At 40.1% G+C, this 72,089-nt stretch overlaps 1 protein-coding gene across 1 annotated transcript; it reads left to right on the forward strand.

Annotated features, from left to right (window-relative positions):
- Positions 1 to 7,710: 7,710 nt before the first annotated feature.
- XIRP2 (xin actin binding repeat containing 2) lies at positions 7,711 to 59,462 on the forward strand. Its single transcript, XM_082261104.1, has 7 exons — positions 7,711 to 7,832; positions 37,920 to 38,012; positions 38,212 to 38,284; positions 41,192 to 41,310; positions 41,975 to 51,500; positions 54,956 to 55,089; positions 59,334 to 59,462. The coding sequence occupies exons 1-6, from the start codon at positions 7,749 to 7,751 to the stop codon at positions 55,048 to 55,050; spliced, it is 9,990 nt and encodes a 3,329-aa protein (XP_082117230.1). The 5' UTR covers positions 7,711 to 7,748; the 3' UTR covers positions 55,051 to 55,089; positions 59,334 to 59,462.
- The last annotated feature ends 12,627 nt before the right edge of the window (positions 59,463 to 72,089 follow it).

Here is a 72,089-nt window from a genome sequence, read left to right on the forward strand (position 1 = left end):
CCTACAGATAAAGACTAGGCTGCAATTTAAGATTTTTCCCCTAAACGGGTGTTTTTTGAATAGCAGAATAGAACAACAGTATGTAAAGGGTGTATCTCACAATGACAGATGCAGCAAAGGCTGCAATATTAAGTATTTTGCCCAAAAAGGGTGTTTATTAAAAGACAGAAAATTATAGCTGTATTTTGCCCAAAAAGGGTGTTTTTTTACTAACACAATATGACAGCAGTATATAACGCTTGCATTTGACATGTACAGATGCAGCAAGGGCTATAAAATTGTGGATTTTTGCCCAAAAAGGGTGTTTTTAAAAACTCAGAAAATTATAGCTATATCTATAGCTTAAAATGCACACTTACTAATGTGGCAGAGGCCCCAGATGAAGGGTATTGCCAAAAATGAGTGTTTTTTCAAAGCCTTAAAGTTATTGATGTATTTCAAGCTTTTTTTTTGTCACAGATGCAGCAAGGGCTATAAAATTGTGGATTTTAGCCCAAAAAGAGTGTTTTTAAAAACCCAGAAAATTATAGCTATATTTATAGCTTAAAATGCACACTGACTAATGCGGCAGAGGCCCCAGATGAAGGGTATTGCCAAAAAAGGGTGTCTTTTTAAAACCAGATTATTATTTCAGTATTTCAAGCTTGGATTTGAATGTCACAAAAGCACATATGCAGTGCTGGTGCACTGAGCTTGCATAAAATGACCGCCGCCGCCCACCTAACTAATAGACAGATAAAAGTTATTTTTCTCTGTCACTGGGCTCAGGGCAGGGTAAAAAGATTGTGCACTGCACCCACACAACAAAATTTATGTAGATCGCTGAGTTCTGATTAAAGATTCTTTCCTACTCCTATTCTCTCCCTCAAAGCAGCAGCCAGAGCCTTTCCCTACACTAGTTAAAGGAGAGTGACGTGCGGCGCTACGTGACTCCAGCTTATATAGAGGCTCGGTCACATGCTGCACTGGCCAATCACAGCCATGCCATTAGTAGGCATGGCTGTGATGGCTTCTAAGGGCACACGAGGTAAACGCTTGTTGATTGGCTGCCCTGCAGCTTTTTAGAATGCGCCATTAAATTGACGAACCCCGAACTCGATTCCAAACATACAGTAAAATGTTCGGGTTCCGCTCCGGGTACCAAAAACCCTAAAGTCCGGCACAAACCCGAACTTTACAGTTCAGTTTCGCTCAACCGAGTTCAAACAGAAACTATGTGCAAGCGTACCTAGAAGAAATTATGCTGTTTTGAAGGCAAATATTAATTTAATGTGGATTTCTGTTCTGTTCATTTACTTTACATTTTGTTATAAAACAAAAAAAATTATAAGAAACTATTAACACTATTATTTACAAAAGAATTCTTGATTTTTTAGAATTTTTTCACACCTGCCTAAAACATATATTACCCTATTCCTTATATTACTTAACTACTATTTACAGCTTGAGCTGCTTCTTGGCTCTTTGCTATATCACTGCCATTCATCACATACAATATCATTTTCTTTCTTTTTCTGTTTGCCACCTCAGTCTCTTTGGAAAACAATAGCCTGGTTGTTCAGGAAGGAGACATTCCGTAGCCACCCGTCAATCTATTTTGCTGTGTGGAAAAATTGTAAGGCTGTTGGCTTTTTATTCATTACCTCCCACTCTGTTTTTATGAACACTCTCCTTTCTCTGGGAGGCAAACCAAATTGGATCAAAACATAATGAAAAAAATGTAGATGGCTTGTCAGCATGGCATGGTAATAGGTGATGCATAGGAGCTGTCACACAAAATGTGTTAAGCTGCCACTACCACCACTGACTTCCTTCTTTTTTTTCGACAGGTTGTCTTTTCTATAGTCACATGGTCATACCATTAGGTTGGATAAAAATAAGGTTCCGCTATGTTGATTAGTAGATGCAGCCTTCAGATTTTACATTTTTATCAATGCTTAAAAAAATGTTTTAATTAAAAGCTTTGGCAACTGCAGACTAACTTTTAGGCTTTTTAAATATAGCTATAATTTATTTCACAATATAATGTATTAAACAAAATGCAGCTTAAATTTTAGATTGTTCAGATCTTATAGTCTTTTTTCTTTTAACATTCTAGTAAACTACTAAATGCTACTATGTACTGAATTGTTGCAGCATTAGTAACCATTAGGGCCCTTTCACACTGAGGAGTTTTTTAAGCGCTTTTGTGTTAAAAAAATAGCGCCTGAAAAGCTCAAGAAAAATGCTTCCCTTTAAAATCAATGAATGTTTTCTCACTGGGGTGATTCGCTTTCATTGTGGTGAAAGAAATTCTGCTTGCAGCATCTTTGGAGCATGTTATGGAAGCCTAAAATACTGCACCAAAAAAATGCTCTTCTCCATTGAAATGAAGCATCAAAATGCCTCAAAAATGCCTTACAATCGCCCCCAATAAACATTTTTGGTGCGGTTTTACCAGCAGTTTTGAAGCAAACCAGTGTGAAAGTGCCCTTAGGACAGGAACATATATGTTAAGCTTAAATCTAGTTAAGTCTAGTTTAACCTCTTGCCGACCGCCCACTGTAGCATTACTGCGGCAGGGCAGCTCTGCTGCGCAAAATCACGTAGTACTATGTGATTTTGTGCACGAGGTCTTGGCGTAGCACATGCAACCGAGCCTGCGCTCCCACTGTGTCTAGACACAGCGGGAGGCGGGCCGCGGGAGGCGGGCCGCGGGAGGCGGGCTGCGGGAGGAGCGGCGGCGATTGCTGCTGACCTCCTGCAATCGTCAGATAAACTGACAGAAGATGTGCCTGCTTATGTAAACAAAGCAGGCGAGTCTTCTGTCAGACAGGCGAGGAGATATCAGAAGTTTCAAGCTAAGCTGCAATACTGATCTCTCTGTGCCTGTCACAGAACCATTCTCCCCACAGTCAGTAAGCATATTTAGGCACACATTAACCCCTTTGATCACCCCAAGTGTTAACCCCTTCCCTGCCAGTGTCATTTATACAGTAACAGTGCATAATATTTAGCACTGATTACTGTATTAATGTCACTGGTCCCCAAACAGCGCCGCAATGTCCCATATGTCCCGCTAAAAAACACTGATCGCTGCTATTACTAATAAAACAAAAAAAATAAATAACAATTCCAAAAATCTATCCCATAGTTTGTAAACGCTATAACTTTTGCGCAAACCAATTAAAATACACTTTTTGGGGGGTTTTTTTACCAAATATATGTAGCAGAATACAAATTGGCATAAACTGATACAACAAAAATTCGATTTTTAATTTTTTTTTATTGGGAATGTTTTATAGCAGAAAGTAAAAAATATGGTGTTTTTTTTTTTTTTTTCAAAATTGTCACTCTTTTTTTGTTTGTAGTGCAAAAAATCTAAAAACCGCAGAGGTGATTATATACCACCAAAAGAAACCTCTATTTGTGGGCAAAAAAGGACATCAATTGTATTTGGGTACAGCGTCGCACGACCGCGCAAATTTTCTTTAAAGCAATGCAGTGCCGAATCACAAAAAATTACCTGGTCATTAAGGGGGTAAAACCTTCCAGGGCTGAAGTGGTTAAGAAGTGAAAACTTTTTTACTGCAATACTTACATTCGATCCACATCCATCCTCTGTGGTAATACCTTTCCAGCACAAAATGTTACCATTCTTCTGGATTGAAACTCACTTCCTGTCACTCCTGTGTGTCGCTCACATATTAGGTAAACAGTGTTCTATGCTGCAGTAAGTATTAGCCACAGTCGCCACTAGAAGGACCAATGACGTCAGTGGACTGGCTTGAACACCCTTTGCAAGAGGAGGCCCCAGAGCCAGGGGAGAGAGGGGTTATGGGGAAATAGGAATTTCTTAAACTGAAGTTCTGCTTCTACATGAAAGAATGAAAATACAGTATTTTCAAAGACTTTATAGAAATACTTGTAAAGGAAATCAGCTTAATGTAACTAATCGTATCATTACGTAGGTTTTTTTTTTTTTTTTTGGCTATACATGATTTTTAACTTTGGGCAGTTAATATCATATTATTTCTCAGGTTCAATGGCTGTGCTTTACTGCTCCTTCTCACAAAGCCAACCTATTGGTCAGCTAACTCATTGTAGTTGAACTCTTTATTCAGCACCATACAAAAAATATTAAAAAACTGGGGTGCCTACCTCTCCTTCACACTCTTACCCATCATCTCCCTACTCGCCTAGACTTTGGTTTCACCTTTTGGTTCCCTACCGATTTTCCCTGTCCTGCACCCAGACCTTTTTGTAGCCCCTACTCTCTATATTTCTAACTAACCTATGTCTTTCCCTCTAAAAACCTAATTTGATAAAAAAAAAATGAAAATAGGCTAGGTATGTATTCAGATGACCCCAATTTGTCATTAGACTCGCTATAATAACTTTATAGGCGAGCAACTTTTTAAGGATCTATATAAAAATTTAACCAGCTTCAGAAAACAACAAGATTTGGTTGCCCTGTATCAATTATACAGTCAATGATTATCGTGTAACCAGTGAATGTGCCTTGTTTATAAATTAACAACTGATTTAAAATACTGGGGTGCTGGTGACACCAAAACTCACCCCTGCCAGAAGGCCGCACCTCTTTTTCTGAGCTGTGTCACAACTTCTCCAGAAAGCCATCCTACCAATTAAAAAAGTGGAGAAAAAATGAAAAATGGTTCCTAGGCTTAGAAGGTAAGAACACATAGGTGTGTGCAGCCTATTGCATTAGGGTGTGCACTCCAAAACCGCAGTAAATGGTGGGTTTGGCCAAATTGTGTGTTGTGGAAGCGGTTTAAAGGGCATGGTTAAATCAAACAAAAGCCTTCCTGTACCTATAAAATATGCTTTATGTCTTCCCTCCCTCCAGTAGGGTGAAGTCCGTGCATGTCGCGCCGAGGTCGAGGTGCACGCTGTGCACCGCGACTTCACAGGTCGCCCCAGCAAGTCGGGTCGCCCCTGTGTGAACGGGGTCTAAATGAAAAACTGAAAAATATTTTTTTTCCCCTTAAATTGGTTATTTTTGAATAGCAGATTAGAACAGCAGTGTCTGAACACTGTATGTCACAGTAAAATATGATGGAAAAAAGTTTTTTTTTTTTAAATCCAGATTACGCAGACACATATGCACTGAGCTTGCATTACATGGCTGCTACACGCCACATGCCTTACAGGTTGGATACTGTTGTTGTTCTATTCCGCTATTGAATAAAAAAAAATCATTTGAATGAAAAACTTGAAAATGTTTTTTTTCCCCCTTAAATTGGTGATTTTAGAATAGCAGATTAGAACAGCAGTGTCAAAACACTGTATGTCACAGTAAAATCTAAAAGAAAAGTTTTTTTTTTTTTTAAATCCAGATTAAGCAGACACATATGCACTGAGCTTGCATTACATGGCTGCTACACGCCGCACACCGCCCACCTAACAGACTGATAAAAGTTTGTTTTTTTCTCCTCACTGGGCTCAGGTCAGGGCAAAAAGATTGTGCACTGTACCCCCACACAATAAAATCGATGTAGATCACTGTCTGATTAAAGAAGATTCTCCTATTCTTTCCCTGAAAGCAATCTCCAGCCTGCCCCTGCAATAATCTCCTATCTCTCCCTCATATCAGCAGCAGCAGGAACCTGACCCTACAGTAGTTAGAGCAGAGTGACGTGCGGCGCTACGTGACTCCAGCTTATATAGAGGCTGGGTCACATGCTGAACTGGCCAATCACGGCCACGACATTAGTAGGGATGGCTGTGATGGCTTCTAAGGGCACACTAGTTAAACGCTTGATGATTGGCTGCCCTGCAGCTGTTAAAACCACACCATTAAAACCGCGCCAAAACATTAAAACTGCACCAAAGCATGAAATAACAGAGCAATGGACTGTATCCCGTATATACAGTAAAATGTTCGGGTCCGGGTACCGAACACCCAAAAGTCTGGTACGATCCCGAACAATACAGTCCGTGTTCGCTCAACCCTACTTATGGTATCTCGGTGTACAGTCATTTATTTTCACATGTGCATTCTATGGCAGGTGAGCCGAGGCTTGCACCCGTGAGAGGAGTCCCAACCATTCAATCTACTCAATCGATTCACTCACCTTGAGCGGTGTATTTCTTGCTTCTATTGTCACTTACTACTGACATCTGAATTCCACCTCACTTACTACTGACCTCTGAATTCTGCCTCACTTACTACTGACCTCTGATTTCCACCTCACTTACTACTGTTCTCTGAACTCCGCCTCACTTACTACTGACCTCTGAACTCTGCCTCACTTACTACTGACCTTTGAACTCTGCCTCACTTACTACTGTTCTCTGAACTCTTCCTCACTTACTACTGACCTCTGAATTCCACCTCACTTACTACTGACCTCTGAACTCTGCCTCACTTATTACTGACCTCTGAACTCTGCCTCACTTACTACTGACCTCTGAATTCCACCTCCCTTACTACTGACCTCTGAATTCCACCTCACTTACTACTGACCTCTGAATTCCACCTCACTTACTACTGACCTCTGAATTCCGCCTTACTTACTACTGTTCTCTGAACTCCGCCTCACTTACTACTGACCTCTTAACTCTGCCTCACTTACTACTGACCTCTGAATTCCACCTCACTTACTACTGACCTCTGAATTCCGCCTCACTTACCACTGACCTCTGAATTCCGCCTCACTTACTTCTATTCTCTGAACTCTGCCTCACTTACTACTGACCTCTGAACTCTGCCTCACTTAGTACTGACCTCTGAACTCTGCCTCACTTACTACTGACCTCTGAACTCTGCTTCACTTACTACTGACCTCTGAATTCCACATCACTTACTATTGACCTCTGAACTATGCTTCACTTACTACCGACCCTTGAGTCACTTCTGAGCTCTGCGTCACTAACTACAGATTTCAGAGTTCAGTAGTAAGTGACTCCCTCTCTCTCCCCTCTGCACTGCTTACCTGTGTTCTCCTTCTTCCTGAGCTTTTCATATTACTCAGGATCCTGCATCTCCAGCTCCCCCCCACCTTTTCCAATTCACTGGTCCTGTAGGTGGAGCTAAATTGCAGCTACGAATTGCCCTGCCTTATAGACCTGGGTATAGGGGAAGGGAAGTGGGGGTTAGAGCTAGGGTTGCAGTATTTCTTTGTCTCCCCTACAGCTGCGCTTGTCACAGGCAGCTACGGGAGAAACGCAGTTTGTTTATGTCCGTGAGGGGGCGGGCACTAAAGGACAGAACGAAGAATAGGGGGCGGTGCTATGATTGACTGTGATTGGCTTATAGACCCGTCCCCACCAGCTCGTCGGCCAGAACATGTTCCACCTTTGGGACCTGGCAGTTGGGAGTTGTGCACCTGGGTTAATTAGGGTGTGCTCGGTCACACCCAGCACACCCCGTGTGCACTCCTATGGAATAACAACATGTACCAGGATCACAAAATATTTATTTAGCAAGCTCAGAAGACTGCTTGTAAGTGAGAAGGTCTTGCAATTGAGGGCACAAAACAGTGAATGCAAAGTTAATCTAAAGTGGATCCATCTGCCTCTTATTCAGCCAATGCTATAGTTACAAATTGACAATCAACTATTAGGAACAAATGTGTATCCTTTAGCACAGGCATTGCTGAAGCTACCAATATAAAATAAATTCCACGTACATATTACTTGGTGATTTGTAAGTTTCCTGACATCTTCTTACTTTGCGATTTCTCCTTTATCTTCAGGTGCTGGAGGAGGCGGAAGCTTGCGTGGTACCTGGTGGCCTGGCAACCATGAAGAAACACTTTGAAACATCAGACAGTGCATCTTCTCACAGCGCCGTCTCTCAGTATCAGTATCAGCATAGATCTGTAAAGGTAAGGAAATAGCGAAAGCCTTCCAGCCTGTAGAAAATTCCAAGAATAGACAATTGTGTCTTTTATTCTCTTGGACCAAAGATCATTTTAAATTTCCTTAAATTATCATTATAGCTCATCTCCAGGGACACTCTCACTATCCCACACACTACCCCACCTACATCTAATGAATTGCTACAGGGCAGAAAAAAAAACAGGAATCCTAAAATAATAACCCTCATTTGTTTGTGAAAGGGTCTTTTTTTATGGTGTCTATGTCACCGCTTGAGTGATCTAAACACTTTCTTTTGGGTATCCAGCAGTAGGGTCCTCCAAGGTTCCGAACCTGCAGAGAAGTAATGACACTGGAACAAAATCTGTCATGGAAAAAAAGATAATTAACATACTTTCCTCTGCTATTTTGCATTCCCAGGATCTCATCAAAATCTGGGGGAAATGTATGTATATTAATTAACTTTTTTACTCCCATGGGTTTATTTATTTTGTTTATTGCAGTGTTTTAGCAAAGGGGAAGACTCTTACTAAATAGGGATATCTTGCTTGGTCCACATTAGGCCTCTTTCACACTTTTGCAATCAATTTTTTTGCCACGATTTTGCCGCAATTTTGACTGGGCTTGAATCAATGCCTATGTCTATGGACCTTAAAACGCATTAAAATCGGCCCAAAGTAGTGCAGGGACTACTTTGAAATTGTTGCGACTTGAAGTTATATAGATATGAAGGGTACTCATTGGAAATCATGGAGTATAACTTATCATGTGACTTTGCAGTCCCAAGTCGGAGGGCAAGTCGCACAAGTGTGAAATTGGCCTTAATCAGATAGTAGAAAATGAGCATATTTTGACAAACATGAGTCCCAGTTGGCTCCAGTTTGGTTTCCAAATTGCTGTCTTCAGAGGGTTCAAAGGTAAATGTGTACAATCGTATTTGAACTAAGATTCACTTTATAAGCAACAAAGCATAATTAACCTGTGTTTGACTTTGAATACATTTTTTTTTTGATAACCAGAATCTTTAATCATTGTGACAGACTTCCACAAGCACTTTATGCTGCATCCTTTCAAAAGTTCCAGAATTATCATAAATGCATCTCTTTACCACACAATTAGCATTTTTCATTATGTGCTGTATATAGGTACTCTGATGAGCTTTATTACAAGACTGTTCACATATTCTAGAATCATTCTCTCTCTCTCTCTCCTTCTCTCTCCCCCTACTATTTAGAAAGATGCATGATAATGAAGCATTAAGCTAAAAAAAAAAAAAAAAAAAAGAACAGTAAGCGCAACAACATTTATTTGCTGCATAATATATCTCTATGTAGCATCTATACATTTTAATGAATGGAAGGATTCTTATAAAAGACAATCCTTTAGAATAGAGTACCGCTCTTCATATTGTCTGTGGGGCTCTTTTTCGGGTTTGTCTGTTACAGATTCATAGCTGCGAATGGTTAGAAAAAGGTTGAGTTAATTTTAAAAAGTCATTGCTACATCAAACAAGACAGAAACAAGCCCCCAGATTCCCACAGATTGATTATTCAGATTTATATTGTGCATGTATTTGAAGTGACCATATAGTGAATTCAACAGTATAACCAGTGTGTTCACATACACTATATTACCAAAATTATTGGGATGCCTGCCTTTGCATGCGCATGAACTTTAATGGCATCCCAGTCTTAGTCTGTAGGGTTCATTTCTGAGTTGGCAATAACAGCTTCAAATTTTCTGGAAAGGCTGTCCACAGGTTTAGGAGTGTGTCTATGGGAGTGTTTGACCATTCTTCCAGAAGTACATTTGTGGGGTCAGGGACTGATTTGGAGGAGTAGGCCTGACACAGCCTCCGCTCTAATTCTTCCCAAATGTGTTCTGTCGGGTTGAGGTCAGCACTCTATGCAGGCCAGTCAAGTTCCTCCCCCCCAAACTCTCTCATCCATGTCTTTATGGACCTTGCTTTGTGCATTGGTGTGCAGTCATGTTGGAAAAGGAAGGGGCCATCCCCAAACTGTTTCCACAAATTTGGGAGCTTTAAATTGTCCAAAATTTCTTGGTATGCTGACGCCTTAAAAGTTCCCTTCACTGGAACTAAGCGGCCAAGCCCAACCTCTGAAAAACAACTCCACACCATAATCCCCCCTCCACCAAATGATTTGGACCAGTGCACAAAGCAAGGTCCATAAAGACATGGATAAGCGAGTTTGAGGTGGAGGAACTTGACTGGCCTGCACAGAGTCCTAAACCCAACCCGATAGAACACTAGATGACACTGACATCACCAGTGACACTAACACAGTAATCAATGCTAATAATGTACACTGCCAACGTACTAATGAAACTGGCAGGGAAGGAGTTAGCATTTAGGGGCAATAAAGAGGTTACCTGTGTACCTAACACTGTTAAGTGTCTGTACTGTGTGCTGTTTTACTAAGCAACGTGCGGGTTTTACTCCCTGCTTTGCAGGGAGAAAAAAACGCACATTGCTGCTGTCTCTAGAGAGTCCTGTTTTTTTTACCAACACCGGGCACTCTTCTGTCATTCGCTCAGCCGATCAGCAGGTGCCAGCCATAAATCGTTGGCCGGGACTCACTGATCAGCTTGTGCTGTAGCGACTGATGTATAGTTATGCGATTCTGCACAGCCAAGTCACCCTATAGCAGTAGACCTACAGAAGGCAGTCGGCAAGTCGTTAAAAATGTTTATATATCCAAAATTGATTAAGATTATAATTCCATAATGTCCCTACTTGATTCTCCTTTGTTCAAAAAAAGTATAAAAGAGTTTAGTACAATTCAGGTTTGCATTTGTATGCCTCTTGACTCCATTAATACAGTTCTTTTGCATGTGACAAAGGTCTGGTATGGTAAAGGAAAAATCGCGACAGATCCGTTTTTCTGGTGGATGTGAGAGATGTCACATTGGCAGTCTGGCCTTTATCTGTCTCCTTAATAGATTCTTCTGTAGCACCCTACAAATAGGTGCTAGGTAAAACTATAGTGGGCCTTGTCTGCCTAACAGCAGGGCTGTGATTTATCTAGTCAGGGTGTCATGGCTTCCAGATGTGCCTGCTGAGGGGAGAAGTATCCCCACTGGCTCCTGTTAGAGGCTTCTCATAGGGCAGCGTCTGAAGCCCAATCAGGGGGCACATACCAGCTTGTAACTACCCCAGAAGGCAGATTATGCTGCAAGGGATTCTGGGAGTGGGTATAAATTTGGGGGGAAGTGCGTGGCAAGGTGTCTTTGGTGGGAGCAGAGTCCCAGGAAGGAGAGTGCGGCTGTCTCTCCTCCTGTCTGAGGAAGGGGGATGTCTCAGGGTGTCGCCTGAGAATCCAGAGAGTGCTGAGTTGAGCTGAGGGGGATCCGGTGTGCCGAGAGCCTGCAGAGAGAGAGAGGGGTCCAGTCCCAGGAAAGCCTACACAGGTCGTGAGTACTGCGGATTGCCCCTGGGGGTCTGCCTAGAGTCAGAGGGGACCACTCCGGAAGAGGTTCGGGGATCCAAGGTCAGCTAGCAGGAAAGGGGGTACCTAGGTTGAGGACCCTGAAGTATAAAGGGGGTACATAGTCAGTGGACCCTGAAGATTTCAAGGAGCAAAGGAGGCACTTGCAGTCTGGACCCTAAATTGCATTGCGTGTGCCAGTTACAGTGTTAGCTATTTGGAGTTCTACAAAATACTACCTCAAGCTGTGCCAGGCGGGGGAAAGTATTCAAAGACTTACACAGTGAAGCAGTGTCAGGAGTTCTACAGTTCTCAGTCTTGGATCTACTGGACTATAGATCGGGGATTCAACACTTCCTCTGTTTTACAGAGTGTTCTCAGAGTCAGAGTGTTGGCTGGTGCTGGCTAGCGTCAAGGAAGCGCCAATGGGCATTTTTCCAGGATCAAAGTCCCAATTGTAATTAGTTCAAGCCTAAAGAAGTATCCCACTCATTCCCTTCTCCCATCCCCTTAATTCATAATAAAGAAGCAAAGGAGATTGGCCCGCGGGACTTTAGATGAGGTAATAGGGACTCAAAAGAGTACCGAATACTCTGTGTGGTAGCGGTGAACCGCATCTGACCCAGGAGCTGAAGGGTCCCGGTAGGATGCAAACCAGAGAGGGGGGTCCATGGTAGGTGGGTGGTGAGTATGGAGTAGAGAAATGCACCTTCTAAACCTGTCATATATATGAGTAAAGTAGTAAGAGCGTAGCATAATGCTACAAATTGTAGTGGAAATAACCAAGTAGGTATTAGGTAGGAAGGGCTGGTGTTATGTGGTGAAGGTAGAAGGGATCACAATTGAGTGAAGGAAGGAGTAAACTGAAAAGGAAAACAGAGTACATAAAACACCAAGTGGATATGTGATGGGAACGAAATAGTAGGTAGCAGTGTACCATGGCCAGAAACCAAAAATATGAGAAGTGACAAAAGGTGAGATCGTGAGTAGATAGGTGCTGGCCCGGGGAAAAGTGGGTACAAGGTGGGGGGTGTAGCCGTGAAGAGGGAAGCGGGGAAAATATCCCAGTGACCAACCTACCATGTTAATCCGAAGCTAGCAGCAAGCCTGGGACCCTAACGTCATGTAGCGGGTAATACACGGATCAGACAGAGCAAAGGCGTCTGTGATCTTGTGGAGGAGAGGAACGCTGGAGGCGGATCTCCCCGCCAAGCAGATGTAGGAGCACGTAGCAGCTCGGCGACGTCAGTGGTAACACTGGCGCACAGCGCTGGAGGTTCGGCATGACAAATTCATAATAAAAACCACAAACAAAGATGCCGGAGTTGTCACTGTTTCAGTTATCACACCTGGGGACTCAGTTCACATGGGCTGGAGAGGATTCCAGTAATAATGGCAGACCCACATCAGGCCACAGGCCTGGAAACCTTGCTACGCTTCAGAAAAGCATTAGACTAGCACAAGACAAAAATGTCATGGGGCCCCCCAAATTTTATTCCAGACCCTTCTGGTCTGGTAGAGATTTTAAGGGGGAACCCCGTGCAAAAATCACTTAACAAGTGTTGGAGTCCCCCCAAAAATCCATACCAGACCTATAGTCTGGCAGCCTGGCCCCCTTTCTTGAACCATACTGAGCCATATGTCCTCAACATGGGGAGTATGCCTTGCCAGGGGGAGTCCCTGCAAAACACCTTGTCCCGATGTTGATTAGGAAAAGGGAATCTTCCCCATGACCCTGACCTAGTGATTGTGAGGGTCTGTGGGCAGGGGGCTTACCTGAATTTGGAAGCTTTCTTTAACAATGAGGGAGCATCCAGATACTTCCTCCTCCCATGTTAACCCTACTTATTCACAAAAAAGAAAAAAAAAGAAAAATAAATAAAAAAACACACACACACACAGTGATGCATTTCCTCATCAACCACAATGCCCTACGCATGCTGGTACGCAGAAAGAAAAAGAACAACTGACATAATCTTCTCCTGACAACTGCTAACTTGCAAAAGACAACTCATTTTTGTGAATGATTAGGGGTACCACTGTATGTACCTCTGACTTATTCACATATGTATTTGGGTTCCCCTTACTGTTAAAGGGGACTTCCATATTCCAACCCCCACAACCATGAGGCCAGGGTTGTGTGGAAGAGATCCTTGTCCTCATCAACATGGGGACAAGGTGCTTTGCCAGGGCAGTTTCACCTTGGTATTGTTCAGAGGGGAAAGTACTCAGTCGTACCCTCCCCTTACTGGGCCTTTCAGGTTGCATGCTTGGAAAAGGGGCTGGTGTGGATTTTTGAGGGGGAACGTACGCTGTTTTTCCTTGATTTTTGTGTGCAGTTCAAACAAAATCTGTACCAGGCCTAAAGAGCTAATAATAAATTTGAAGGGGCCTCGTACAATTTTTTGTTTTTTTGCGAGGGGTCCTCCTTAAAATAAATACCAAATTTAAAGGTCCTGGTAAAAAATAATGAATGAAACCTCACATCATTTTTTTAAACTATTCCTTGGTGCTTTGTTTACATGGCCGGGGATTCCTAGCCAGCAAATGAATGGGGTCAAGTGACATCAATAGTTAATAAGGATGCGGCACCCACTGTTTCCTTATTCTTCCTTAACAACCATTGATAGTAGAGGAAAGAAGCTGTCATGTATAGCAGCAGTAGAAAAACAGTCTACTACATATACTATACTATATAAAGTCTGGTGTTTTCCATAGTACCTACCCCTTTCCTCATAGCCTATCAGAAACCATATATATATATAATGTATATATATATAGTTAGAACGTAAATTTATTCACTGTAGGGGTTGAAAGGAAAGAATATTTTTTTTTGGCACAAAGCAAGTAAGTCCTAAAAATGGATGCCCTAAACCAGAGCCCTAACTTTATAGAAAATGTCATAGCTCACATACTCAAATGTATTGATGAATAAGAAATTTCAAAAGAGATATTTGGCCTACTCATTCCGATGAAGTGTTTAACACTACTTCCGAACACCAGTCGGTGTCCAGCTTTCACATAAAATGACCCTTTCTTATTGAAGTTCTAAATTGACAGTGTATGGATTATAACTAGAGAGGAGGTTCAAGTTCAGGGAGATCTAGGCTATGCCACAAAAGTTAGATACTCATGCTGTATGGGCAAACTTAATGGCCTGTTCACCCACCCACCACAGTGAACCCGTGCATGAATATTTTTACTGATACCAATCAATGATAGCTTCTCGCTCAGGGCTGGGGCTGCTAGGACACTAGCTTGTTTTGGTTTTCAAGAAACCAATGACACATCCGAAGCTGCATTCAGCTGAATGTATACATTGGGGTCTGAGATGCTGGCTGATTATATTGACTAAATATGGCCATGTGGTTATATATGCCCGATGATGGCAACAAACATCCCCAGTCCCTTTTTGTACATTCAGCTGCCATCTGGGGAATCCCTCATCAGGAAATGAATGGGGCTGGGGATGAGTCACTGGTTGATAGGATGCAAGTGGCTGCCACTATTGTGGAACAATATTTTTTAGACATTTAGGGAGAAATTATTATTTTAATAATTTTAATCGTTGTGTATTGTGTGTGTTTGATTTACTATCTTACTTTTCTTGTGAATGAGTAACAAGGGGCTCATTCATGTAGGGAGAGGCTGGATATATGTGGACTTTACCCTCACACAAATCTCAATATCCACCGAGCCAGGGACGTGGGTCTGGCAAGGCACCCTCCCTATATTGAGTTGGTTCGGGGGGGCGGGGGCTGCACCTCCCCCTTTTTCAGATTGTACACTCAGGTAAGATCTGGTATTGATTTTGGTGGAGACCCCATGCTGTTTTTTTTTTGTGTGGGAGTTACAATCTATAATTCACCCTTATCCTGGATAAGGATTCTGTTTACAAATAGAATAAAGCAACAAGGAAATGTCATTTAACTGCAATTTGACCACTTAATGCGCGGTTTCTGTATCATGTGATTGTGATTGGCTCTCACAGTAGTCACATGATTGAGAGTCTGTGCTGCTGGTGCCTGATCAGAAGCAATGGCCGAGAGCTGTCAGTGACAACTATGTCAGTTTGCTGGGAGCACGCCCTCTGCATACAACATCAGGCCACTCTGGACATACAGTAAATGTGCAGCAACTGGAAGGTGAAGCCCACTTGCTGCATATATGTGGTCACCAAGGGGTCAAATTGCATTTGTTTTTGTGCAGGTTTACAGGCAATTCTAGGGCATTCCCCAAATATTTTTGCATTGGTTGTTTGACATTGTCTGTCCACATCCCCAATACTTGGACCAAGTATTTCTGTCTTAGGTCTCCAGAATCTCCCGTGATGCAGTGACCTGGCTCCTCAATTCCCCCCAAACATCAGCCTAAGCTTGATGAAAGGTAAAACAAAAGACACTTTATTCACAAACTCACTTCCAATATATACAGTCTCATGCGTTTGATTTCATTATCATATGCAAATGTAATTTTATACAGAACATAGTTAACATACCTTGGCCTTCTGGAAAGAGACAATAGATGAATGAGACTGCAACATTATCATAATTAATTCAACAAACAACAAGCCCAAAACATAGCCGAATACACATTTCTAGAAGTGTGAACACACTCCACCTCTAAACGGATGAAAGCAGAAGACATAGGCTATCAGACTGCCCGTCTCCATTTTCAACACACATTTTTATAACTTAAGTGTCAATTCACATCCCCCCAGTATACCAAAGCTGAGTCTTATGTCATTAGCATCTGTTTAGTCTCTCAATGTGTGGAGAAGTCCTCTGTTGCAACAGGCAGCTTTAGGCCTGTAACATTGATCCCAGTCTGAGTCTGTATCTTGGGGTGACATGGATTTGAGTCCAAAGCAACACTACTCCCATGGCCCTGCAGCATATACCCCCACACAGTGGTGCACTCCCCTACAAGCCAGGGCCCGTAGTTCATGGGCAGGAGGCTGGCCTCCACACTCCTCCAGTAGCCCGTAGCGAAAGTCCCAGCAAATGGGCATTCATCGCATATCTCCCCCCTCCTGGGGAGACTAACCAGACCCCAGACCTCCAACTGGTTTGGGTCTGTGTTAGTCTGGTGTCTTTTCCCAGACTGTGCCATGCTCCAGAGGGCCTCCTGCCCTACGTCCCAGTTGAAATATCCGGGGTCTTCCTGGGCAGGGCACAAGCTATAATCCACTCCAGAGGAATTCCATTGTTGCTGGAGGGGCAAAATCAGGGTGGCATGGGCCCCCATACTAGGGGGTTGGTGATCTTGGCCGATTGCCCAGCATCTCTGTAATCCAGGGGTGGAGGCAATGGCCCCATCCACCCCTTCCATGCCAAAAGCTGCATGGACTGGTGGGCAGATACCAGTGGGGTTCTGCCCGGTTGCCATCTCGTCCGCTGGGTAGGCACTCTGCTGCGGCAAGGGACTTACAATCGTCTCACCCGCTAATGCTGGCTGGTCCTGGGTAGTGGGCATGACCATCTCCACCCCCAGTGCTGTTGGCTGTTGCTGAGACGAGGGACCTACAATCGCCTCTTCCGCTAATGCTGGCTGGTCCTGGGTAGTGGGCACGACCATCTCCACCCCCGGTGCTGTTGGCTGCTGCTGGGACGAGAGACCTACAATCGCCTCTCCCAGTATCGCTGGCTGGTCATGGGTAGTGGGCACGACCATCTCCACCCCCAGTACTGTTGGCTGCTGGTGGGACGAGGGACCTACAATCGCCTCTCCGGCTAATGCTGGCTGGTCCTGGGTAGTGGGCACGACCATCTCCACCCCCAGTGCTGTCAAATGCTGCTGGGACGAGGGACCTACAATAGCCTCTCCCGGTACCGCTGGCTGGTCCTGGGTAGTGGGCACGACCATCTCCACCCCCAGTGCTATGGGCTGCTGCTGGACCAAGTCTAGGAGGTGTTAGTAGTCCTGTTCCAACCCAGACTTGATGATAACCAGGTAGATGAGGTCTAGTCTCAGTTCCAACAACAACTGGACTGGTAGCATCCTTCTCAAAATCATCATCCTCCTTCCACAGCAGGCCTGGGCCATCATAGCCCCCCCCCCCCCTCTGGTTGAATGCCTTCTACCAACCAAGGGTCTTGTTGGACTGCATACTACCATAGTGCCCGGTACGAGTCCTCCAGCATAATTTCTCTCTGGACCAGGCACTCAAGGTGCCTTTCCCACTGCGTCAAGGGTTGTTCTCCCAGGATAAACATCTGTTGGCTCACTTGTTCCTGCCAGCGTTGCACTGTGCTACCTCCATGGACTCCTGCCAGAGAGTTTTCTCCAGTTCCCCTTGTCCTTGCCTGACATATGGCCCTGTTCCTTCACCAGTATGTCTTGTAGTCTCCGCTGGAACTCCACCTCATATGGGGACACTGCCCGGGGATAGCTAGCTCCATCTCCTGAGTTCCTCCTTAGACCGAGATGCTGCTAGGCTCCTCACTGCATTCCTGGTTTGGGATCTATTCAGAGAAGAATCCCACCGCTTGCCACCGGTGTAACAAATCCCCAATACTTGGACCAAGTATTTCTGTCTTAGGTCTCCAGAATCTCCCGTGATGCAGTGACCTGGCCCCTCAATTCCACCCCAAACATCAGCCTAATCTTGATGAAGGGTAAAACAAAAGACACTACCAACTCACTTCCAATATATACAGTCTCGTGCGTTTGATTTCATTATCATATGCAAATGTAATTGTATACAGAACATAGTTAACATACCTTGGCCTTCTGGAAAGAGACAATAGGTGAATGAGACTGCAACATTATCATAATTAATTCAACAAACAACAAGCCCAAAACATAGCCGAATACACATTCCTAGAAGTATGAACACATTCCACCTCTAAATGGATGGAAGCAGAAGACATAGGCTATCAGACTGCCCGTCTCCATTTTCAACACACCTTATTATAACTTAAGTGTCAATTCACATCCCCCCAGTATACCAAAGCTGAGTCTTATGTCATTAGCATCTGTTTAGTCTCTCAATGTGTGGAGAAGTCCTCTGCTGCAACAGGCAGCTTTAGGCCTGTAACATTGATCCCAGTCTGAGTCTGTATCTTGGGGTGACATGGATTTGAGTCCAAATCAACACTTCTCCCATGGTCCTCCAGCATATACCCCCACACAGAGGTGCACTCCCCTACAAGCCATGGCCCGTAGTCCGTGGGCAGGAGCCTGGCCTCCACACTCCTCCAGTAGTCTATGTCGAACATCCCAGCAAATGGGCATTCGTCACACCCCAAATATTTTTGCATTGGTTGTTTGACATTGTCTGTCCTATTACTGTAGACTTAAAATGACTAATTTTCAGGATTCATCTCCCCTTAGATTTCAATGGGGTTTGAGGAAGATTCCCTGTTTCCAAACTTTATTTTATTGAACTCTGGCACATTTGGCTTATCACTATGAGGGATGAGCGTTCATGTGTTCGCTGAACACATGAACAAATGGGGTGCTTGGCGGGAAGTTCGCATGCCAATGAGTGCCCGATAATGCACTGCGCTGGTGTAGTGAATAAATTACTGATTGTCTGATGATTGGCCAAAGCATGCACATGACCTGTATTTTTTGGCCAATCACAGCACAATGTCTGTGATTGGCCAAAGGCACGGTGCCTTTAGCCAATCATAGGTTCAGGGGCTAAGTCCACACCCCACACTATATAAAGCTGCTGCTTATATGGCAGCCGTGTATAGTGTGTTAGGCGAGATAGGAGTGAGATTACTGTAGGCAGGTAGTTAGTGGATTGTGCCCCCCCTCCTGAACCATACCAGGCCACTTGCCCTCAACATGGTGGGTGGGGTGCTTTGTGGTGCCCCCCATAGCACCTTGTCCCCATGTTGAGAGGGACAAGGTCCTCTTCCTGGACAACCCTGGGCTGTGGTTGTCGGGGTCTGTGGGTGGGGGGGCTTATCAAAATCTGGAAGCCCCCTTTAACAAGGGGGCCCCCAAATCCCGCCCCCCCCATGTGAATGGATATCTGGTACCTACCCATTCAACAAAAAAGTGTACAAAAAAATAAAGACAAAAGCCAGTTTTTGACAAGTCCTTTATTAAGAAAATAAAAAAATAGTGTCCCCAATGTAAATCCATCATCAATCACGTCCCCCGCCGCACCCGGAAAATAGAAAAAAAAAATGCTCCCGTCTCTTCAGACGCCTACGGCATAATGAGCTGCTGGAGCTGTGACAGCTCTTTTATAGTAAAGGGGGGAGACACCAACGGGTGGCACCGCCCCTTCTGACGTGACGTCAGTAATTTTTTCACTGCACTTGAGCAGTGCATTATGGGGTGCTCGTGACATCAGATTCCTATAAAAGAGCTGTCAAACTCAAACAGCTCATTACGTGGGAGGCTTCTAAAGGGCTATGTGAGATGAATACAGCCACACACACCTACACAGGTTGAACTGGATGGACTATTGTCTTTATTCAACCTCACCTACTATGTAACTATGTAAAGAGGCAGGAGCTTCTTTTTTTTTTTCTGTTTTTCGGGTGCGGCAGCGGGCGACATGATTGATGATGGATTTACATCAGGGGACACTATTTTTTTATTTTTGTTTTTTAATAAAGGACTTGTCAAAAACTGGCTTTTGCTGATTGTTTTGTACACTTTTTTGGTGAATGGGTAGGGGTATGATGTACCAGATATCCATTCACATGGGGGGGGCCAGGATCTGGGGGTCCCCTTGTTAAAGGGGGCCTCTTAGACTCCGATAAGTCCCCCCACCCGCAGACCTGACAACCACAGCCCAGGGTTGTCCAGGAAGAGGCCCTTGTCCCCATTAACATGGCACCCCAAAGCACCCTCCCCATGTTGAGGGCAAGTGGCCTGGTATGGTTCAGGAGGGGGGGGGGGCGCTCGTTCGGATTTTGGAGGGGACCTCACGCAATTTTTTTTTAATTTTGGCGGTTTTTTTTTTTTCATGTCTTTTTATCTGTATTGCCGGGAGCCAACAATACATTACAGCCGTGAGCAAGTTTAAATTACATTTTTTCCTTTAGAGATGTCAGTATTGCTGCAGCAGGCTACATACATCGTACAAATGTGCCACTTTACAGGCACATTAAGGGGACCTCCCAGGCACAATATTTAAAGGAATTTTTCATTTTTATTGTTTCACTTTAAGCATCATTAAAACCACTGCTCCTGTAAAAACGATTGTTTTGAAAAAGAATTTTGCATTGGTACATGTCCCCCAGGGCAGTACTCAGACCCCTATACACTTTTTTTGGGCAATACCTTGCATTTAAGCCGTTAAAATGAGGACTTGTGATTTTTCATGTTCGAGTCCCATAAACTTCAATGGAGTTCGCATGTTCTAACAAACTTTTACCCTGTTCGAGGTGTTCTGGTGCGAACCGAGCCGGGGGGTGTTTGGCTCATCACTAATCACCATTTATAACTCTTTACAGAAGGTATACTAAGCAAAAATCTATAACTTTCAGTTTCTACAAACGTCTGACCTTGCTCCACTTTCCTTTCCCCTAATAGAACCGCACTTGAGACTGAAGCAGTAGCTCATTAAGTCTACTGCTGAGAACATCCCAAAGCACAAAGATTTATGGACAGTGTGGGTACATCTAAGCAATGAGAATTTCATAGAACAAAAAGTATCTCTTTGGTCAGTAAACCTTACTATAGAATAGAAGTTGTTCTATCTTCTGCTTAAAGGTCTCTAGTGCAAAAGAATTAGGAATGAGATACTTGAATTGAGCCAGACTTCGTAGGATCCATGAGGATGTAGACTTCGTACTTTTAAATATTATTAATGACAGCCTTTTATGAATTCCCCCATATATAACTATATGTAGAGGGGATACAACACCAGCTCCATTCATACAGCACATAGGATTTTATACAAGTGAATGCGTGAGTGTATTCATTGTACCTATTTTCTTCATATTTCCAATTTTGACTGTAGAAAATCTCTCCCAATCCAAGTGGTTTATTTTAGGTTTCTGTTCATAGAAACTCTGTTTGTCTGGGTGGTCACAGTGTTATTATCACATACCTGATAGGAGACTAAGATGACAAGGGCATCCCCTGTAGTATCTCCTGCCCAAGCACCCCCTGAAGGTGAAACAGAGGGTGCAAAGGTACAGGAGGAATACAAATGCCTAAGGATGTAGTTTGCCAAACTCTTAACTGGAGATGCCAACCAGGAAGATCCAGCGGAACATGCAAGCAGGAGTGCACACGAGAAGTCAGTAGAAGGATCACCAGAAGTAAAGGGGAACTCTGACTTGGTTAAAAGTTGAGGATGGCAGAGCTCATAAAAAATGTTAGCAGGACTATGCATAGAAGAAGGCATTTACAGTACAGTATGTAAGGCAAGTAAGCACTCAACAATGGCATTGAGCAGAATTGGAGATACAGATCAAGCCGAGGTCAGGATTGAGGAGGCAATTAAGTATCAAATCAGGACCTGGATCAAGGTCAGAAACGGGCAGAGCTGAAGTACAGAGCAAAATCCAAATCAGGTCAGGAGAAAGCCAGGAATTACATGCAGAATACAAGTTAAGGGGCGTGGAACACATTAAAGACCAGTCAGATAAAGTTAAAGCATCCCTTAAATAAGCAGTCTGACCCAAATGCTGCCTCTGGACATGCAGGCAGGCACGTCCGGGCACATGCCATGCTACACGTACATAACTGCACACATTCTTGTGCATGCACACCTAGCTAATGTTCATGCAGAAGTATGAGCATATACATTTCCCCAAGCCAGCTGGCCAGCCAATTCCTTGATGGCTATAGTGTTATAGTGTTTTTTATATACCAAAATCCTAAAACTAACTGAATTGCAATGGGTTTCTAGTTTTAGAAAGATTAAAACTTTAAAATGAAGCATTGCTTTCCAATAGGTCTTCCTATGATACTACAGAGCTATTGACTAGAAGAGCTAAATTGTAAACATCCATTTTCCGCTGCTCTTCCTTGCTACCTAGGTGTACCTGCTTATTTATTAACAGTAAAAAGAGCCATCTATTACATTAACTAATATCATGCAATCATGAGTCAGACTACAGCTATATAGAGTGGACAAACAAATTAAATGTATTTCTGCATGCTGTGAAACACTGCAAACCACTGTTTTTTAAATTGTTTAAACTTGTAGATCATTAAATATACCTTTAAATTATTATTTTTGCTTACTTTGGGTTGACTGGCTTAATATTAAACCCAAATAAAATTTAAAATGCAATATATTTTTAAAAAAATAAATATTCAAAATAAAATTTATAGTAGGATCTATTATTTTGCGTGGTATTTTTTCCTGTTTCTCGCAAGAATAATTGTGTTTTTTTTCCTGTCACAAATGTCACAAATTTTGTGTGGCCTTTCCCTGTGACAGATAGTGCTTTGTATGGCCTTTTACTTCCAAATAGTACATTCAGACATACTGCATTTGGCTGATAGAAAGCATTTTGTGTGGCTTTTTATTGTAACAGACTGTAAATTTGGTGACATTTCCCATTGACAGTTGCATCTTGTGTGGCATTTCCTTGTGATAGACAGTGTTTTATGTGGTCATTACCTGTGATAGACTGCCTTTAGTGGACATTTTCACCATCAGTTATTCCACTGAAGCCCTCTTTTTGGGGCTTATGAGAAATGGCCCTTCCCAAACAGGATATTGTACTAAACCTGTAGGTAAATAAGAGAACCAAAACTTTCAGAAGAACGGGTTTAATAATAAAGTTGGCAGTACCTCTACTCAGGACAGGGTCTGTGTGATCAGAGGGGATTTCCATCCTGGGAAATTAACCAGTAATCTAATCAAAATAAATAGGAGAAGCAAAACTACTGCAGCCAGCACATCACATTAACCATAAGTATAGATACACTTCAGTATACAGTAGGAATAAAATTATCTTTAAATAATAAAAAATTAAAAATAATATGTACATCCAACATACAAATAGGTAATATCAACAAAGGGCTGGAGGGAAGTCCTAGTGGAATTGTACATAAACATTGATCAGCCATAACATTATGGGGTTGATTTATTAAAGGGAAAAAGACTGTGCACTTTGTAAAGTGCAGTTGCACTCTGCAAGTGCAGTTGCTCCAGAGCTTAGTAATTGAGCAGAAACTCTGCTGACTTCCATCATTCAATCATGTGCAAGCAAAAATGTTTTTTTTTGTTTGTTTGTTTTTATTCTCCTAGCACATGATTGGGTACTTTTTTGTAAAGTGAAGCCTTACCTCATTTACTAAGCTCTGGAGCAACTGAACTTGCCCGGGACAACTGGACTTTGCAAAGTGCACAGTCTATTTGCTTTTATTAAATAAACCCAAAATGACCACTGACAGGTAAAGTGAATAACATTGATTATCTTGTTAAAATGGCATCAAAAAGTGGAAGGGATATTTTAGAAAGTAAGTGAACATGTTGTCCCTGAGTTGATGTTTTGAAAGTAGAAAAAATGGACAAGTGTAAGATTTTGTGTAACTTATAAGAGCCAAGTTGTAATGATTAGAAGACTGGGTCAGAGAAACTTCAAATCGGCAGCTCTTGTTGGATGTTTCCAGTATGCAGTTGTCAGAACCTACCAAAAGTGGTCTAAGAGAAACAGCGACAGGCTCATGGGTGGCCAAGGCTCCTTGATGCACGTGAGTAGCAAAGGCTGACCCATGAAGTCCTATTCCATAGAAAAGCTATAGCTCAAATTGCTGAATAAGTGAATGCTGGTTCCAATAGAAAGGTGTTAGAACACAAATTATATCGTCATTTATTTGCATATGGGGCTGTGTAGCCGCAGACTGGTCATTGTGTCTATTCTAACCACAACCAAAAGTGCCTACAATAGACAAATGAGCATCACAACTAGACCACAGAGCCATGGAAGAAGGTGACCTGTTCTAATGAATCCAAGAATGGTTTGAGGTGTTGACATGTCCTTCATATTCTCCAGATCTCAATTCAATCAAGTATACAGTATGGGGGATGTGCTGGAAAAACAAGTCTAATCCATGGAGGCCCCACCTTGCAATTTACAGAACTTAAAGGATGTGCTACTGACAGCTTGGTGCCAGATACTGCATCATGCCTTCAGAGGTCATATTATTATGGTGAGTGGTCACAATGTTATGGCTGATCGGTGTATACCTGGGTATACATAGTTATTAAAGTGGTTCTAAAGTCTAAACTTTTTTTTACCTTAATGCATTCCTTGCATTAAGGTAAAACATGTTTAGGCATCAATATTGGCCCTTCACCTCCCCTTGTACTTACACAAGCCCGCATTCGATCCAGTGCTGTTCAAATCTGCAGCTCTTCTCTCCCCTCTCTTCCATGTCTTACTAGCTTTGCTGGGGCACTGGAAGCCATTGGCTCCTGCTGCTGTCAATCAAAGCCAGTGATGAGGGAGCAGAGGGTGGGGCTGAGTCCCGCTGTCTGTGTAATTGGATGCAGCAGTGAGGCTTGGGAGTGAGCAAGCATGTTTGTCCCAATGGGAAGCGGCTTCCCTTGAGGGCACTGGACAGAGAGGAGGGGCCAGGAGGGCCAGCAGGGGACCCGAAAAGCGGAGGTTTGGGACAGCTCTGTGCAATTCCTTTGCACAGACCAGGTAAATATAGAGATGTTTGTTACTTTAAAAAAAAAAAAAAATTCTTCACAATCCCTTTAAAAAAGATACTTCCAAATGAATGTTGCATCAAAGTATAGTTTCAGGGGCCCATGTGGAAGATCACAATATGGAGTTTTGGTGTGGAAGACCTGAAGGCACAGACAGTAATGACTGGGAGATCCTCCAACTATCGTTCAACCAGCCTGGAATGCAGCTTCTCACTAGCAGAAGCCATAGTGTGAAACAGGAACTCAGAGCCAACCTATCTACTCTGCATCTTAGTCCCTAGGAACTTTCCTATGCACCCAGACTTCTAACTACTTAATGGACCATCGGATGCCTAATCTGGTTCTAGCCTAGGCTGGTTATTGAGTCCTGAGCTAAAACTAGCTACAGAATCCTAAATATGGGTACACTAAAATAACAGGAGCCGCATATGAACTTGCCAGTTCCTATACATATATATATATATATATATATATATATATATATATATATATATATATATATACAGTATATATACTCGCGCACACACATTTACACCCAGAAGCTATGGGCAACAATAGACAATAGTAGACTATTAAACATAGGAGCACTTGCCTAATAATCTCTGCCTCTGGTCTGGAATCAGCAGCAGCTTTTCCAAAGTGGGACATCCCAGCTTCCCTTTTACTGTGTCCCAGCTCCCATTTTACTTCTTTCTTCTGGGGTTTCCCACCCAGTCACATAGAGAGAGGAAGTGATGTACATAAATAACTCTGTGACATTAGGAAGGCACTTACAAATACAGACAGTAGAGGGCAGCGGATCTCATCACCCTTTATTTTTTGGAAGGGGAATGGATCACTGTTGCATCATACTTAATCTCACATTGGCTAGTTGTATTTATAACACCATCATATGTAATCTGCCATGGGACATTATTCTGTGTCTTCTACAGCCCCGGAGTGATTTGGAGAATTATATATCCAAACACTTCATTCTGACACAGAAATCAGACAAACTGCACTTGGTTTGACATTTTCCATTTGACATGAAGCATTCTGTGTGGGCCAGCCCACCAAATGGAATCCAGAAAAATATTTTACTGAAGTTCCATATAAGTATAATGTTTTCCGAGGGTACTGGGACCCTCTTTATCCTAGTGACTAGCACCTTGGAATCCTGCTAGCCCTGGAATAGAGTTAAAATGCTCGCTCACTGTACTGCACCTATAGAGAAGCAGTGTTGTCACCTTATAGCAGCAAGTATATTAAGATTACAAAACACCTACCCATCTCCTCTTCTGCATAACATAGGGTGAGGTATTCGGTAATTCCCATTGGTAAATTAGGCAGGGCTCATAATATTTTTTTGGGATTTCAGTGCAGCAGAGATAAAATGCACAGAAACATATGAGCTCATTGAATTTTTGACAGGATCAAAATGTTTTTGTTTGTTTTTTGTACTTTCAGCATTTAAAGGGGGGCAAAACATGGTGAAATGTGCATTTTATATTGCTCAGATGCGCACTTTTACTCTCTACTATAAAATTAAATAATAGTTTTGCATTCAGTCCTTTTAATTGACATACACTAAATTATTATTAGCAGAAATTGTATTGGTTGTCGTGGGTCACTGCACACTATTGCTCTTGCACTACATTATAAAGTCATTATTAAATATAGGTCTGCACGTGTGTCTAGATTGGATGTTACATAGATAGTATAGCTCATGGGTGATCGAATCAAAATGTGATTGCAGTTGTCATTCATTAACTGCCTTATGAATACAAGAGTGTCAACTAGCAGTAGATAATGGAGATCATATTTTATTATGAATAGTCTTTTGTGTCATTTTTAATGGGCTGACTGAGAAGCAAGGGCTTGATATGCAGTTATAAAACAATTATGTGAGAGAGCCATGTCGATTGCAGTCATATAAAACATGTCATATAAGGAAAAAGCCAATTCGCTTATTTCGTTATTGATTCCTCAAAATGGCTGCTGACTGTAAATCTGGAAGCCTGTTCACCCAAGAACATTGGCTGCATCAAGCTGATAAGGCAGATTGGCAGTGGACAATTTCTATTTTACGTAAAGCAGATAATTTTTTTGTATATTTATGGCTTCATGGACTGTAAAGTATTTATTGATTATCATAGTAAAGAGAGAAGTGATACATAACTCCCCTTAGAGAGTGAAACCAAGCAATGAGTGACATCAATCAAAAAGTTCTAACATCAGCCAGGAAACATTGCAGCTGTCACAAATCTACATTTAGTTCATCGTTATCTTAACAGACAATTCCAGCTATTTTTTAACCACTTGACTTCCGGAAGATTTTCCCCCCTTCCTGACCAGGCCATTTTATGTGGTATGGCACTGTATTATTTTAACTGACAATTGCATGGTCGTACGACCCTGTACCCATATAACATGTATGCTTTTGTTCCCCACAAATAGAGATTTCTTTTGGTGATATTTGATTGCCTCTGTGTTTTCTATTTTTTGCACTGTAAACAAAAAAATTTACATCTCTGAAGAAGAAAAAAAAAAAAACATATTTTTCACTTTCTGCTATAAAATATATCCAAAAAAAAAAAAAAAAAAAAACCTAATATCTTCATCAATTTAGGCCAATATTTATACTGCTACATATTTTTGGTAAAAAAAAATCCCAATAAGCATATGGGATATATACGACCCAATTCCTAAAAATGGTGGGACAGTGTACAAATTGTGAGTAAAACAGGAATGGACTAATTTACAGATCTCATAAACTTATATTTTATTCACAATATAATATAGATAACATATCAAATGTTGAAAGTGAGACATTTTGAAATGTCATGCCAAATATTGGCTCATTCATACACATTCCAAAAATGTTGGGACAGGATAAGATAAGAAGCTGGAAAAGGTAAATAACTTAATAATAAGGAACAGCTGGAGGACCAATTTGCAATTTATTAGGTCAATTGGCAACATGATTGGGTATATAAAGAGCCTCTCAGAGTGGCAGTATCTATCAGAAGTCAAGGTAGGCAGAGGATCACCAATTCCCCCAATGCTGCGGCGAAAAATAGTGGAGCAATATCAGAAAGGAGTTTCTCAGAGAAAAATTGCAAAGAGTTTGAAGTTATCATCATCTACAGTGCATAACATCATCCAAAGATTCAGAGAATCTGGAACAATCTCTGTGCGTAAGGGTCAAGGCCGGAAAACCATACTGGAAGCCCTTTGCATCACATACAGGAATGCTACTGTAATGGAAATCACAACATGGGCTCAGGAAAAAGAAGCCATATCTAAACTTGATCCAGAAGCGCAGGCGTTTTCTCTGGGCCAAGGCTCATTTAAAATGGACTGTGGCAAAGTGGAAAACTGTTCTGTGGTCAGACGAATCAAAATTTGAAGTTCTTTTTGGAAAACTGGGACACCATGTCATCTATTGTAAAGAGAAAAAGGACAACCCAAGTTGTTTTCAGCGCTCAGTTCAGAAGCCTGCATCTCTGATAGTATGGGGTTGCATGAGTGCGTGTGGCATGGGCAGCTTACACATCTGGAAAGGCACCATCAATGCTGAAAGGTATATCCAAGTTCTAGAACAACATATGCTCCCATCCAGACATTGTCTCTTTCAGGGAAGACCTTGCATTTTCCAACATGACAATGCCAGACCAAATACTGCATCAATTACAACATCATGGCTGTGTAGAAGAATCATCCGGGTACTGAAATGGCCAGCCTGCAGTCCAGATCTTTCACCCATAGAAAACATTTGGTGCATCATTAAGAGGAAGATGCGACAAACAAGACCTAAGACAGTTGAGCAACTAAAAGCCTGTATTAGACAAGAATGGGACAACATTCCTATTCCTAAACTTGAGCAACTTGTCTCCTCAGTCCCCAGACGTTTGCAGACTGTTATAAAAAGAAGAAGGGATGCCACACAGTGGTAAACATGGCCTTGTCCCAACCTTTTTGAGATGTGTTGATGCCATGAAATTTAAAATCAACGTATTTTTCCCTTAAAATTATACATTTTCGCAGTTTAAACATTTGATATGGCATCTATGTTGTATTCTGAATAAAATATTGAAATTCCACATCATTGCATTCTGTTTTTATTCACAATTTGTACAGTGTCCCAACTTTTTTGGAATCGGGCTTGTGTTTATATTTTATATGGGATAATTTAATTTATTTTTATTTTAATTTTTTAACTAGTAATGGCGGTGATCAGAGACTTATAGCGGGACTGCAGTATTGCAGTGGACAATTTGGACACTAACTGACGTTTTGACACTTTTTGGGGACCAAAAACAGTGATCAGTGCTAAAAAAATATGCTGTACTGTACTAATAACACTGGCAGGGAAGGGGTTAACATCAGGGGCAATCAAGGGATTAACTGTGTGCCTAGCTAGTGGTTTTGTGTACTATGGGAGGCACTTTTACTAAGGGAAGGCATGGATCCCCTGCTGACGAAGTCGTAGTGTTGACATAACACGTGCGGGGGAGGAGCCTGTATACACGCCATTATCATTACAAATCCCCGTTTGTATGCCTACACTGGCCGAGTGCCGGTACATGTTAGTGTTCTACTTTTATGTTTTGGATCATAATAAATATTGCTAAACAGAGAGCACTAGATCCTTGTGTTTGTTCCTATATATATGATCACCCTGCCGGGAGTAAGGAGAGAGAAGAGAGAGGAGTTGATGCCCTGAGTATTCTATCACTGTGTTAGTATACACAGTAGGTCTGGCTGCTACCCTATCTGATCCATCCAGCAGTTCCCTTACCATGGGAATGGAAAGAAGGAGGTGAAGAGCCGATTATCTACCAGCACCTGAGTGCACTAAGTGTGTTTGGCTCATTATAATTTGTGAGCCAGACTAGAAGGTGAGCGGCTAGCATTTTATTATTATCAACACCCAGATTCACCTCGATTGGGATTGAAGCACCAGCACCTTATTGTCTTGTTTGCACAGCACAGAAAATTTTTATATATTATGGACTTGGCACAATAAATATGTTTTATCACTTGGACATTTTATGATTGTCACTATATTGTTAGCACGTGCACTTTGCTCACTGTGACACTTTCTATAGTATTTATTTAATACCCAGTCATATTATCCATCTAGTAGTGGTAGCACTTGCATGTTAGATTGGCACTTTTTTGTATGATATAGCACTGATATCATTATCAGTTACCCCTCTGGAGCCGCTTTTATTCTTAGCCATTGATCCATGTCCCTGCTTTGCAGGAACACAGGATCCATGCCTTCACTACTGACAGAACGGCGATCTGCCTTGTTTACTCAGGCAGATCGCCATTCTGCCTCTGTACTGAACAATCGGCAGGTGCCGGTGGACATCCAGTCTGCGATACCCACCGCTGGGCTCCATCTATGTGTGATCACAGTGGGAGCAAGCTGGCGGCAGACACGTGCACGCCCTACCCGGCAGGGCCGGATGATGTATGTGATTCGGCACACAGGTGCCCCCTGTAACAATAAAACTGCTATGGGGTGGGCCTGAAGAGGTTAACCATGAAGGTATAAATAACAATAAACAAGACGCAGCTCTTGCTGCTTAACTCATGTAGGGTACCCCCACAAGAGCTGCTGATTAGTATGGGTCCTCTGTTCTTTGTCTCAACCTTTTCCAAAAACCTTAGCCCCTCTAACACACCAGGTTGAGTGTACAAACATACAATATCATGGGAAATCACTGAAAGTAATAATTAGTACCCAGTAGTAGCACTATATCAAAGAAATAGGTACCAAATCAGGTAGTAAAGGCAAATTTAATATATTGTCACCCAATATGGTTGTTAACTAGGCAGGCATAAAATGGATTAACCATGGCAATAACACAATTTAGCAAACAAAATGATTAACAGTAAGGATTAGGCATAAGATGACATCTGGCATATAGATCAGCATAAATAGTAGTAAGGCCACCTGAAGTGCGGCAGTGGGCAGTAGTAAAGTTCGATCTACCAAGTGCTGGAACTATACTGCCAAAGCGCATTTATGGCAGCGATGCTAGTCCTAGACCAACTGAGTATACAATGTCCAAAAAAAAAGGAAGATGGTAGAGGAGGCAGGGAAGCAGAGGAACAAAGGGGACTTGCAGAATAATTATTAAGGGAGGGGGTTGTCCTTTGAGATGTACTTTTACCAGCTAATGTTGGGGTCCTTTTAGCATGTTGGCGCACTTAACAAAAGTCCCATTTAACACGCTTGCAGGATAGGTACAGTATAGGTATGGTATAGTCTCAACATAGGTGCAAAGTATTTAAAATGGGTTGCTCAGGAAACATTATGCATAAAACAGGTACCCACTTCCCATAATTCATAGTGGAGTGTGTTTGGAGAATTGGGGCAAAGGGATTTTATCGGTACCGTCCTCAGACATTACACAACTCATATAAAATCAATCAAATTTTTTCCACATATACAAAAACAAAAGCAAGACATTTACAATATATAAAGAAGTCCCTCCTTACAGTCCCTTACACCTTTCCAGGAGGACGCTTAACAAAGACTGCTCCCGAAAGGGATGTAGGTATGGACGTTTAAACTCTCAATATGTTTCGTGGTTGCCCGCTTCTTCAGGAGAGAAGACAGCAAAAGAGAGGGACCAAACACTATAAAAGATAATAGAAGACATAAGGTGCAAAGTAGATGTGGTTCAGATGCGGTAAAGGACGGTTGCCATCTCAAAATACAACTCGCAGGATTCTCAGTGCACTGCATAGACGCCTAATAGGTTGGTTGGCTTTAGCACTCCCCCTGCTGGCCAGAGGAGAATGGTACAGCATGAAATCAGTATCTCAGTAGAGGGAGAGAAGAATAAAAGGCAATGTCTCCTTTCCCCATATCGCTGTAGCCCAGCACCTGTCTACATTTATATCCTCTATGGTTCTGTCCTTGACAGTAATTCTTTTACACCACTAAATGTCCTCATTCATCCAGAATGAATCACACACAGAATCATTTAACCTAGAAGACTGAGGGCATACTGTAAGTACCATAAACAAAAGACCAGACCGGGTGACAGACTTACAAATCTGAGAAACCAATGCGGAAAACCCCATGAAGAACTAACTGATCTGGTGGATTGCACTTTGATTGTGAAAGGGTGAAGCTTGCTACTGAGGTAAAAGCTTGAATTCACCTAGCTGTAGTAAAATGCAAAGCAAGCTATACCTTTAGAAATTGCAGAGAGAGAGTGAGACTGATGAAAGGGAACTGTAGCGTATAGATAAACGCAAGCATGCACCACATCCAGACAATGGAAGGAAATCATTTTGGCATGTTCAGGGGCAGGACAAAGAGATGGTTGAAAAATGTCAAGGTTAAGGTGAAATGAGGAAACCACCTTGGGAAGAAAAGAAGCCCTAGGCCTTAAAACAGACTTGTCTTTTTGTTGCACAAGAAATGTTTTTTTACAGGTTACGGCCACCAACCCAGAAACTCCCCTTCAAATGGTGACAAGAATGGCAATCTTACAAGTAAGGATAAACAGAGGAATATGCCTAATAGGTTCAATGGATGTTTTTTGAGCTGACAGAACAAGGTTGAGATCCCACTCAGAAACATATAGGAGGAACAATGTGTGCGATACCCTGTACAAAGACATTCACAAGACAGTGAGAAGCAAACAACCTCTGAAAGGAAATAGCTAGAGCTACGATTTGAGCCTTGAAGATATTCAAGGTCAGAAGTTGATCCAGGCCCAATTGGAGAAAAGACAGGATTCATCCCATGGATTACTTCCTGGGAATTTCTGGGATGGAATTTTTTTTTGCCTCACAGCATGAGAAATATGCTTTCTAGATGAAAAGGTAGCTTTTGCGAGAAATCCTCTTCCTAGCCTTTAGGAGCACTGGGATAACTGAATCAATTGGGGACCCTGTCACTCATGACCTGGGCTTCAACAGTCAGGCTGTTAAAGGATAATAGTAAATAGGTCTTTGGAACAGAAGTAGTTGCTATTCTGAGTGTAAGCTTACACAGGTACAGAAAATTCCGCTCCTGTTTGATTTAAAAAAAGTCTCAGCTGTCAAAACGCCAGCTGGGAATTGACAATAAATACAGATGGAGGGCTTCGGAAAAGGAGGCATACCCAGTCCATGACTGCTTCTTTTAACTGACACTTCTAGATTGGACTTCTATATTTCAAAGACCACTGGTTATGAAGGGGTTAAAAGTATCATCATCTGACATGATGCTTTCATACATCTGCCCTCATCCTCTGAAAATGTCCAAAAGGTGTTTTTTTGTTTTAATGCATGTTCACTCTCTTCTCTTTTTCTAAACAACTCTATGATACACTGAAATTAGGCAGTGTTTTCCTTTCATATACAGTAGCTGAACCAAAGAATGTTCTTGCCTGATTAAACTGGGCTTTCAGCATGCATATTTAGTCATTTAAAACAAAGCCTGAAATGCTTTTCACAAATTACTACATTTAAACTAATGCATCCCAGAGGCAGAGAGAATGATGTATTCACCACCAGCTCACACACAGCAATCCCAATTACTCTCCCATTTCATAACAGCTTAATATGACCGAATCAAGCCGCCAGTAATATAGGGACCGCTCACCTAGAATGCGCAGGGCCATTTCACAAGGCTGAAATGACCTGTGGGAATTAATTACACTGAGCAAGTAAATGCTTTAGAGTATTTTAACTACATTGTGGTTGGTCATGTGGTTTTAAAGCTTTTGATGGCTGGGATATACTGAGCTGATCGTGTGAGCTTCTCACGCCTTAGTAAAATATAGATGCGGCAAGCTAAAATACTAAGATAAACTTGTGCCTAAGTTTTGCCATGTTGTTACAGTACAGTACACAGAGCATTATTTATATGAAAATGTCTGAGTTTATTGAAGTGCATGTAAAACAGGTTCTATCTATGGAATGGGGAAGTGTTAGAACCTCTGGATTTTATAGCTTGAAAAAATGTATAGACAACGCTGGAACCCCAAAATTCTCATTACCTATTGGTGTGGAGGTAGCATTGGCATATCAAGTCTAAAACTCTTTTTATTATAATAAAAAATGGCACCAACAGAAAAAGAAAGGGCGAATCTCCCAGCTGGCACATAGACAGCAGAAAAATAAGAGATGGATTCTAACCCCTCACCACTTTGACAAAGTACAGTAGAAAAAAAAAAAGTTTCAGTTTGAAATACACTTTAAAATAATAGACAGTGATTCTGCCATGGAGGACCTTGTTTAGGCACTTCATGTGTTTGGGGAAAAGTTGTTCTCCTCCGTAAGTGCCACTGAAGGAGACAACAAGCTGTAATGTCAACACATATTATGCTGGCATCATCCACCATTGTTACTAATAAAAAACAGGTGCAGGGAAATGATGTGCAGCAGAAGTTGGACCGGGTAAATGGAGTCAGGAAAGTGGCTGAAAGAGAGGAGATCATCAACACTGAGAAGCAAAAAAAGGCTGAAAAGGGTGGAAAAAGTAGGTATTTATAATACACAATGCATAAATAAACAAATATCGTTAGGATTTGCATCTACAGTAATTGATATCTATTAAAATAAAAAAGCTACTTCAGAAGGATTTTGTATTTGAATGTTAATTACATAATCAGTAGGCAAAAAAATACTGAATTTTTTAAGGATAGAAATGTATAGGTTTGTCAAAATCTGCCCTTATGCCACTACACCCATACTTATTTCACACTACCCTAGTTTCCACCCCTTTAAATTAGCGACCTCATTTAAATATTTAGGCATTATTATTGCTTTGAACCCCTGTGGATGCCTTGTCAACATATATAGACAGTCTTTTGCAATTTGTGAAGCATAAACTCACTGTGTGTTCTAAACTCCCTTTACAAGTTGCTGGTAGGATTAACCTGATCCAAATGATTTTGTTACCTAAATGTCTATATATCACTTCACAGATGCAAGTGTTGGTACCCAAGTCATTCTTTAGGTCATTGGATACATTATTTATGTTCTTTATCTGGGCAGATACATATTGTAAGCTTAAACTTTCAGTTTTGCAAAGGCCAAAATGCGAGGCAGGCATGGCCCTTCCAGGCATGTGTTTTTACTACCTAGCAAGGCAGTTGAGACACCTTACGAATTGGCTTAGTTTGGAAACTCATGACAGGGTGGAAGCTCATATAGCCAAAATTGTGTATATTAAACATTCTCTTATTGCTTTGGGGCCCATAAGTCTCTTCTACCCAAGACTAAGAGCTCCCCATGAGTAAGCTCCAGTGGGTGGAGTGAAACACATTGGGGGCATGGCCTGGCAAGGGTCAAGGCTGAGACATCCACTTGCATACACACAGCAGATCATGTTCTGATGTGCGGCTCCTGGGATCTTCTGCTCTTATCTGTCATTGTTTGGAGTGTGGGTGGGCTCCTTCCCAGCCAGCCTGAGTGGCTCACATACATACCATGGGTCCTACACCAAATAGCAGTCTTTGATTCCAGCTCTCACAGATGAGGATTGGGATGAAGCCTGCTCCTCACACTTAGCAGTGTCCCGAGCAATTAATAACAGATTGATACAACTATATATCTTCCTCCAATCCTAACTCACTCTTATTAGACTGTATGCTTTTCATTGCACCTCTGACTCAAAGAGTGTGTCTGACTGAAGTAGATGTGTCCAATTGGGAGACGATTTACTTCATGTACTTGGGCATTGTCCAGTGATTGCCAGATACTGTAAACAAATTGTGGCCCTGTGTTTACTGTAATTTCAACCCTTGTCCCATTTACCCCTGAAGTCTGTCTTTTGGGCCTCCTAGATGAAGAGCAATGGCTGCAATATACTAGAATTCTACTGAGGGAAACCTTTGTAAACTCACCACACTTAAATGGTTACAGCCCTCCCCTCCTAGTTAGTTGTGTGCAATTAACCAGGTATTACCTTATGGAAAGGTTATCTATGAAAAAAAGGGGCTGTATTCACAAATACAAGAAATGGGATATGTGGTGTGCATCTACTTTGGAATCTTTTCACACTGATTCTTCCTGTGTTTTTTCCATGAAAGAAAAACACAAGAAAAATGTTTCCCTTTAAATCCTATGGGACTTTTCACACCACTGCATTACCGGTGCAGCACATTTTGAAATTGCTGCAAAATCATGGTAAAAACACATTTTTGAGTCACATGTTGATTTTTCACAGGTGCAGGAAACCCCAAAATGCACCAGAAATGCACAGCAAATGCATCTGAAACACCACAAAAGCGATTTTGATACAAAGCAGTGTGAACATACGCTTACCATTACCTTCACTAGAGAGAAGGTACTTATCTATTGCACCCACACACCCTGTTATTCTGGGTCATAGTGGATAGGTGAATGTACATGTCACCTCAGTTGGAACAAATCGAAATTAAATATAAAATCTGTGCTGAGATCTAATTTGGCAGCAGCACTTGTAAAAGCCTAAATACCCTGATTTAGAAAATGTAATTAAAGCGTTTGTAACCATAAAAAAATATGTTTATATATCCTGTCCCATTAAAGTATGTTAAACAGCACAGTGCTTGTACTGTGTAATTTGTCCCTTTGTATAATGTAATATACCTGGCTGATCCTGCCTGTTTCTGTGCCCCCCACCTCTGCTGACCACGATAATCATGGCTTCTGATCGATGATACAGTGGTCAGCTTACGTACCTCCATCATCATGCTGTCTCCTCTCTGCTGTCTCTCCCTCTCCTCCTCCCTCCCTGCCTGTCAGTTCTGATGCCTGTGTGAGAGCGATCCCCCTGCTCTTCATTGTCACTTGAAATACCCTTTAAAAGTAGCTTGCATCCCCCTCAAATTTATCAGGATCTAAACTACTAGATGTCTGTTTTTTTAAAACTCTTATCATAAATGCCTTATCTCACAGCAGTCACATGACCTTCCTCTGCTGGCCGCTGATGTCAGAGGGTTAACTCAGCCCCTCTGCATTCCTTACATCCGGAAAGATCGAGCAGAGGAATGTCACTGACAGCAAACCATTTCTGCGAAATAAGGTATTTACAATTAGAATTTTTTTTAAAAGGGACACATAGTGCTATACATCTTGATTAAACAGAGGGGATGGCAGTGTTTTATCATCCTGAGTTCACAACCACTTTAAGAAAGACAGATGCATTTGCCAACTAAATCAACCATATACATAAATAAAAATCAAAAAATGGCATCAAAATGATATAAAAATGACTCAAAAAGTGCAAAAATGGATAAAGTACAAATATATAAAGTGCAAGAGGGTTCTAAATATATTACAAAGCCCCAAACAATGCAAAATATCAAATAAGAAATTTCAGAAATTATGTAACTCAACTTGTTTTTGTGATTGAGTTCCATACATTCTGCACTTTTTTATAGGACATTTTGCATTGCTTTGGACTTTGTTATATATATTTAGAACTCTTTTGCACTGTACTTTAATTTTTATTGCACTTTAATGCCTTTTAAAAAGGTTTTTTTAAGTTTGAACAAAAAATAATTAATGTGTAGGTAACAACTGTCCCTTTTTTGTGTGCATTTCTTCCATGATCCATGTATCTGGGCACATGGTGAGAGAGTGCACACACTGGCTATAGGGTGTCCCTCTTTCTTACCACAGAAAGTTGGGAGGTATGGAAATGATCAATAATATAACCCTAACCTGATTGTTACTATTAGTTACTATTAGTATATGACAGCTCTCGAAAGACTGAAGGAAAATGCAGTGCATGCTGAGAAATTAATGTCTTTTTCAGTTACAAATAAATTAGCCACACTCACTAATCTTGAATAATTGCAAATGATGAAAATCATACAATTAAGTGATTTTGAAAAGTGAAAGGAGAAGTCAGATAAAAGAAAATCCTTTAAAAGTTCAGTTTTTCTTTAAGATTCTTTGTCTTGCCTCTTAATGATATGTCACCACTCTGCCCTGTTTGCGCGTTTTTGCCTATGTAAGTAGAATTCATGCAAAACATCTCCGACTGAAAATACCAGACACATAAAGCTGACAATTTAGTTGTCTAAAATAGAATCTTATATTGTGAATATGCTTTTGTTGTTTAGGAAACAAGAAGCAGCAATGAAGTCAAGTTTGTTAGCAGCAGGCAAGCAACTGAGCAACACGAATCACAATTTTCAACCAGTAATACAGAACAGGTATTATACAAATATTCATTAGCACATTGTGTACTTAAATTATTTGCAAGCCTGCACATGAATATAACTATTACAACTGCTTGTATGAAAAATAGTTTTTTACTTAGCATAACTCTCTGGAGCCACCACAGTGTGTCCATTTATTTATTGATGCTGGGGATAATGCTATATTTTTAATGCTATCATTTTCCTTACCTAGGTGTCGGTTCATGAGCAAAGCACCCATGAGAAATGCTCAGCATCTAATTATAATCAAGAAGCTGATGGCGTTGGTAAGAATCCTGCTTTAAATATATGCGGTACAGCCAAGTTAAATGCACTGGGGTAGCAAATTGAAGTCTTGTAAATTTCACGAGAACGTTTACTGATGAAAAAATATTTAAATCAATAATGACAGAAGGAAATGCTCTAAGATGAGACTCAGAGGAATAAAAATCATAATTGATGTTACACATATCAAACATTAAGTGCACCTGACTTTTTTGAAGCAAATACTATGTTGAAAAGGAGAAAGGTTAGGATAGCTGTTTTTGTAAGGCAAAGGTTAACAAATAAGTGTACCTAAGAGTGGTAAGGGCTGAGAACCCTGTCTGGTTTTCACTTCTGTCTTTGTCCTCTTTAGGGAGATTCATCTCTGTTTGTCCTGATGACTACTATCCCTGTAATTACATGTGAGGAAAAAACAAAATGTTTTATCCAGAGGGTTAGTAGTAGTGAAATATTCTAATGGGGGCAACTGTTCTAGTGACCACTGTCTAAGAGGTTTGAAGGGGTATGTGAAGTGATTGGGGCTGCCTGTGTTATTTCAGTAAAGGTATAATGTGTAGATAGAGTGTCATCCAAAATCCCATTCCCACATATTGCTCGCAAATGACCATTTATTTGCGAGCAAAATGTGGGAATAGGATTTTGGATGACACTCTATTTACACATTCTACCTTTACTGATATAACACAGGCAGCGCCAATCACTTCACATACCCCTTCAAACAGCTATCATATATCCCTTCCAGGGCTATATCTTGAAGTGGGCTGAAGCCATTTTTCTAAGTCCTTTCCTTAGCATGAATTCTCTCTCTCCCTTTCACATTAAACTGTCTAAGAGGGCATTTGTGTTGTGTCTACATTATAGGAAATGAAGGAAAGTCCCTCCCAATAAGACATGGATAAAAAGAGAAAAACAGAACATTAAAAAAAAAAATCCTGGGTTTAAAACGGAAGTAAAGTCCGCTATGAATAATGTTTTTCAGGGCCCCCCAAGTGGGTTATGTCATAATGTGCTAGTATGCACAGCATATTAGTACATTATGGCAGACTTACCTGTCATATGGTGTCCTCCAGTGCTGCGGTGGTATCACTCCCCTGGGCCCCCATCGCTTCCATCTTTGCCCGGTCTATCTTCTGGATCCTGTACCTTCACCCGTTTGATAGGCCAGGCCACGATGATGTCCACATTGCCGCGGCACAGATCGGGATCATAAATGTTCACTGAGCTGCGCATGCTTGGCTCAGTGAATATGAAAGCTGACAGGCAGAAGGATACATTTATGGCAGAAGAGACCAATAGGGTCTCTTATGTCATTAATACCCTCCCTGTCAGCCATTTGTTTAAAATCAGCTTTACTTCCTCTGTAACTTCTCCAAAGCCTATAGATGAACAAGAAGCCGCACTCCACTGTTTGCTCTTCCAGGCATTCATTTTTTTACTGTCAATAGTATGGCTGCATCCAGACTGTCTCCATACAAAAACCACATCTCCTTGCTGGATCATAAGGATATGCTTGGGATCAAATCACATTATGGTGAAACATATTAAGGAGGGGTGGTTTCCAAATGGACACAGTATGGAGCTCTAATACTGACAGTTGAATAAAAATGCCTGGAAGAGCATACAGTGGAGCGTGGCTTCTTTTTAATCTACAGTATGCCTGTATGTCTAATGGTGAGAGGACGCAGGCTTTTTTTTTTTTTGTTCCTGTATGTTGAGAAGTGTGAGTCTGGAGTGGTGCTGCAGATTTGGGATGTTTCCTAGTCGAGTCATCTTTGTCCCATTGGGGAGATCTCTCTTTATTTCCTGTCCTGCAGACACAACAGAATGTGAAAGGGAATCTCAAAATGAGGGAAATACTCTGTTAGACAGTTGTTACCAGAACTATGTCCTCATTACAAGATTTCCTATTCTGGTGACAACTCAAAAGTTTGGATTTTTCGTTTGCTTTCAATCAGAGTGACCAGGACACATAGAGTTTGAATCTCCTCCACAGACATAGACAGAAATGAACACTTACAAGAGGTAATAAAATTTTCCCACTCTAGCAAATAAAGTTTTGACTTTGGTTACACCCTAAGGTAAGAAAAAAAAAATCAGGAATGCAATAGTAATCCCAGTATGTTATTGTAAGGCAGTGTTATTTCAACCCTCAACAATGTCTCAGGATGAATATTGCCAACAAAAGTTTTAAATCCTCCAGGGCCCTTTATAATGTCACAAGTACAGGCTGCAAACTTTGGAAAGGAAGATGATGTAAGGGCACTTGACACAATAATGGGCAGCCTCATTGCCTTTTGTGTTCTCCAAGTAATCTCCACTTAGTGGGTTGGTTCAGTTTTTGACCCATCCCGTGAGCCTTGTGTAAGATTGACCTGAAAGGAGAACGTTTTTAGAATCACTGTCAGACTTACATGTAACATGTACATGTAACATGTATGTTTTGTTTAAAATGTTTGTACTTTTTGTATATTTAAAGTGATATTAAATAGTATACTCCAAAAAAATTGCAGCTTACCACTTCTTAGATGAGGTGGCTGCATTGGTTTCTTTTTTAAACCTTTTTTTCCTTTATTTCCAAAAAGAAAAAAAAAAAGCTATTACTGCAACTGTTTCATTGTGTAAGCTGGAGTTTAGCTTTAATTTGTTAGTCGGGTTCATCTCAATCTGCTAGTGCATCTCCCTAGATTGGCTAAAGGTGTATCCATTGCTTCTCCATCCAGAGTGGAGAAACCTTGGGATAGGAAGTGTGTTGTTGGCCAGACTACCAGGTGAAAATAAAGGGAAAAAGCATATCAATGAAAACTAATGCAGCTACCAAATTTAAGGATTGATAAGCTGCAACACATAAATTTATTGTATCTCTGGAATAATTACTGCTTTAGTTAGGTTGATCAATTTTTATTCTATAGGTTACCAAGAACTTCCAAAAGTTTCTGCTCAAGTTCTTAAGGAACAGTTTGAAAAATCTCTCAAGGATAAAAGCACTAGCCTTGGTGGAAGTGTCACCTCACAAGGGAAATATACAAAGGTACATTTTTTTGTAAAACGTAAATAAAATTTGTCATACTAGTAAGCAAAACAAGTCTTTGATAACATAAAATAATACAAAAGAACAGTAAAATATGTCTTTGTGAAGTGATATCATCTCTAGGTAAAATATGTGTTCAAGCTTAAATCTCAGAAGGTTAGAATTGTTATCTTGGTTATTTTCCCTGCTTCAAGCTTATCTTTTCTCATTTAACAAATTATTGTTCTTTCCATTGATACTATTTTCTCTGTACATATTCATGACTTTCTGAGTGATTTTTTTTTCTAAACTCAACAACAAAGTTATTTAAAGCACATTAAATATAGCAACTGACTATATTTTATATAAATTATTTGTTCTGATGGGGAGTTTTGTGCACACCGCTGACTTCCTGTTAGTAATAATAATATTCTTAATAGAAGCAAAGGTCAGCTTCCCCTTACTCTAAATACCCAAAACAGTAAAATACTGTCAACATTTGAATTTTCATGTACATCACTGCACATTGTTCTTTTACATAAAATTGGCAAGTGTTTTAAATGGAATAATTTTGTAGCAATATCTAAAAATAGATATAATTACTAGAATATATACCACAATATTGTGCAGCAAATTTGTGCACATTGAACAGGTAAATTAAAGCTATGTATTTTGTCCCCTAAAGATTTATAATGACCATCCAGAATTTGAGTGGCCAGTGGTAAATGCCAACAGCTGTAGCTCAACATGCAATGTCTATGACTCAATGAGTTCAGCACTAAAAACAGGACGTTCTTCAAAGTCTTCTAGCACTAAATCTGTTCGTTTTGGAAGTTTAGAAGAGTTCCCACCTCCTCCTCCTCCTCCAGATATTTTAGAGACTTCCGATATAGCAGATTTTTCCCAGTCCCCAGAACCTCCCAGCCCTCCTGAAAGACATCTCTCACCTACTACAACCAAAGATGTGTTCTCAAAACAAAGGAACTTATATGAGTTGAAACGTTTATATAAGCACATTCATCCAGAAGTGAGAAAGAACTTGCAAAAAGAATATGTCACTGAAGTTTCTGAGATTGTTAGCAGCCAGTCAGAACAAAAAGGCGATGTGCAACAAGCAAGATATGTGTTTGAACATCCATCAGGAAGCCCACAGAAATGCCTTAGCCCAGAAAGAGAGTACTTAGAATGGGATGAGATTTTGAAAGGAGAAGTGCAGTCAATGCGGTGGGTCTTTGAAAATCAACCTTTAGATTCCATTAAGGATGAATCACCTGAACAAAGCCATATCAAAAGTATTGGAGAACAAGAAATTATTGCTGGTGGAGATGTCAAGTATACAACTTGGATGTTTGAAACACAGCCAATTCATGCCCTTGGTACAGATACCTCCAGTTCTTCAGAAAATGCTGATAAGGTTCCAGATTTGGCAAGAGGAGATGTCCGAACAGCTACATGGTTATTTGAAACTCAGCCATTAGATGCACTAAATAAACTTTACAAAGAAAATGATTCAGATATACTAAAAGCATCTGATGACATTCAAGGAGGAGATGTAAAAACTGGTAGATACCTATTTGAAACTGAGTATAAAGATGGAAGACTCTCTTATGTTGATGAAATGAACATGCTGACACTTAGATCGGAGCTCCAAGAGATTAAAGGAGATGTTAAAAGAACAGTGAAAAAGTTTGAGACTGAACCTAAATATGTCTTAAAAGATCGCTTTGGGAAAGTCCTTGAGATAAAAACAGTCTGTAGAGAAGACATTGAAAAGGGAGATGTGAAAACAGCCCGATGGATGTTTGAAACTCAGCCTTTGGATATGATTAATCAAGATGAACTCCAAATCAAAGTTGTCAGAGGCATATCTATAGAAGAAAGTGTAAAAGGTGGAGTAGGAAATGCAAAATGGCTATTTGAAACACAACCTCTGGATTCCATCAAAGAAGAAGATGACACTGTTACTCAAAAAGAAGTCATCATTGGTGCAGATGTGTACCAGAAATGTTGGCTTTTTGAAACCCTTCCGATGGATATATTGAAAGACAATGCCAATGACAGGCCTCTTGAGGGACAAGAGATAATAGGTGGAAATGTGAGCAACACAAAACATTTATTTGAAACTGTGCCAATGGACGAACTTAAAGAAGATGTTGAGGTAGGCAAACTTAAAAAAATGATTACCAATGAGGAGGAAAGAGGAGATGTTCGCCATCAAAGATGGGTTTTTGAAACAAAGCCACTTGAACAGATAAGGGAGGAAAAGAAAGAATATATTCGAACAATCATGCTTGATGAAATCCACAAAGGAGATGTAACTGCCTGTAGAAGTGCCTTTGAGAGTCAAAATTGGCAGACTGATGATTCTTCCTATAAGATTCAAATTGAAGATGTTAATAAGGGAGCTGTAAAACTCAACAAAAATCTTTTTGAAACAACACCGCTTTACGCTATCGAAGATCGTTTTGGGCATTATCATGAGGTCAAGACTATTCGCCAAGAGGAAGTTGTAAAGGGTGATGTAAGAAGTTACCAATGGATGTTTGAAACAATACCAATTGATCAGTTTGGAGAAAGTGGTGAGAATTACCAAATTATCAGGGGAATATCTTCTCAAGAAATACAGTCTGGAGATGTCAAATCAGGAAAATGGCTGTTTGAAACCCAGCCACTGGATTCAATTAAATTTGGTAATGCTGAAGAAGAAGAAGAAACTATAAAAGAAGGCAAAACTGACATTGTTAAAGGTGATGTCAAGATGTGTAAATGGCTTTTTGAAACAAGGCAGATGGAAGATCTTTATGATAAGCAGATACAAATGACAAACAATGAAGAAATTCAAAAAGGAGATGTTAAAACTTGTACTTGGCTTTTTGAAACTCAACCACTTGACACAATACACGATGAAACAGATAAGTCAGTAAAGTTGCAAAGGGAGAACATTGAAGGCAGGGATGTGCAAACAGTTTGCTTTCTTTTTGAGACTCAGAATTTAGAGCATATCCAAGGAGAAGAGAAAAAGGACTTCAAGAGGGTAGTTGAAATTGATGTCCAGTCTGGTGATGTCTCAAGTATGAAATACATTTTTGAAAACCAACCTCTGGATAAAATTAGTTCTAGTTCGCAAGAGGTGTTGCAAAAGTTAAAAAGCATGAACTCTGAAGACTTTCAAAAAGGCAACGTCTTAAATTGCAGGTGGCTGTTTGAAAACCATTCTATTGATGAGATCAGTGAAAACCAAGAGAAAAACAAAAATGCTTATGCCATCACAGATGTGCAAGCTGGAAATGTAAGAAAAGGTTGTTTTATTTTTGAGACCTTTTCACTAGATCAGATAAAGGATGAATACTCTGAAGATACAATGACAAAAACAGTTGGTGTGGAGGAAATACTAAAGGGTGATGTAAAAAATTACACACTGATGTTTGAAACACAGCCCCTGTACGCTATTCAAGATAAAGAAGGATATTACCATGAAGTAACAACAGTGAAGAAAGAAGAGGTGTCTCATGAGAATGTCCGAGGAACAAGGTGGCTGTTTGAGACTAAGCCCTTGGATTCTTTTAATGATTCCAATAATGTATTTGTTATAAAGGCTGTTACTCAAGAGGATATTCAGAAAGGAGATGTTAGCGATGTGCGGTGGCGTTTTGAAACCCAACCATTAGACAAAATTTCTGATTACACCAAGTCAGATATATGCACCATTACAACTATTGAAGGTGGAGATGTAAAAAGCAGCAGGGAACTCTTTGAAAAAGAAAATAATACTCAGGCTGTGAGAACTGTAAGCATTAGTGAGATTAAACAAGGCAATGTTAAAACCTCTACTTGGTTATTTGAAACGCATACTCTTGATGAGCTTCATGAAGAAGGTTATAATGATATGAAAACAGTAACAGTGGAAGACATACAAAAAGGGGATGTTCAAGAAGCTGTCTGGCTCTTTGAAAACCAGAGTTTAGACTCAATTCAAGTAAGGGATGAAAGTGTTCAAGACACACTGAAGGAAGAAATTCCACAAGCTGATGTTAGGACCACAACCTGGCTCTTTGAAACAACACCTTTGCATGAGTTTAATGATCAGAAGACAGAAAGAGAGGTTATTATTGGAAAGAGCATCCAAGAAACTTTAAAAGAACTATATAGCCACAAACTTGTGAAGTCTCAAGGGATTATTTTAGAAGCTGATGAAATTGGTGATGTCCGCATGACCAAATACCAGCTCATGAACCAAAAAAGTCCAGAAATAGAAAAAACAGAAGTTATAAGTGGTAATCTTCAAAATATAATGATGAACTTATTATCCCAAAACTCTTCTACAGGAAAAATGGTTCTTTTAAATGATGAAGAAAAGGGAAATGTCTGCTTCACAAAATCACAATTGCTGAATAGATCCACCGATACACAGGCATACAGAGAAGAAATTATTAGAGGAGATGTACAAGAAGCTATCAAAAGCCTTCTTTCGCATAAAGACCTTGGGAAGCAAGGAATACTTATTCAAGAAAGTGAGAAAGGGGATATAAAAATGACTGTGTACTCTCTTCTGAACAAGAATGACAAAGGAGATTATGAGCGGGATGAAGTGGTAGGTGGAGATGTAAAGCGTGCCATTTATAATTTAAAGTCATCTGCCATGACAAGCGAGAGACAAGAGAGAGTTAAAATTGATGACTTGGAAAGAGGTAATGTCCAGTTTTTTACTACTTGCATTGAATCTGGAGCTTTAGATTATCTAAAACGACTACAGGGTGTCTCCGATGAAATTTCTTTTGAGCACACAGATGAAATTATTGGAGGTGATGTTGAGGCTACCAAATTGTTGCTAAAAAAACAGCAGTACCAAATTGAGAGAACTGTTGATGAAACGGATATCATGCCTGGGGATGTATATAATACGGTTAAGGTTTTCATGTCTAAGCCAGTAAATGAATCCTTTGATTCAAATAAAGAAGACATCATACGGGGAGATTTGAAGGCAACCCTAAATTCACTTAACCAAGCCATCAATCAGACTGTGGTTGTACAGAAAGAAGAGATTATTAAAGCTGACCTTCCTGCAACACTTAAGTCCCTTACAGAATCAGTTCACCAAGTGAGAGATACAGAAAAACCAGATGTTGTCCCTGGTGACATTCAGGGAACCATTGATTCCTTAGAAAAAGTAGTAAACCTTAAATCTGAGTTAGTTAAAGAAGATGTGATTCGTGGCAACCTTGAGGAAACATTAAAATCTTTAAAAGAAGCTCAGCAGTCAGGGAAAAAAGTAGAGAAAGAAAATGCAATCAAAGGAGACATCAGTGCAACCATGCAAAGCCTAATGGACTCCTCTGCTGAAAAGAGATATGTCCAGCATCAAGTCAGCATTCAAGGTGATATAAAAGAAACCATGAGTACATTGCTGCAGCCTTCATTCCAGACAACTCAAAGAAGAGCAAGTACTGAAGGAAATGTTAAAGATACAATCAAGACGTTTTTGCAGTCTGCTGAAAAAGCTCAAGCCTCAAGCAAACGGGAAGTTTCTGTTGGAAAACTGATCGATATAGAATTTGACGACCAACAGACATCAAATAAAATAGATATGAATCAGCAAAATATTAATACTTTAAAACAGGAGGTTATTGAAACATCAACAAGAACTGATCACAAGACTCAAAAAAATATTAAGACACTACAACCAAAAACTATCAAAACTTCCAACATGTTAGCAGATAGCAGACAAATTCATGGTGCCTCTGAACAAAAGTTGGATAGCAAAGTTACAGTGTCTAAGGTTGATAAAGAGCAAAAGTCTGTAGCCAACAAATCCTGGAAAAAACATAACACATTCTCTGATTCTCAAACTGCAGAACTAATATCTGAAGAGAAAAAATATTTGGCTCAAGGACTTAGCAAGGGACAGATAGAAACAATGCCAACAGATCTAATCAATCAAAACAAAGTAATGCAAAAAGCAAAACTGTCATCCAATATCAATACTTCCAAATCCAGTGCTATCAATATGATTAATAGAAGCAGCTACCAAACATCGGAACATGTTCACAAACAAGTAACAAATCAACAGTTACAGCAGCAGTCAAGAAGAATGGCTTTGGACAATGTTATGGATACTCAGCAAGCACAAGATTTAGATTCCATTAATAACAATGTAGAAATTGTAGGCAATACATTAATGTTTGAAGGTGGTATTGCATTACCAGAACAACACAAAAATAATGATAATATGCGTGCAACCGGAAAATGCACCCATGAGAACAGTGACACAAGTACAATTGTTACAAAAAAAGGTCTCATGAACAATTATAATCTTAATGCAAAAGTAATAAAAGAAAGAAAAAAACCTGAAATATTCTTCCCTCCTCCTCCACCTTTGCCTCACACTCCTATATCAGAGCCTCCTTTGGCACCTACACCACCCCCACCACCTCCACCGCCCCCACCTCCATTGCCGGCCTATTTGTTATTTAAAGGCACTGATGAGCCAGAGTATTTTCCTTCACCACCCCCTCCTGTAGTGGATAAAATTGACAATGACTTGCTACCACCCCCCGCTGAAATACCACCTCCTATGATGCAATACAAAGGACAATCTACCGAATTTGTGAGTAAGAAAGTGAGTTATATGCCCACTTATGAGCAGTCAGGCAAAAGCAAAAAAGAGTCAAATACGTTTTCTAATAGATATTCTACAAAGCACTCAGAGGGAGCACAAACTTATAGCCAAAAAGAACAGGCAACAAATTATGTAGAGAAAAAAGCACCTGAAGTGCTACCAAAGTCAAAGCTGCCTGTCTTTCAGTCTAAAACAGGGGTCACAGCATCCTCAAGGGTTGATGCAAATCAAAGTTTTACCAGGAAATCTACAGTTTGGGCACAAGAACAAAAAGCTAGTATGACCCAATCCCATTCTCAGCGCTCTGAACAAACAAGTCATCACGAGTTTGAAACGTTCAGCAAAGGGGCTTTAAATGCCAAGAAAGATGTATTATCTTCACCAAGTATATCTCCAGCACTAAAAGCTGATATACCAACTACTTGTTCTAAAATAGAAGGTAATGCATGTACCCAAGAAACCTTAGTTCATAAACAAAGCCTAAACACTTCTCAATCTAAAGACTATGATCAACTAACATGTGATCAGGAATTAGAAAGAGTTCAAGAAGAATCCTTAAATCAAAAGAAACAAATTTTATTTTCACCAAGAATATCTCCAGCACCAATCAGTTTAACCCAGTCTTTAAAACTAAACACTGTTAATCAAGCTAATGAATCTAAGCTCTCTATATCAGTTGATAAAACTTCAGAGCAGTTGCAGAATATTACTATGTCTCAGCTGAGTGAACATGACTTGGATCAACTGGCATGTGACCGTGAGATGGAAATAATTCATGAACAAGCAACAAAACCTAAAAGAAAAGTGTTCTTTCCTCCTAGAATGTCTCCAGCTATTCAAGCCGAAACGCCTACCCCAAAACCTAAAACATACAATAGAAGATTTAAGACTCCACTAATGATTGCTGAAGAAAAATACCGCCAACAAAGGGAAGAAATGGAGAAAAACAAAAGCAGGACTGTATCCCAAATTATCGTGACAGCAGGTACAGAAACTCCTTTAAAACAGGCCACAGCAGAGTCAGAAACAGTCACATTTATGTCAGAGGAGCAATCTAAAACTATAGGGACACCATCTGAAGATCTAATTCATATGCAAAGCCAAGAAAATGCAAAAGACACTACTTACAATATAAATAAGCAAAATTCTGTTCAGTTAAAGTCTACTTCCTCATCACCAGTCAACATGAATGTTCCAAAAGTCCAAACATTTTGCCCCGAAACACAAATGAAGCAGCTGCAGCATTTAAAGGTTGTTAAGGAGTCCACAATAACTGAAAAGGCAACTAAGCAACAAACTATGGACAAGTTGGAAAAATCAATACAGATGAATCAGATACAAACAGCCAAGCCATTTAACCTACAACCTCAAAATGAGACTGAAAGTCTAGAAACAGCAAAGCCCAATATGACTGCCAAATCAGTAAATGTAACAGAAAATATGAAATACATTGACAATACATCTGTTGTGATGAAGGAAAAATTTAATAAGCATCATCAAAATATACATTCAGCAGATAATTATCTAAGCCAAGAGTTAAACACCAAATTAGTTTCTCAAACTTCAGGGCAGAAGCAAGTACAGAGTACTACTAATGTCCATGCTGTGTCTAATGTAAATGTAACAAAAAAACAGCAAAGTAATGATCTTGGTAGTGGCAGCAAGGTAACCAAACACATAGAATCACCAAAATTCCAACGAAAATTACAGATTAAGAAAGAACAGGTTAAAAATGATGCAGTAATCAACCAAAACATTGCTAGTGTTAATACAAATGCCGCAAAATCAAAAAGTATCCAGCAATTCCAAATTCATCATCAACAAACCTCACTTCCACCACCACTTCCAAAAGAAGTGCTAAAAGAACATGTTTCCACTGTCCAAAATGTTGCTGCAGGAAAGCAAGCTAGAGAAGCAAAAGAAGTAACCGAAAGCCAAAAAACCCACATATCTTCAGAATCACAGGAGCAAGTAAAATCTTCGAATGTAATTGAATATCTCAGAAAATGTGAAGAGTTGCAACAGACATTGTCAAGTGCCAAGAAATTTGAAACAGAGCCACAAACTCTAAATATAAACACTTTTAAAACGTTTCTAAGCATTGTTCCTTCTTGGTTAATCAGTGCTGAAAAAAAGGAAGACATGGCACACCAGGCTGCTTCTAACAATATGGAAGGGATTACAGAGCAAGTGTCCTACATTAGTAAACATGCAAAGGACATGCATTCAACCTTTGAAGGCAATATTCAGGCAGCTATAAGAACTTCCACATTTGCAAAAAGTAAAAATGAAACCCACTTTTCAAGTGAAGTATCACAGAAGGAAGTAAGCGCAGTTTCCAAAAAAGTTGAAGTGGCAAGTAGACAAAGAAAGATCAGCAATGATTTCAGTAGGTTACTAACTGATATGAAGCAATCCGATATCAGAGCTTGTTCTCCTTTGCTGAGGATGCGATCACCATCACCTACTTACATAACTATAGAATCTACTGTAAGACGTACAGAATCCCCACAAACAGACAGAGCTCCATGTGTGTCTGCTCCTCCAAAAGAACCAGTTACTGTACCATTACCACCAAAACGTACCGCAACAGTCAAAACAACTCCAACTCCTTCTCCCTCTCCCCAAAGGAATCGCACTGAGCAGCTTGCAAAACTCAAAGACACCACCGCAAAGTTATCTCAAGGAACAACATCACATCGAGCTGTCACTCCTATTCCAGTAGTGGCAGAAAAAAGATGCGAGATTGTACATTCTCCCTCAACTTTACGAAGGCAGCTTAAAATAGAGAGCCATACCACAGGCTCTGTTAGTACCACGCCCGTACCTTTAGGTGAAGTGACAGTCAGCACAGTGGAGGACCGCACAGAAATTTACGAGGAAGCAAGAATATCTGAAATGCATCAAGCACTCTCTCAAAGTGATCCAAAGCACATTCCAAAGTGGCTGGGCCCAGACTTGGATAGTTTGGAAGTAGTATCCATCTCACAGAAAGCCAAAATTCCTGCAGAACACACTTTTGAACCAAAAGCTAAAAATATTTACGTGAGAGATGAAGTCCAAACAGCAGGCCAAACGGAAAGTGTAAATTCTCACTTCAGAACACAAACTGGACAAAAAAAGACACTGCAGCAGGAAAGTCAAAAATCAGCTTCCGATGTTCCTTCAACAGTGAAATCTAGGACAGTTCCAATAAAACAGCTTAAAGACCACAGAGAGAACACATCCAAGCGTATGTTTGTAAGCAGTCAAGAAGAGAGCAGTGAACATGTATTTAAACCAGCAATGCATTCTGAGACAATATCTCAAGTTTCTGGTGTTGACAAGATTGAAAGCAAGGTGACTCGGTCAAGAGCTCCATGGAACCCTGAAAGTGTAAAACCAGGCTATGAATTCAAACATGCTCCTCCAACATATGAAGATGTCATATCAGGTCACATGCTTGACATTTCTACTGCTGAATCTCCAGAGGAAATATTGAAGAATTTTCAGAAAACCTGGGAAGAAAGTGAAAGGGTATTTAAGAGTCTCGGCTATACCCTCTCAGATACTTCTGAAATGACAAGCAGCTATCGTCAGGAAGAATATATTGCTGGTAAATTAGCATGACCAGTTTGAGGCACCATTAACAAACTAAATGTTGCAGACTGTGCGTGAAGTCATTTGCAGTTCGGTTTAAATACAATTTGTGGCTCAAAACTAACATTTTATTACCTGCTAGTACAGTTACTACTGCTTCTTCTCTGTTTTTTCCTGAAGGCCTCTTCTTTACTGACTTTCTCTGTGTGTTTGTGACTAACATTGACTGCTGTGCTGAAAGTAGAATGGAATTGAATTTCGAGGTAAAAACATATTATTTGCATATGTTTGCATACTAATTGCACTCAAAGCACACAGGGTTTGCATATGATTTAATAACTGCATGAAATATTGCAAAATGTCAGACAAGTAGTAGTTGATGTTTCTGGTTAGCTTTTATAAAAGTAAAGAAACAAGGCTGTTCCACAAGAAGCTGTAAAGTATAGAGTATCCATGTTACAGTATTGTGAAGGGCAATCCACGGCAGTTTTTTAATTGATATATGATCTCAAGGCAAGCACTATGTGATTCACTGCTAAAGGTTAAAGTGGGCCTTGCATGAAAATGCAAGGTCCTATTGTTTAGTACCCTTCTCTATGCAATTACTAGGGCACATCTAAAAATGAAACAGAATTTAGGAAAAAGTAGCAAGATACTTATCTCAGACCAAGGCTTCCATTGATATCTATTAGCACTAGTGACATCTCACAACCTTACCCTGGGAAAGCTTAGGGTCTCAAAACTTGCACTTTCATACCTTCATATATAATGTTGAGACAAAGGGATCCAATAAATCCTAATAGGTTACTCAAAAAAAACAGCTTGTATCTGCAAAGTATACATGAGAACTTGCCAGTGGAAGAGTTTATTAAAACGTCTTTTCATTATTTTTTCCAATATGAATTAGACTTATATGGCAATTCTCAAATACTTTACTTGACAAAACATTAATAACTGCAAAAAATAAATAACTGTATATGGCAAATATATGAAAACTGTGTAAGTTGTAAACCACAGATATAATTAAACCTTTCAGTGGTTGTATGTGACTTCCGTGTGCAGCGTCTTAGTCTAGTTCACCCATAAGGTTTGTCCCTCTTAAATCCCTTGGACAACCATAGAAACTGCTATAATTTAGCATATCTTATGGCACTCCACACCCTTACTAAATAAAAATCAATGCAATATAATTATGTAGTCAAATGCAGTGCAGACTGTAACATCATTACACCGCCTGAAAATCAGCTGCAAAATGAGACTACATTATTTTATGATGTTATTGTAACTGCTACGTATATGTTCTCAAACAACATTGTCTGACCTTGTTTTAATGAACTTAAATTCTTAGTGAATTTTTTGAAAGATGCCTTGCTGCATAAAATGTGCATTAGCATAATCTAGATTCTGTCGTGCATACTTTCCTGTGATAGACAACAGAGCAGCAGATGTTGGTTAAATCATAAAAAGTAATAAATTACCTAAGGAAATTCAAATTGATAATGATAGGCTATGATAACTTTGAAGGTACAGATATGGTTACATTTCTGAGTATATTGGACTGTCAATTGAGCTATTTCAAGTGAATGGATTTTCAATGTGTTCTGGTTTAAGGTAAAAATAAGATACCAATAAGCTGGCTATAAACAAGTAAATATTGACTAATGAAGAATCTAAACTTTAGATTGGCATGTTGTTTTCTCAACTTTCCCATGCACTGCATAGCCCATACCCCATGCTCAATTACTGCTCTTTATATGACAGGGAACAGATGAAAATATTATTTTCTTCTGAATGAGTTTTTGAATGACCATATAGTCCCGGGAGCATTTTGAAATGATCTTTCATGTCCCATCAATGAACCGGTCACTGAGTAAATGTGCTGAAATTATTTAATTTGACAGCTTTGCCACGTGTATTGTGGCCTTTAGAGAAGCAAACAGACCTTCCTAAAGGTTGTATAGCTTGTTGTCAATGACAGAGAAGACTGTATACAGCAAAATTGATTAAGCTCTGCCAGTAGGAGCATGGCAAAGCAACACTGAACTGCTAATGACACATAGGAAGCTTTGCAACTGTGCTGAAGTTTAAAAATGCGTAGATTCCAACTGTTCCTTATTTGAAGGGACTTTCCCTCTATTGGAACCAAGGTATTTTTCTTTGTCAGGTGTTCCTCTTTTTTTTCCTGATGTCTAAACCTATGTAAAAGTATAGAATTTCTAACTACCAAAAGTGTTACACTACACTAAATATTTCACCCAACCTTTAAATGATTGCAGTTTGAAATTTGAAAAGCCATAAATGAAAAGTTTAGCTAAAAAAATAGTACTTGTTGATTCAACCAACCATTTTTTGCATAATAATACTTTACAGTCCACATAGCTGTGCGTATACTCTGAGCTAATTGGTGTTCCTCTTTCTCATCTTAGAAAGTTGTAAAGGATGAAAATGCGCTCAAATTGCTTTGAGCTTGTTCTTTCATGCCCGCTGCATCTATCGATAGTCCCTTAAAGGCATCACTGCTGGTGTCTCCAACTGCCTGCTTAGCAAAGACACATAAAAAATAAATAAATTAAGGTTGATGGTTTTTAATGTGAAGTTCGAGGACAGGACCTAGTATGAAAGGTCAAAACAGGAGTCTAGCGGGGGTATGGGAGATGATGTTAGGGGTATGTAGAATCTGCACCATTTATGAACTTAAACACTGCATGGGCAACAATTTTCAGATGACAACCTTTCAAGGGAACAGTGATCTCAACAATCCATAGAATCAGGCTCCCCCATCCCTTTTCCATATGCATAAATAGTGTCTCATAATAATAGCCCACATACAGCTCTAGTAAGTAGCACTAATCTTATTGTCTTGCTTGTGTTTAATGCATGTTTAATATAAAACAAACACATACATATAGCTACTGCAGTTTCAAGGTTCTACCAGAAAGAGAAATGTAAGTATTGTGCAGTAAGACAATTTTGACTTTTAGAGTCTTAACTATGTACTTTAAGAGTAATTCCACTTTTGTTGAGAAGAAAAAAAACAATTCCCTCTGAAGAAATACCTGTTTGTTTCACCATGCCTTTTGAATACTGATTCTAAAAAGGAATTGGAGGAACTGGTTAATTATAATCAACTGGTGCATTCTGAGTGTTTTAATGAGAAAAGCTGAAGGATCTACTTCCCTTTTTAGGTATTTAGCTCTGGTGAAACAGCTCACCAAAACTGAAATTTATACTGTGGGGGGTACCAGGAAATGACAATTCTGGGGTAGTTCTGTATACCAATGATGTACAGAACACCTCCAGGTAACCATGCTGCACTTAATAGATTTTACAGAAAATTACAATGGCTGCTGATTGACAAGGAAAAGTCATTTTTAATAACATATACTTTTTCTATGAAAGTGGAGTTACTCTTTAAGCTTAATTCAAAACAAGAAAAGAACACAAATTAATATGTTGCTGTACTCTCTCTAGAAAACGCTTCCGCAGGAAAAGGAAACGTGCACCGTCTGTCAAAAGAAGGTTTACCCAATGGAGTGCCTGGTGGCAGACAAGCAGATCTTTCATAAGAACTGCTTCTGCTGTAACCATTGTAGGAATAAGTTAAGGTGAGTGTCCTCAATGAAAGAACAGAAAATAATAATAATAAGTTGAACATCAGACATACAGCTAAAAACACAGATGAAATATGTACATATAAGGATGTTGTTATACTTGCCCAAGGGTTAGTCTCTCTGTCCATCCATTTCTGACATTTACACAGCTCTGCCACATTACAATCTGGCAGAAAAGAGACCTAAATTTAAATTCCCAGCAAAACAAAGCCCTGGCCTACACTTGAAGATCCATGATCAAGCCCAGTCTGGGTTAAATGCATTAGACGGACATGGCTAGTGGGTGGGGTCTGTAGCTGAAACTTGTACTTTCACTTTGGAACATGGTGCAACCCAAAGCTTTGTATTGCCGTGGATAGACGGAAAGAAATTTCTAGAGAGAATAGCATATGCAGCAGAGAGGGAGATGGCAGGATGATATGTAAGATGTTTTGAGAGGCACCATATTTTCCATGGATTGATTTGTGCTGCAGTTCAATTTCACTGTTATATGTTTTATCCTTCCCTAACTTGAAAGGAGAAGTAGCAGACTAAGGAGCTCATCTCTGCTATCTCCTCCTCTCATTGTGTTCCTTGCACTTCAGCATGGCGTATTGGCTACTTGTGCTGCTTCTGCTGTACAGGGGCTGCAACAGGCTTTTACCAAACCTAATTCAGGTACTTAAACTGTTTGCATATAACAAAATATGTATTACTGAAAACAGAGCTGCATTCATCTGTGTCTTTTATATCTGCCTGGAGCTCAAGTGTACAGCCAAAATGTTTTTTTTTTTTTTGAGTTTTGAACAGAGTGGAAGGATTAGAACCCTTGTCAAGATTTTTTTAATTGCTGCTAAGAGATATATATTTTAAAAAAGGCACTGGGACTGACACTTACTTGTTACAGAACTCAAATAGACCATACATATTTAATGAGCTGATGTGCTCAGGTAAGGCTGCATATGAGAAATGAGGCTCCAATTAGGTGGATACACAGAAAAGTAACTCAACGCATGTACTTACAGTGGGGAAAATAATTATTTGATCCCCTGCAGATTTTGTAAGTTTGCCCACTTAAAAAGAAATGGAGTGTCTATAATTTTTTATCATAGGTGTATTTTAAACGATTGAGACCGCATATTGACCAAAAAAAAAAAACAACCAGAAAAACACATAAAACAAATGCTATAAATTAGGTTACAGAGCAAAATAAGAATTTGATCAACAACCAAACATGACTTAGTACTTGGTGGAAAAACCCTTGTTGGCAAGGACAGAGGTATGATTTTTCTTTAGTTAGTGACCAGGTTTGCGCACATCTCAGGAGGGATTTTGGTCCACTCTTCTTTACAGATCATCTCTAAATCCTTAAGGTTTCTTGGCTGTCTCTTGGCAACTTGAAGTTTCAGCTCCCTCTATAAATTTTCTATAGGATTAAGGTCTGGAGACTGACTAGGCCACTCCATGACCTTAATGTGCTTCTTCTTGAGCCAGTCCTTTGTGGCCATGGTTGTATGTTTTGGGTCATTGTCATGCTGGAAGACCCATCCACGAACCATCTTCAATGTACCTGTCAGGGAAATGGCTGTAAGAGAGCTGGCAACATTACCAGTAGTACTAATGGGCACATTTGGCGCACCCCTGTCTGCCCTGGCGTGAGAACAGTGTGCAGGCATATGCAGCGGCGCAAATTGGCGAACGTGCGTATGCAATGTGTGACAGACACAGCCTCTTGCTGGCCTATAAAAGGTGGCTGTGGGACCCTTCTCATTGTTGGATTATCATCAGCTTCCCTGTGTTCCTGAGCCTCCTTTATTTTGCCATTGGACTTCCTGTTGTGACCCGGCTTGTTCCTGATCTCCTCCTCCTGGCTTGACCCACTTGCTTTCTCCACCAACTTCACTTCTGCTGATCTACCATGTATGACCCTTGCTTGCTTTAAGGACTTCTCTCCATTATTCTTTCAGTCTCCCTGCATGACCCTGGCTTACACTTTGGATCTTGCTACCTTCTCCTGCCTAAGACCTCAGCCAGTTCCTGTTTCTTCTACCAAGCCTTACCCTCAGATTGACTTTCTGTGTTTGACCCTTTGCCTGGACTTACCACTGCACAAGGTTGCCTAGCTCCTCCGGATCTCTCTAGAGACTTCCACCGTCTTGAGCTTCCAGTTCTTTCAGCACGCTCCTGATGTCCATCGGCTCCACTCATCTGCATCCTGCTGGTAACCCGTGCCACTTTGGGCGCTACACCTCCTGTACCACCTTCAGTGTGCTGCACTTAGCCGCGAGGGGGGCCCTCTCAGCACCTTGGCCTCGGATCAGGTATCTGACAGTACCGGCTGAAAGAAGAAGGTTCTCATCCAAGATTTTACAATACGTGGTCCTGTCCATTGGCCCCTCAATGCGACAAAGTTGGCCTGTACCTTTAGCAGAGAAACAGCCCCAAAGCATCATGTTTTCGCTTTCGTGCTTGACTGTAGGGAAGGTTTTCTTTGGGTCAAAATCAGCATTTTCTTACTCTAAAAACAGCGAGTCGAGTTAATGCCAAAGAGCTCAATTTTGGTCTCATCTGACCACAGCACTTTTTTCCCAATCCTCCTCTGAATCATTTAGATGTTCATTGGCATGACTGTACATGTGCTTTCATGAGGAGGGGGACTTGCCGTGTTTGGAGGAAGAAAAATGCTAACTATGACCCTAAGAATACCATCCCTACTGTCAAGCATGGAGGTGGAAATATATTATACTTTGAGGCTGTTTCTCTGCTACAGGTACGACTTTGCGCATTGAAGGGCCAATGGATGGGGTAATGTATTGAAAAAAGCTGGGATGAGGACCTTTTTCCCTTAGCCAGATCGCTGAAGATGGGTCATGGATGAGTCTTTCAGCATGACAGTGACCCATAACATACAGCAGAGACTCAATAAGAAGGTCATTAAGGTCATGGAGTGGCCTACCCAGCCTTCAGACCTTAATCCTCCAAAAAACATATTAACCCTGTGCTTGCCAACAAGGATTTCCCCACCAAGTATTAAGTCATGTTTTGCTTGGGGATCAAATACTTACCCCTGTGCTTGCCAACAAGGGTTTCTCTACCAAGTACTAAGTCATGTTTTTCTTGGGGATCAAATAATCCTCACTGAACTGCAACTCAATTTATAACATTTGTGTCATGGCTTTTTTTCTGGATTTTTGGTTGATATTCTGTCTCCATCATTAAAAATACGCCTATGATAAAAATGATAGACCCTTCATTTCTTTGCAAGTGGGCAAACGTACAAACGTACAAAAAATTATTTCCCCACTGTTTATGTTTTATGCACAGCAAAGCTATTGGAACAGTTTGCTGTGGGTTTGGTGCTCATGGTGAGTGTACATGCTTTAGGGTCTGTTTGCTGCTTGTGTCACCTCTGGGGAGATTTTTTTTCTCTGTATGTTCCAGTGACCCTTGCAGCCAAGAAAGAAAGTGATGGGGAATGTAAACTTTGTACAGCTGTCACCAGAACAAGAGGGGGTATATCTTCCAATGGGGACAACTGGAAGAGAGGATTGCTCTTCACTTTGGAGAGATTTCCTCTTATTTTCTGTCACGTCTCCAGGAGAGGAAGTACAAAAAAGTCTCCACAATGGAATGCAGACAGCAAAAATAAACGGATGTGGATTTTAACCCTTCCATACTCTAAAATTACAAAGAAAAGTTTTGGCAATACTACCTTTATACGTTTATGTCAAAAGAGGCCTCTGACAAAATGAGCAAAGTACCCCTTTATTCTTGTTTCAGAAAAATGTTTTTGAATAACATGGCTTAGTATAGCATACACGCAAGCATCTCAAATATCTTAAGCTTTGAATCCCAAGCTTTAGGGTGCAGCTACAGTACATATGCAGTTTTTTTTCTTGAGTGATACAACATTGAAATCTGAAACTGCATTGTTGTTTCTACAGGTACAGACTGCTATTGGTTTTACCATTCACAATCTATTGTGGGAGATAAAACTATAAACTGATCACAGGAACAGTGGCACAGCTAAAATGTTCATTAGTAGCCAAGCCACTAACCTCTCTGCGGGAGCACAGCTCTTGGCTGTTGAAAACTATGCACGTTTGTAGTGAAGAAATATGCCAAATTATGCAAAATATGAAGAGATGGGTAGGGGTTTCTTTTTAAGTATGTGTGTGCCTTCCTATCAAAATTGTGAAAATTCTGTTACATTAGGATCTTTTTACATTTCTGTTCATGTTATTATTCTTTCATCACAGTTTAGGAAATTATGCTTCTCTCCGTGGAAACATATACTGCAAACCCCACTTTAAACAACTCTTCAAGTCAAAAGGAAATTATGATGAAGGCTTTGGATATAAACCACACAAAGAGCTATGGAATCCAAAAACTCAAGCTAGCACTGAAGCACCTCGAGTCGAAAGACAAGACAAAAGTAAAACATTATTGAAAGAGTCCAGTATGACAAGTAATCCACAAAGCTTGCTTGCAGATGAAGTGCATGACAATTTGGATGATGCAGCCCTTAAGACATCTGGTGCAGTTGGCAAGCTGAGCATAACTTGGCCTCCATCAACAGACAGTTCTAGACAGAATTCCACTGTTGAAAACGTTATTGTCAACAAACCCAAATGGCCACCGGAAGAAGGTATGCAGCATGTGGACGTGGTAAGGCCTCCCCCAGAGGGAGGGGAACAAGGCAAGTCAGAAAGTGAAAAACCAGCTAATATTTGTAATGAAACGTTGGATAGTAAGGAAGGTTTAAGACTGGCAAGGGAAAACAAGGTCTCACAGATTGGCTCAGATGGGGTTCAACAACTTAAAAATGAGTTAACCAAAAGAATGAGTTCTAGAATGAATGCAGAAAGTTTTGAAAACAAAGATCTGGACGGTGAGTTGAAAGTTACTAAAATTAATGGAAATGAAGATGAAAATTATTCCAGCCCTAACATTAATAATAACAACAATAACAACAACAGCAATATAAATTTTGTTATGTATACCGAATACTATGAAAACACTGTAACCAAATTCCACCAGAGCAATGGACAAAAATCTTTTAAATCAGACAATCAGCTTGGAATCTCAGGGCTTCATGTGGTTTGGGGTGAAGGTGGCCATCTTTCCAATAACTTTTCTATGAACATCCAGCAGTATGGGAGAGGTGACTTAAGTTCACCATATAATAATCCTCTCTCGTCTGAAGAATCATTTGTCTTGGATCGTCTTACAAATAAGATTCTGGATTCGGAGAAAAGTGAAGCTAAAATATCACATCAGTGTAATACGCATCAGAAGAAAGAAATGACAAAAGCAATTGTTCTGCATGGCTTGTCAACACAGTCTCTCGCTCTTCGGGAGCCTAATTCATGTGTTTTGCCAGGTCTCACTATAAATGAGCCTTGTGTAACAGGTAGAGACCCATCTCTGCAAAGTACTTTCAGCTCAGGTTTGAAGATGTACGAGAGTGAAAGACGGTGAAGCAGAGCTGCAAGACACAGTATTTCATTCTTGCAACGGATGTTCATAGGCATTGATAAAGAACCTAAAAAATGTTTCACCAGTATTTCAAATAAAAAAAAAAAAACTTTGAAAATGTTACTGAGAAGAAAAACTCTAGGAAGTGTATTTCACAAGACTAAAGAGGACCTGTCACTTTAACTTTCAACAAGAGTACACAGTCCCCCAGATTCTGTGCATTTATGAAAAAAAGGATATGGCTTTTTGTGCCCACCCTGGAGGAGAGTTTAGAAAAAAATATTTCTGCATGATTTATTTTCCTTATTAATACAGTGCCACTTTTTGCAGCACTTTAAAGAACAACAATTTACAAACATCAATACCCCCCAGAGAACCCTTACACACTAGAACTAGCAGTATGTAAAAAAGATTTCCCCAGTACACTTACCAGCTAACCAGCAAGGGGAAAAAAAATGTCTAACAATTTGCATTAAAAACTGAGGTTTTAGTTGCACATTTGCAGATTACAGTATGTAGAAGCTGCCTTGTCAAGGCCCCTCTGTAAACTGTCACCCTAACTTTAATCTTTGAAAGTCTCCATGCTAGAGCATATACATAAAGCAATGGATAAATAAAAGGATAGATATGCCTGAGTGCAGCCTATTCCTCCTTAAAGGCGCATGGACACACCAGAAGCCCAGCAAAGCACGTCAGTCGAAGACGTCCAGTGTGTCCCCATGTTGATTCAAGCAAGCTAAACAAAAATGGAGACCACCCCAGTTTATCACTAGCTTTTAAAGTAAGGTGCACAAATAAGGGATTTGCACAGGACAAACCAAAAAAACAGCACACTTACCGGCTAGCCAGCAAAAAAAAAAGCAGGATGTCTTTGGGTTGCGAGAGAAAACCAGATTATGCCAACCCAAGCAAATACAGCAACACCAAATGACATTCATTCAGCTGCTGCAATGGTTCTAAAGCTAGAAGGTTTTTACCTTAATGCATTCTATGCATTAAGGAAAAAAACCTTTTGTGTACAGCTCCCCCCCAGCCCCCCTAAATACTTTCCTGAGTCTGATCCCGATCCAGTGATGTGCACAACAGTAGCAGCTCTCTCTGCAGTCTCTCTCCTCATTGGATAGAGAGGCAGCAGCAGGAGCCATTGGCTCCTGTTGCTGTCAATCACAGCCAGTGAGGAGGGGGCCGGGGGAGAGCAGAGCCGTGCCAGCTCTGTGTGTCAGTTGACACACAGAGCTGGATTGGGCGTGATGACACACTGGTGGTCCCATAGAAAACAGCTTACTATGGGGGCACTCGACAGGGGGGAGAAGTCAGGAGCACTGGTGGAGGACCCAAGAAGAGAAGGATTGCACCATTGCACAGAGCAGGTACGTATGACGTGTTTATTATAAAAGAAAACCGAGCCTTTACAATCATTTTAATCTCAGGGCCCAAGCACTGTGAGACAAGAAAGCTAACCAGTATAGCTGTCTCAAACGCAGAAAAAATGAATACTCTCCTTTAAAAATTGCATACAATGTTTATAAAGCTTATAACAGGTGTTTAGAGGCACAGATAAATCCTTTTCTTTTCTTGAGCGCATAGCACACTGGGTGATTTTACTCCTGCTCTTAATTAGAACTTGACAGGTCTTCTTTAAATAAATGATGTAAGAGGACTGAGAACAAAGAGTTATCCTAAAAGTCCCTGTACATAGATATTATTTGGCACTGTGCAATACAGTCCAGTAATACTGGTGGCCCCCACAAAACACTAGGAGGTCTATAGCTGTTGTATACATGGACTTGCTGGTGTTGAACTCCAGGCAACTGTTCATGAAATCAAACCACTTCTACCTGCGCTAAGATTTAACACTCTGTTCAGCCAGTCACCGTGCACCCTTTAGGTAGCACATAAGGTCAGTGACCTCACTATTTTCCATCAGATTAGGCAACACAACTTAGTCAAGGTACCACCATCTCCAAGCTAACTGGACAGTTAAGAAGCAGCAATACACTGCTTAAGCCATACCTGATTTCTTCCTTCTTTTAAATATATTCACATTGTTAGACTGGTGTATGCAATAAAGCTTTGACTGGATGAGAGTGACCCTTCGTCCCCCAGCATGGAGGAGGCTAATGTAAAGACAGGATTCAGGTATCTAAACTAGTTGTATTAAAAAAAATATATAGTGGGTTTTTTTCATTTAAACTCAGTCATGGTGCTTTTATATACTGTATGCCTGGAGTTCAGCATTAAAGCACTCATTTAACTGTGATTACCACAGCTGTCTGTAAAGTCAGTTCTTTTAACTTTGATAGAAGCCCCCCTATGAAATATTACCTAATGTGGACTTGACATAATTTAATCAGCACTGCTAAGCTTAGCATTCTATTCGCTAATGAAAATGATATATCCTAAATCAAAATGCAATAAAGTCAGCACTCCGCAGTTAGCTTGCATTTGGTTTCCACAGAGAGAACAATAATCATATATTTTATACCATGAATTAAAAGGCCTGTCTCACTAGCTTCTAAGCAAACCTACAACAGTGTTAAAGAAGAGAACATACCAAACACTATGTAATCCTGATTTCCACAACCCCCCTTCTAAAGACACTCCATGGAATATGCTGGTCCTTTGCAAAGGCCCTCTTACAAATCCTTATACAGTGGACTGTGGTCCTGTGTTATTGCTGTCTGTTCAAATTCAATACCAACTGGGCTGTCTCTACCTTTAGCATACAGTACCATAGAGCTAGAAAATATAGAAAAATATTAATGCAGTTAATTTAAAATATACCTTAATATAACCTAACCAACACGAGAGGGGGGATAAAAATTCAAAATATGGTTAATTTTATAGGTTATTTATATTTTGATTATTTTTTTTCACAGCGAATTGTGGAATAAGATTTTGAAGTGTACTTATAATTAGAACCCCCTAACCTCACAATCCTGCTTTAACAGAAGTGTAGTCCCTAAACCTGTTTGGCTTGTATCATGTGACCAGATGTTGGCCTATATTGTATGACTAATCATAATGGAAGTCCAGTTCATGTCATAAAGTTTTCTAAGGATTTTTTTGGTCATTTATTAAAAAAAAAAAGATGATCAGGAAGAAAGGATGAGATCAGAATAGATCTGCTTTAGGATGCTTAGCATGAAATGGTGTCCAATGCAGATTCTTCTTCCAAGCTTTAAGTTGAGTATTATGGCATATATTGGAACATATAACAAGGGGCTTGCTGCAGAAGAGCACAATTGTTTTTTTATTTTTAAGATGATTGTATAAGGCATGAACTCACTTCTTTAACAGTTGGGGGCAAGTTTAGTAAGACATGGCCTTTCTTAATAATATATAAAATAAAGTTGTTATATTTTATTGTTTCTAATATAAATCTATAAGCACCTGGTGTGCCTAAAATAGAAAGAAAGGTAACAAAATGTGTATTTCATATAAGACATACTATGTACATTGGTTATGTGAGAATGATTTTGAAAAGGTATTTTTTTGTCATTTTTGTTTTTATACATAATCAGTTCTATGTAAGAAAAACAGACTTTCAAACCCAGAAAGGAAATTTGTTGGATACTATACTGTTTTTACTATAAGACCTTTGTACCTTGTAATTGATCTCACTCATACAGACAGCTCTTGTAAAATGTTTTGTATAAACGTTTTGAAAGTACTTCTTCACATAATGAAAAAATCAAATGATAGGAAATAAAAACTGAATAAAGTGAATTACAATTTAAATAAGAGTGGGTCAGGAACCTACAAACAAACTGCTTGGAAGATGATGAGTGTAGAGATTGCTAAATTACATTTATTTTTGCTGGTAAACTAGGTACTTATGCTAAATGTCAGGTGTGCAGTACTTTTATCCAGAAAATGGCTTTAGTCAGTGGAAACATATATTTAGTCTGTGGAATGTGGCATAATACAAATTAGATTCACTTACAGGAAGGTGAAGAAAATACATTTAAGTGCTTTTTACCGTTTGCCAAATTACCTGGATGAAATTTTGGCTCATAGTAGTGATAAAGTAAATTTGCTCTATTCCCCTACCCCTCTCACACATGTAGGGATGAGGGCATTTTGAGTCCAGTTGTGACCCATCACAAAACAGTTTTCAATCCGTTTCTCACATAATCTAAGAGGGAAGGTCAGGAATAATTTAAGATATCGATCTGCCTCTAATTTGCTGTGGTTTCATTTTGTTTTGACTTCTTTCTTACCTTAAGAATGAAAATGCCATTTTTGCTATAATCAAACAGCAAGCATACACCTAAAACTCCCTTTGAGAAAGGAGCAAAATTTGAAACTGTTCTGGTGTACCAGCCTAATTTATTTTAAAGGGAGGTTTATCTTTTTTTCTATTTTTTTCTGCTCACAGAACAGTTGTTTGCATTGTTCTTTATAGTGTTTGATTGGGGAACTAAAATGTGACCATTGAAATATCTTGGCTCCTGTGTATTTTATGCCTGCAATAGAATGCCAAATTCCACCAGTAGGAAGCAGTGCAAATAGTATCTCAAATGATAGAACTGGAGCTAGGCAACACTAAGAAAGTTTCAAGAAGTAGGGGATTTTACATCCAATCAACGAATGTATCACAGAGCAGATGCCACGGGTGGCCTTAACATAGAAACACTGTCAATGTTTCCGAATTGATAGTGGTTATCAAAAGCATAGCTCTTACATTTCCCAGCATTATCATGGAGAGCAGAGTAGATCAATCACTTTATCTAGGCCTGGTAGCAAATGGGTGCTAATTACTACTTGGCACTACTATTCTAATAGCTTTACAGGGCACATAGCAGTTCTATATATTTTAATTTTATATAGTGTGGAAAAAACATAAAATAAAAATAAGTATTAAGAATAAATTATTGGATATTAATATTATAAATTTGAACCAACATATGGAACTCTATTTTAGCTAATTTTCATTTTTTTTTAATTTGATACTAGCAGGTACTGATAATGCCTGCTATTTACAGGGCACAGTAGCTCAAGCTGAAGGTAAAACAAGAAAGAAAACAAAGCTGACCCAGAACTATTATAGTTTTTTTATTTGGGTCCTTTTTGCTAGCTAGTGAGGCTATTTTGTTGCATGAACTTGCAGTGGATTCCCCCTTCTATGTAAACTTTCCTTGCTTGCAGCAAAAGATAGTATATCTTATTTTTATTTATTTTTTTTCTGAAAATAATTTTAGCTTAAATACTTTATTACTAAGATGTGCCAAATCTAAGTTAAAAACAGCAATGTATGAAAACAAATGAAGCAATCACTGTGTGACTGAACCAGTTTACCACAAAACATTCTCATATTCGATGAATTTTAAAAATTTACGCCTAGGTAAAACACTTCAATACTCTTTTTTTTTTTTTGCATAATGGTGAAAAAGCTTGTAATTCCTGCAATGTTACCTAGAGGGGTTTTATGGAAATTTGAAGGTCTGCTGTATCTCTAATTTCATCATGAATTAATATTAGATGCAAAACACCATTATGGTGCATCAAGCTTATTCTATAGATTAAGGTAACAAGCAAAGCGAAGTACCACAATAATCAGTCCAATCCACCTTATACTGTTTTGTTTTAAGTAAACTGAAATCTTGTTGGTCACCATGGGTTGCTGCTTTGCTTATCATGCTGTGCATTGATTAATAAGACCATAGATGGGGTCCTTCAGTTCCAGATTATTTTGGGTTTCCACTGACCAAACCCGTAGATGTGTGTGATGCTCCTAATATAGTGCTATTTGATTTTGCATGGGACAGTAAGATGTATTTGACTGTTAGTTATGCACAATAAATAATTTTACAAAAATTGTGTTTTTTTTCCTCTTATTAAAAGACGGCATATACACCAGTATCTAAAATTTTTCCTCCACACAGTTCTGTTTCACTCTGCCTGAAAGCAGCTGTATCTAGAAAGCATCTGTGTTGTATCCCAAGAGATGGAACATTTTCTTATTACTGAAATGTGTAACTTAAAAGCACAGAAACTCTGAAGAAAGACATTTTTTTTAATGTCTAGAAGAGGTGTATAAATGAGATGAAGTATATCTCAATCTATTTTTTTTTGTTTTTCGCTCACAAGATTTTTAATTTTTTTTTAACTGGTTTACAATAGGGACAGATCTTAAAGATTACAGTTGATGAGTAAAACGTAAACATGTAAGTACTGGCAGAGGTAGCATTATAAGGCGGCACAATTTCAGCATTTATGAAAACATGGATAATATGGGGCAGCTTAAAGTTGAGCTCTACCCAAAGGGGGGAGCTCTGCTTGTTTGCTTCCTCCCCCTCCTCCGCTGCCACATTTGGCACCTTTTGGGGGGAGCAGATACCTGTCAAAGCCAATCAGAAAGCACAGCACGACTCGCACATGCGCAGTAGGAAACAGGCTGTGAAGCCACAAGACGTCACTTCCTGTTTCCCTGAGTGAAGATGCTGGCACCTGCACCCTGAGCCTATGGATGGGTTGGCTTTGGGTGCCAATATCGCGGGCTCCATGGACAGGTAAGTGTCCTTATATTAAAAGTCAGCAGCTATAGTATTTATACCTGCTGACTTTTATTTTTTTTCCAGAGGCTGAAACTCCTCTTAAAGTCCAAATGAACCATCCACATTGCATGCTATGGAAGGCAGCAGTGTATATAAAGGGAGTAAGAAGTAAATATGGGGGACAGAGGAAAGGGGTGCAAGAAGGGATGAGGCAGGTTTAGGAAGGGTAGAGGGGTAGCAAAGATGTTAGAAAATGAATCTAGGTAAAGAGGATCAGAAAGGTTAGGCAATGGCTAGAGTATAGCCTCCTGTTGGGTAGTAAAAGTTAAAGGTGTATATAAAGCAGAGTTCCCTCGGCCCATCTGAGAAACAGGGGGTTGTGGCAAACTGAATGTGTTAAGGAGTTTCTGTTGAAAGTAGGAAGAAGAAATTTGTCAATCCACAGGTTCCAGATTTGCTGTAATTTGTGCATTTCTGCTATTCTGCTGTGCAGTCAGTTTTTCAAAAAAAACACTGTATTTGACATTATGCTTTTGAATTGTGTGAGTGATAGTTTCGGGGTATTCCAGAATTGCAAAAATCACTCCCTTGGCCCCCATGGATATATGTTGGAGACATTTATATTGGATCGAGGTGCACACCTGCAATTTTATGTTCATTAGCACCTCAAAATATGAAGCCCACAACAATGTAGCACAAATCCAAAGTTATAGGAATTTAATAGTAATTATTTCACCACATTAGACCAAAGATAACAAAAACAACAAGCTAATATGTTTTGGGGCTATAAGGTTTTCCCTTTATTAGGGCTTAATTTGCCAGTTTGCTTGGGTGGTTGGAGGGTTAAATCCACTGTCTCCATTAATACGGAACAGCAGCTTTGTGTCTGAATGGACACATGGAGGTGCAGCTCGGCTCGGGTGCCTATATAGCAAGCTGCTTGCTATGGGGGCACTCGCTAGGAGGGAGAGGCCAGGAGCAGGAACGAGGGACCCGAGAAGAAGAGGATCCCGGCTGCTCTGTGCAAAACCAACTTCATAGAGGAGTTAAGTATAACATGTTTGTTATTTATTTTTTATTTTTTTTAGACTTTTCAATCACTTTAACCTACACAGTCCATGATAAATGTTTAATGTTTCTACACAAACAAAAACTGCTAACTCTAGGTTTACTCTACTGTACTATGCGTACAGGGCAACAAATTACCCCATTAAACGACATGACATGAATTAAATAAAGTATCTTCTGGATGTTATCACTTGTTTATCTCCAGAATATCAAACCAATCTGATCACGAAAAAACTGATAATACAAATAACTGATCTAAGTGAGATAGGCTTGTAGTTCGACCACATATGGGGGTCCTTATTTGGTTTGGCAACCATCACTATATGGGCATTTAAAAATTCAGAGAACAGCATTTTAGAAGTGTTAGAAACATTTTTAACTCAAAAAAGTATTTTATTGAGAAAATTAACACACAAAAAGTAGATTTGCACTCTAGAGAAGATACAGAATATGTAGAAGCATCACAGTACCATAGTACCATATTCTGGCAATGTCCCTCCTGTACCCTTGCACCGACTCCGTTAACTTTGGGTACCAGTTTTTACTTGTCTAGCTTGTGTTACACTCACCATTGCACCATGCATAAAATTACATTCACAAAATTATGTCTAAGATTAAATCGACTGGTAACAAACCAGGTCTGGACAAACCACTTGAAATTTGTTCAGGCATCCCCTATGCTGGAAGATTTATTTTTCTAAACATAATGTGTCTTTCCACAAGGGGGAATCAGCTGACTTCCCATGTCTGAGGATTAGTTTCCTGGCCTGAAATGAGGCCCGGGTTAATGCGTGCAGCAGGGTGCTGTGACTCAAGGCTAAGAGAGCCAAAGCGATCAAGGAGAGATGCACAACACAGTCAGATAGACTGGTAAGAGGAGCAGGTTAAAGGTGAATGTTAAATTATTCTAATCTTTCACTTGGTAAATAAAAACATTTTTGTTTTTCAATTTACTTTGTACATCCTTCACAAACCTAATTAGGAATTCACCTGAGGTTCTGTTGCTTGAAAAAATAATATTTCCTTACATTTACCAGCTTCTTTATCAATCTATGTTAATCCAACAAAACAATCAGTACTGCACTATTTCAGCATGCAATATTTAGGTCACTACCTAGCAACTCTAACAAAGGAATTAGCTTATTATTAAACATTTTATGAAACAACAAGAATGATTTATCAAGCAAGGTGTTTATCTAGTTTAAATAAGCCTCTAAATTTAACTAAATCAGAACTTACAAAGTAAAGATTTACTATTTTATATATGTAGCCAGGTGCTGGGCTACAGCAATATAGAAAATGAAACATTGCCTTCTATCCTTCTCTCCCTCTACTGGGATACTGATGTTATTCAGCATCATTCTTCTTCCCACCAGCAGGGAGAGAGCTAAAGCCAAACAAGCTCATAGACTTTGATGCAGAGCACTGAGAATCCTGGGAGTTGTAGTTTGAGACAGCAGCCATACAGTGAGGAAAAAAGTATTTGATCCCCTGCTGATTTTGTATATTTGACACCCCCAGCGTATCGCATATGGCAGTGTGAACTGCCTGTGCTGCGGAGGCGATGCGGGAACACGCAGTATATTCGCAGTGTTCCTGCATTGCAATAGTGTGAACTGGCACTAAATAGTTTATATACTTCAAAACTCTAAAAATAAAAGTGAAAATGAAATGACCAAATAGCGCTATAGTCTCCCTTTACCGTGAGTTAATCTTGAAAGCATTTCACTATAACTAGTTAGAATAAGGGATAACTGAAGACTACATAATGTTATCATGGTTTATCGGACTGCATGCCTTAACTACGAAATGGAGTACATTATAATTTGTGACTCATGCAGGATCCAGAGCGATAGGGATGTTATTATCATTTAATGTTGCTACACCCCTAAACTGCTATTCTATTTGTCATTTCAATGATTAACCAATATTCTAGATATCTATCATCCTGCCAGGAACAGTATCTCATTCTATTTCACACAGCTAATGGAAGTTAAATCAGCTGTATTTATATTACAGAGACCATGGACATGCATGAACAAGAATGGACTTTTAGAGAAGCTCTGCCCCCCCCCTTTTTTTTAATAACAATACAGTGCAGGTATAATTTAAAGACTGGGTTATTAGATAAAGCGTATTTTTTTTTTTTTTTTTTAACTACTTGTTCCACAGCTATGGCTGCTGCATTTGTTTTTTTGCTGCCAGCTTTTATCTGCTGATAAAGAGGCAGTTGTCCCTCAATAACCCCCCTCCCTGTGTAGGCCCCCCCTCCCAGCACTGGCTCTAATGTTAGCTCTGCTCCATAGTTTGTTATCTCTGTAACTTTGTTTGTCTCCCTGCAGTTCTTCCTATATTCCTTGTCCCAGCCTGTATATTTTTTTTTCATCTCTCTCACTCATTGCTCTGTCTTCCTGACACAGTCACGGCCGATCAGCTGCATTCCCATGTGGTGAAGAATTTACTGTTACACTGGTTCCATAGCTGCATGTTATCTTGTCCCAGTGCAGTTAATTGTGCTTTATGTAGCTGGGCTTCCCACTCCTCTCCCCCAGACTGCTTCCTGATCTATGCAACTTTGCTTCTTCTCCTCTACACTGTCAGTTCCCTCTGCAAATCCATGTATCAACTCCAATGGATGACACACCATCCACTGAGAGAGCTGTGTTGTGACCATGACACCCGCACACATGCGTGTGAGTTAAATCATTGCAGTTTGGCCAAATGATTAGAGCCCAAGAACCCAGAGAGAAGAACGGATGACGATGGAATCCCTCTTAGTAGTGACAGCACACCGCTGGAGAGAGATGTTTTTTAGGTTAGAAAAATATAATTAGGGGCTCATTCCCACAGGTACTCTGGCTGTGTGAAGGAGGGGTTTGGGCTGGAGCCACCTGTCATTCTATGGGGATGCAGTGCCTGTGCAAACACAGCCGCAGGCCCTAATTTGACAGGCTTGCAGGTGAGCGGACCCCCAAATGCACACTGTCTGTGTTCGGGCTGTACACCTACATCCTCACCCCTGTCAAATTAGGACCTACAGCTGTGTTCATACAGCTCCAGGTAGCTCAAGCCACATAAATGAACCACTGATTCACACACAGAGATATATTTATCAACTCAGTTTCATCTTTTAGATTTAGCAGGAATTCTGTGAGTTATGTTGTATTTGTGTCTGCCAATAATGATTTTGTTGTATCTTTCATGAAATAAAGCTTTATTATTTTCTTGGGGGGAGGAGGGACCTGTCAGGTAGTCTGTATGGGGCCCTGTGATTTCTATCAGCAGCCCTGGTCCTACTCACAATATCCAGTCAGTTCCCCAACCAGCTCCCCTGCAACACTTTCCAGTGACAGGATTCCCCCTCCAGTTCAGCTTCCACAGGTGATGTCTTCTGCTCACTGTGATTGGCTGTCAGAGTGATCTTTCAATGAGGAAGGCTTCTGACTGGCTCCCCGGCAGCTCATCTTTCTACAGACACCAGGTCTCATGGGGCTGTGCATGGAAGGGAGTAGGGGGAGAAAAGAAACTGCTGGACACACAGGAGGCACCCTGTGTACAGAGGAGGGGTTTTATGGACGTGTGTAAGATGCCGAAGATAGGCAACTAGGTAATGTCAGCTGTCTCCCAGGAGGGAGGCCCTATTAAAGAGACCTCTGCTAAGACCCTCCCAAAAATGTATCTTCTTCCACACCTTCTGGGCCTCCCTCACAGGGATTGGCTGTGGTCAGATAAATATTCATAACCCAGTGATTGAGCCTCCCACACTGTTTCTGGAATATTCGTCCAAAGGCAGGCAGAAACAATCAACCATCAGGCTTACAGAAAGCCTGAACAGGCAAAATATATTGCTGCTCAGCAAGATACTGCAGAGCCAAAAACTAAATTTAGTCAGCCCAGGGCAGGGGCATTGTATTACATTTTTCTTCTTGGGGTCAGATACCCTTAAAACATTCTGTATGTCTTGACAAA

This window comes from Pelophylax lessonae (genome assembly GCF_965119305.1).
Source record: "Pelophylax lessonae genome assembly, chromosome: 6".
In the NCBI taxonomy this organism is placed as follows: Eukaryota; Metazoa; Chordata; class Amphibia; order Anura; family Ranidae; genus Pelophylax; species Pelophylax lessonae.

Excerpts from the sequence above, each read along its gene's own strand:
- XIRP2 (XM_082261104.1), top strand. The coding sequence starts at position 7,749 with ATGAAGAAACACTTTGAAACATCAGACAGTGCATCTTCTCACAGCGCC. Across the intron at positions 38,285-41,191 it reads TCAAGAAGCTGATGGCGTTG|GTTACCAAGAACTTCCAAAA; the intron begins GTAAGAATCCTG and ends TTTATTCTATAG. Across the intron at positions 51,501-54,955 it reads TCAGGAAGAATATATTGCTG|AAAACGCTTCCGCAGGAAAA; the intron begins GTAAATTAGCAT and ends TACTCTCTCTAG.